Here is a 72089-nt window from a genome sequence, read left to right on the forward strand (position 1 = left end):
TGTTTATCGTGTAAAAATATAATATCGTATCGAGAGTTTGGTTTAAAATTAGTCGAAATTTTTCGGGTCGTGACAGTACCCACCCGTTAAAGAAATTTCGTCCCCGAAATTTGATCGAGATCGTCATGGCTAACAGTAAGATTGTTTTCCTGACAAATATGGGCTGATAAATAGAGTTTTATCATTATAGATAAAATGATTCGATTACTCAAAGAGTACGAGTGAAGCTATCGTAAAAGATTGAAATAAATACATAGAGATTCGTCTTAACTTTTGACGTAGTTACGCTTGATTTCTGAAATTTAAGGAATTTACATAAAATCTTCTAATCAGAAAGAAAATGTAATAGCACGATTTATTAGCAACTGTTGGAATTACGGAAGAACAGAAATATCAAGAAAATAATTCCGTGATATGCTTAGAGATTAAGTAGAATGAAAGAGTCGTGTAACATGGCACATGATGAAGGTAAGATCTGTGAACCATCATCACGTTCCATTAGAAATTCTCATGACTTACTGTAATATAATTACGTTGGCCTGACGTCATTATATTATACTAATTCATGCTTCAGTTCCCAACACTTCTCCACAATTCATTCATAATTTATACTTTGACTTTACAGAAGTTTCCAATATAATGGAATAAAGAAAACACGAAGAGGTAGATAATTTCGGACAAGAATATTTATGTAAATATCCTCAGAAATATCGAAGATATTTATGATGATATTTTGGAATTTCTAAGTTCGAAGGTAAATGAAGAAAGATTTTCCGCAAGATTTTAACATGACTTTGGAGCAATATATTCTCTAAAGATTTCATCGGATCCAGAATTACCTGGATTCTTTGAATATAGGGTTTGGTACTTGTATTTGTTCTTTGTTTCCTTCACGGTGTGCTCAATCTGATTTTCAGTACCAAATTTTCTACCGAGTGTTCCTAACACGTCCTTCTTTATCATCAAACTCTTAGCCAATTAGGCCATCTACAATTTTTCTGTTTCCTCTGCATTTAATGCAACCATATTTGAATCGTCGGTTATCATTCCGAGGTGGTTTCAAGAGAACTGTGTTTTGAGATTGATTAAACGCTGATGGTAGTATGGTAGAATATAAAAGATTCCCTGGTAACAATAAAAGAGCACGCATATATATATATATATATATATATATATATATATATATATATATATATATATATATATATATATATATATATATATATATATATATATATATATATATATATATATATATATATATCATAGTTATAATAAGGTTGTTTCGAACGAAAAGTTGAAGTTGTCTTGGTGGAGCTGTGACAAAATTGGTTATTTTGAAAAAGAACTGCAAAGTTATTTTGGGTAATAATAACACTAAAGGAATTAGCATAGCTACGTGTTAAATGTTTACTCGGTTCCGAGTATTTTCAGGTGCATAACTATATGCATCAATCTTTTCCTTTCGTAGATGAAGTATGGTTGGTTCATCCTCTCGATTGAGGTGTTTTCAAGAATCATGAAAGATTTGAACGCAGAATGCAATCGTCAAGATACAAATGAGGTTTAAGATGAAAATCAAGTGGCAAACTTGAAGAATTATTTAGTTTCATATATTATAATCAATATTTTAATTCATTTTAATTGTCCAAAGTTATTAGTCCAATAGTCCCATTGTCCAATAGTTCATATATAGTTTAATATATAACATTCGAATTAATTAATACGTATCGTGACCCGTGTACCGGTCTCAGTATTGATCACAACTCAAACTATATATATATTTTGGAATCAACCTCAACCCTGTATAGCTAACTCCGTCATTTGCATATAGAGTGTCTATGGTTGTTCCAAGATAAATATATAGATGGGTCAATATGATATGTCGAAACCTTGTATACGTGTCCCGTTATTTAAAGTACGTAAAATAAATACAGAAATTAAATGACGATAAATAAAATTGCGAGAATGTAAATTGCGATAATTAAATTGTGATAAATAAAATGTAACCAGTTAGCTAGGAACAGTTAGCGTGAATTCTTAACAATATTTCAATTAGTTAGTTCATTTGTTTCTAACAAATTTTACTTTGTCCGATGTTTTCTTCATTATGCCACTTGTTGAATTCTGATAGGTCAAAATCCAAATATGAAATTGAACGAAAATGGATTCTGTGGTGAACGGATACGTATATCTATGGATACAAGTAGAATAGTAACTGATTGTTGAATCAGAGTCGAAGAATGTACAGTGCAACTTATTAATGTGAAATCTAAATATTCCTCGGGTATTACCTACCCGTTAAAATATTTTCATCATTAACAGTTTGTACGAAAGAATTTTTTTTTTATTACAATCTTTATGAAAATATACTTGCATATATATTTTCTTCGGATGTAATCATGGATCTAATGAGGTAATATGATATTAATTTCATTTGCTTTACGGCTAGAATTAGATTACATAATCTCTAAAATATTAGAGATTACATAATCGCCATGTAGAACGAAGATAATCGATGTAGAACGATATGTAGAATGAAGATAAAGTAGATAGAACGATACATAGAACGATGATTATACTCGAGGTACAGAATGAGATGTTTAGGCATGTGATGTTGAAACTTAGATTGTTGGTGGTACTGGTGTTGATATTGGTGGTACTGTGGTGCCAGTGATGTTGCTGAAGCTGGTAGGTTTTGCACCATATTTTCCAAAACTACAACTCAAGCACGAGGTTCGTTGACTTCTTCTATTATTCCGGGATGATTGTCGGTCGGAACTAGCGGATGAATAAGGTTTAGAATTGTGGATAGAATATATTCGTAGCGAGATATTCGGGCAACGAGAGTGAAAATGGTGTTTCGAACAGGTTCGCCGGTAAGTGATTCAGGTTTTTCGCCAAGAGTGCAGGTTGGTGGGTGGAAAAGATCGCCTTCTTCTTGTCTACATTGATTAAGTCGACTACGAACACTTCAGATGAATTGGGGATAAATGATTGGTTGATTCATTCTGGTGACGCTGCTTCTGGGGCTGGAGTGAGACTTCATATCGGAATCCGAGGGATTTGAACTAGTGGTGAGTTTCATTGCGTACGATTGAATAAAGGATTTTCGATATGAAAAGAATTTCGGATATCAGATGATATTCTAATTATATAGAATACCTATACATAGTACAGAAGATCCCGTAGGTTACGAAAGGGATTTAAGGAAACGTGTCAGATAAAGTCTACAGTAACAGATACAATAAGATATGAATTAGCAGATACGCTAAGATATGAGTTTATCTGTACACTATCTATCAAATAAGTGCAGGAAGTCATGTCTAGACTTAGGAATGATAAGCAGGTAATTTTCCACTAGGAATGATAAACAATACTTATAATATGCAGCTAAGGTCGAAGTCCTGACTAGCTAATGCATCCTAACAACTTACAGTTAGACACACTAATGCAAGACCTGGTTCACTAGGACCAACGCTCTGATACCACCTGTGACGACCCCGTCCTTACCCTCCTGGACGAAGTCATCAACATTTGGTCCCATTGCGATGATCGACTCCAAGTAATGTCCTTAAAATGAGCAAATGCACAGCGGAAGACTTAATTCGTACCTGAGAATAAACATGCTTAAAAGTGTCAACCAAAAAGGTTGGTGAGTTCATAGGTTTATCGTAACAATCATTTCAATATATTAATAGACTACAAGATTTCATAATCATAAACATAATACACTCGCAAGTGTATGTAAAGCATTCTAAGTGGTTGAGCACTTGGTAACCATACTTAACATAATCAACGTTACATATTCCCTTTATTATGAAATCTCACTACACTGTACCAAGTGTAGTCACGAAACGAAGTACTGTGCAACCATTGAATACTGATCGTCCAGTCCGGTTGGGGTTGTCAGACCCGATAGATCTATCAAAAGGATTCGCGTTTACAATACCCATGTAAATAGTAGTTACCAAGCTACAGGGAAATATGCCAGTGGTACAACTCAACGTAGAATATATTTTTAAGTACTTGTGTCTATTTCGTAAACATTTATAAAAGCAGCGCATGTATTCTCAGCCCAAAAATATATATTGCTAGATGATGTGTTATAATATGTGTTAGTGTATGTATGTGTGAGAATGATTAATTAAAAGGGTCCACAAATCAAATCTTGCTTTTGCACAAAGAAAGTTAAATGCAAATGAACCACAAGTCCATTGGGTCTATCTACTCTACCCATCACGATTCAGTTTTGAAAATAATAATTGCATCAATCAACTGAAAGGATAATATCACTAGTAATAATAGTAATTGATTATAATTTATAAATTTAACCGATCTATAATTTGAATTTCATTTAACCAACTAAAAAAATATTAGATTAATATATAATAACAATCTTCAAAATTATAAATTGATAATTGATAAACAATCTGACCCAAGTATGCAATCATACAAATTTCCACCAAATTCTCTATTACACAGATTAAATAATGGCTATATATACATAAAAATATTTTATTAACATTCTTCCAAGTATATATATATATTAATCAATTGTTGTCCGTGAATCGTCGGAAGCAGTCGAAAGTCAATTGAATATATGAAACAGTTCAAGATTTTTGAGATCCAACCTAACAGACTTTGTTTATCGTGTAAAAATATAATATCGTATCGAGAGTTTGGTTTAAAATTAGTCGAAATTTTCCGGGTCGTGACAAAAGAGACGAGATGGATAAATGATGATGATGATCTGTATGAGTAACGATGATGAAACGATTGTAGAAGACTCCATTATTCCTGTAGCTGCTATACCATGCTTCTGTTTTTCTTTCTCTTTTTTTTTTATAAACTAAACCCTACCACTAATTCCTGTCGAGTTAATTGATTGCTGCTACACGATATAAATTAGTTGTTGTTGGGTTTCTGTTTTTCTGGGGGGCCGTGGGCCATCTTTTGTTCCACTGATGGGCCGAGATAAACCAAAAAAATTTTGTTGGGCCATTAATCAATTGTTGGGCTGCTTGTAAATGAGTTAATGAATTGGTAAGTTGGACCGAGAACATGGCCATAGTTATTATTGGGCTGCTATCATGTTGATTTCGTGATAATGATATAGATATTAGAGTACCACGAAGTGAAAAGGAAGAGAGAATAGTTTGATGATGAAATGATAAGTGTTTGATAAAGACGAACTAAATAAATCATGCGGGTTAATATCAAAACAAATCGTTGGTTCATTGGTTTAAAGGTGTAAATTGGGTTAGCGGGACGTCGCGGGTTCAAACCCGGACTTGGGCATTTTCTTTAGGACTACTTCTTTGAGGTAGTTTATTTATTACTTATTATTATTTATTATTATTATTATCATTATTATTATTATTATTATTATTATTTTATTATTAAGGTTACTAAAATCATTAATTTCAATATTAACATATAATTATTATTACATATTAATTATATGTGTTAATATAAATAAATGATATAGGTTCGTGAATTCGAAGCCAACCCTATACTTGTTCAATGTCGTCATATGTATTTTTACTACAAAATACAATATGTGAGTTTCATTTGCTCCCTTTTTAATTGCTTTTGCAATATATATTTTTGGGCTGAGAATACATGCGCTGCTTTTATAAATGTTTACGAGATAGACACAAGTACTTAAAATATATTCTACGTTGAGTTGTACCACCCTGCATATCTTCCCTAATAGCTTGGTAACTACTATTTACATGTGGTATTGTAAACGCGAATCCTGTTGATAGATCTATCGGGCCTGACAACCCCAACCGGACTGGACGACCAGTATTCAACGGTTGCACAGTACTTCGTTTTGGTGACTACACTTGGTACGGTGTAGTGAGATTTCATAATAAAGGGAATATGCAACGTTGATTAAATGTTAAGTATGGTTACCAAGTGCTCAACCACTTAGAATGCTTTACATACACTTGCGAGTGTATTATGTTTATGATTATGAAATCTTGTGGTCTATTAACATATTGAAATGATTGTTATGATAAACCTATGAACTCACCAACCTTTTGGTTGACACTTTAAAGCATGTGTATTCTCAGGTACGAATTAAGCCTTCCAATGTGCATTTGCTCAATTTAAGGACATTACTTGGAGCCGATCATCGCAATGGGACCAAATGTTGATGACTTCTTCCAGGTAGATTAGGACGGGTTGTTACAGGTGGTATCAGAGCGTTGGTCTTAGTGAACCAGATCTTGCATTAGTGTGTCTAGCTGATAGTTGTTTAGATACATTAGCGGGTCTGGACTTCGACCGTGTCTGCATGTCAAAAGTTTTGCTATCATTTTGTGTCGAAAATTACCTGCTTATCATTCTAAGTCTAGACACATCCTACTGCCTTTATTGCATAGATAGTGTACCGACAAATCCATATCTTAGCGTATCTGCTAATTCATATCTTAGCGTATCTATTACGATAAACTTTGCCGGATATCTCCCGTAAATTTCTCCGTAATTTAAGGAATCCTGGTACTATATATATCTATGCATATTATGCATTGAGAATATCATTCAACTATCAGTTGCTGTCACTAAACGTTTCATACCAAAAATATTTTTTTGTGATCGCGAAAGATGGCCTCTACGAATCGTCCAAGTTCCTCTGACTCCGAAGACAGTGTGACGGGAGCACACCAACCAATCAACTACCATGATTACTGGAGAAGATGGGGGTGGGTTTGTGACATACTCACCCTATGGAGAAGGGAAGAAGGTACTCCATATCATGAACCGAATCTACCACCTAACCTTGGAGTACTCGACCCGCTCACCGGCGAACCTGTTCGCAACACCGTTTATACCCTTTTTGCGAGAATTTTTCGTCTTGAGACTACCATTAATGGAACTAGAGAAGATATCCGATCTCTACCTAACACTGATAACCAACCAGGGTTAGTAGAAGAAGTTAAAGAACTTCGAGCTCGAGTGCTAACCTTGGAGAATATGGTTCAAAACTTACAAGCACCAGCAGCATCACCGGCACTAACAGTACCACCAACATCAGTATCACCAACACCAGTAACATCACCAACCTCAGCACCAACAGCACTAGTACCACCAACAACAACATTCGCGTCACCAGCTTCGACATCTCATTCTGTACCTCGAGTATAATCATCGTTCTACATATCGTTCTACATCGATTATCTTCGCTCGACATGGCGATTACGTAATTTCTAAAGTTTTAGAGATTATGTAATCTAGTATTAACGATAAATCAAATGAGTTTAATATCTTATTGACTCATTAAATCCATGATTACATCTGAAGAAAATATATATGTATATATGTTTTCATAAAGAATGTAATTAATAATTCTTTTGTACAAATTGTTAATGGTGAAAATATTATAACGGGTAGGTAATACCCGAGGAATATTTAGATTTCACATTAATAAGTTACACTGTACATTCTTTCAAATCTGATTAACAGTCATTTACTATCCTGTTTACATCTACAGATATACGTATCCATTCACCGCAGAATAATCATAATCATCCAATTTCATATTTGGATTTTGATTTATCAAAAATCAAGTGGCTTAATGAAGGAAACATTTGACAAAATAAAATTTGTTAGAAACAAACAAATTAACTATGAGAAATTTTGTTAAGAATCCATGCTAACTGTTCCTAGCTAATTGTTCCCAGCTAACTGGTTACACTTTATTTATCGCAATTTAATTATCGCAATTTACATTCTCGCAATTTTATTTATCGTCATTTAATTTCTGTTATTTACTTTACGCATTTTATTTATCGTCATTTAATTTCTGTATTTATTTTACGCACTTTAAATATCGGGACACGTATACAAGGTTTTGACATATCATATCGACGCATCTATATATATTATTTGGAATCACCATAGACACTCTATATGCAGTAATGATCGAGTTCTCTATACAGGGTTGAGGTTGATTCTATAATAATATATATACTTTGAGTTGTGATCGAGTCTGAGACGTATACGGGTCACGACATGTATTAATTAATTCGAATATTATATATTAAACTATATATGAATCATTGGACTATTGGACTATTGGACTGTTGGACTAGTAACTATGGACAATTAAAATGAATTAAAATATTGATTATAACATATGAAACTAAATATCTCTTCAAGTTTGCCACTTGATTTCATCTTAAACCTCATTTGAATCTTGACGATTTCAATCCATGTTCAAATCTTTCATGATTCTTGAAAACACCTCGATCGAGAGGATGAACCAGCCGCACTTCATCTATGGAAGAAAAGATTTATGCATATAGTTATGCACCTGAAAAGCTCTCAAAACCTGAGTAAACGTTTAACACGTATCTGTGCTAGCTCCTTTGTCGTTGTTATTATCGAAAATAACCTTGCAATTCCTTTCCAAATTAGCCAATTTTGTCACAGCTCCAGCAAGTTGATTTCGACTTTTCATTCAAAACAACCTTATTATAACCTCGGAATATATACGTGCTTATTTATTGTTACTAGAGAACCTTTTATATTCCACCATACTACCATCAGCGTTTAATCATCTAAAAACACAATTCTCCTGAAACCACCTCGGTTTGATAACCAATGATCCAGATCCGTTAACTTTGAAAATGCTAACGAAGCAGCATGTTGTAGATGGTCTTAATGGCCAAAAGTTGATGATAAAGAAGGAAGTGTTAGGAACGCTCGATAGAAAATTTGGGACTGAGAAACGGATTGAGCTAACCATGAAGGAGACCAAGAAAAAATACAAGTACCAAACCCTATATTCAGAGAATTCAGGTAATTCTGGATCCGATAAAATCTTTAGAGAATATCTTGCTCCAAAGTCATGTTAAAATCTTGCGAAAAATTTTTCCTTATCAACTTTCGAACTTAGAAATTCTAAAATATCGTCATAAATATCTTCGATATTTTTGAAGATATATTCATAAATACTCTTGTCCGAAATTATCTATCTCTTCGTGCTATCTGTGTTACATCCTAAAAGAAACTGTTTTAGTTTCTATATTCATTAAAATTCAAGTTAAATTATGAATGATTTCCTAGAGAAGTGTTGGGAATTGAAGCATGAGTTAGTATAATATAATGACGTCAGGCCAACGTAATTATATTACAGTAAGTCATGCTAAATTTTTAATGGAACGTGATGATGGTTCACAGACCTTGCCCTCATCATGTGTCATGATACATAACTCTTTCATTCTACATAACCTCCGAACATATCAATAAGAATATATTCTTGATAGTTCTATCTTCAATAATTTCGATAAATTTGAAAATCAAATCGTGCTATCACGTTCCTTCCTGCTTAGAACATTATAATCATTCGAAATTCTATATCTACGAATTCTGGACCATTATTCTCTTGACTTGAAGTCGGGAAGAGAAAACAAAAGCATAGAGCTTCGAAATATAAGGGAGAATATAAAGCCCGATAACAACGCATAAATTACAAACCGTGTATGTCAATGTTTATCGCGACATAAAGACACGGGAGAATTAAAAACACTATAACCCCAAAGGCAAAGTAGAAGAAAATAGATTCCTCTGGTGGAAGTTGGAAAAGGAGAATGAATGTTGCGATAGTAATGATGAAGACAAGGATCAGAACTGGATTTAGCATTTTCACAATCGTTTGAAAGTATGGATCGAGAAAGAAGGAATTAGAGTGGTGAAAATAATGGAATGAAAGAAGTTCATTTATATAGAAGATACCAGACAAAGCAATCGAGACAGATAATTGCATTAAATTAAAGAAAATCCTAATTTTCCATAAATCCCGAAGAATCAAATCCTATAGATTTCCAAGATTTCTTTTAAATCCCTTGAATTCCGGAATTCAACCAAGACAATGTCAAAAGATTAGACGCACCTTATCTTCTAAATTCAAAAGTGACTACGTCAAAAGTTAAATCTCTATCTCAATCTTTTGTGACAGCTTCACTCGTACGCTTCACATAACCAAATCGTTTTATCTATATTACTCAATGATGATAAAACTCTAGTTATCCACTCATATTCGTCATAAAAACATTTTTATTGTCAGCCATGACGACCTCACTCAAATTTCGGGGACGAAATTTATTTAACGGGTAGGTACTGTCACGACCCGGAAAATTTCGACTAATTTTAAACCAAACTCTCGATACGATAGTGTAATTTCAACACGATAAGCAAAGTCTGTTAGGTTGAGTCTCAAAAATTTTGAACTGTTTCATATATTCAATTGACCTTCGACTGTTCTCGAAGATTCACGAACGACTATTTGTAAATAAATAATATATATATATATATATATATATATATATATATATATATATATATATATATATATATATATATATATATATATATATATATATACACACATATATGTATTTAAATATATAAATATATATATATTAATTTGAAATGAAAATTGGAATATTATATGTTGTTACTATTAAAAATAAATATGTGAAATTAGAAATATTATTATATATATATATATAGGTATATATACATAAATATTAATATATAAGATTAAATATTAAATTTATTGTATATATAATAAAATGTGTTATATATTAAAACAAAGTATATTGAGTATATGTATATGGTTCTAATCTATTTAGTGAACGACAATAACACTCATTTGTGATTCGATCACTATTAAATAAGTTTAATACAAATGTTTAGAGGATCTAAAAATAAATGTTGGTCCATTAATATGTTACATAAATTATAGGTGTAATAAATTATATATTTATCTTCCTACTTTGAATAATAATACTCCATACATATTACTTGGAAGTAAAAATAAGCATTAGACGAATTCCTTTTTGATCAGGTTTTAATCAGGTAATGAGTGAATAATTAAATACGTCTAATCTCAAAATTTGGGATTTTTAGAAACACTTTTATACATTAACTGTTTAGCAAAGGAGCACAAAATAATAACTATGCTAAGTGTCGGCAGAATAATCTTTTTCAATCAAGGCTGCTACACGAATTGCACATGTCTTAACTTCATTATATATCTAATATTATATTTGTATTTTTATTAATATTATAATTATAATTATTATATTAATTATTATGTAACTGTAAATTCTATATCTATATATATATACATGAGTATAGGCACCAACACCCTGATCTATACAGAAACATCTTCGCCGCTTGTTACTCTGCAACCCGGCATCCACCATGAGCCACCATCGGCCACCACAACAACCACGTACCATAGAACTATCATCACCAAGATTGCTATTCGATAACCACACCACCAAAACAAACCTCATGAACCCACCATCACACCAAACTACAACGTTAACCTGCTGCTATATTATTTTTCCTCCTCCTCTTCGATCATCATCAACAAACTATGATTAAGATTGTATTGTTTCTGCAATTCAACACCAGAAACCGAACCCCTTTTAGTTTGACTGAAGAAACCCAACAAAACCCATATCACCACCGGAAGTCACATAAATCACCACCACCTCCGACCACCTTTCACCACCACTTCTCTCTCTATACATAACTATCTCTCTCTCCTATCTCTAAGCAAAGCTACCACTATCATAAATCACTTAACCCTCGTGAAAACATCATCAATTAAACCATCCTGATTGTAGCTATTTTCTATTCTCTCTCCTATTTTCGAACACCACCGATGCCACGACTAACAATCGTCACCCTTAACCCACTTCACCACCTCTATCTCTCTCACTTCTTCACTCTCTCTCTACTTATGTTTATTTTTCTAATCGTAACCCACCTGTAGTTGATGAAGTGACTCGTTCTTGATGAAAGATACGAGATGGATAAATGATGATGATGGTCTGTATGAGTAACGATGATGAAACGATTGTAGAAGACTCCATTATTCCTGTCGCTGCTATACCATGCTTCTGTTTTTCTTTCTCTTTTTTTTTATAAACCGAACCCTACCACTAATTCCTGTCGAGTTAATTGATTGCTGCTACACGATATAAATTAGTTGTTGTTGGGTTTCTGTTTTTCTGGTGGGCCGTGAGCCATCTTTTGTTCCACTGATGGGCCGAGATAAACCAAAAAAATTTTGTTGAGCCATTAATCAATTGTTGGGCTGCTTGTAAATGAGTTAATGAATTGGTAAGTTGGACCGAGAACATGGCCATAGTTATTATTGGGCTGCTATCATGTTGATTTCGTGATAATGATATAGATATTAGAGTACCACGAAGTGAAAAGGAAGAGAGAATAGGTTGATGATGAAATGATAAGTGTTTGATAAAGACGAACTAAATAAATCATGCGGGTTAATATCAAAACAAATCGTTGGTTCATTGGTTTAAAGGTGTAAATTGGGTTAGCGGGACGTCGCGGGTTCAAACCCGGACTTGGGCATTTTCTTTAGGACTACTTCTTTGAGGTAGTTTATTTATTACTTATTATTATTTATTATTATTATTATCATTATTATTATTATTATTATTATTATTTTATTATTAAGGTTACTAAAATCATTAATTTCAATATTAACATATAATTATTATTACATATTAATTATATGTGTTAATATAAATAAATGATATAGGTTCGTGAATCCGAAGCCAACCCTATACTTGTTCAATGTCGTCATATGTATTTTTACTACAAAATACAATATGTGAGTTTCATTTGCTCCCTTTTTAATTGCTATTGCAATATATATTTTTGGGCTGAGAATACATGCGCTGCTTTTATAAATGTTTACGAGATAGACACAAGTACTTAAAATATATTCTACGTTGAGTTGTACCATCCTGCAGATCTTCCCTAATAGCTTGGTAACTACTATTTACATGTGGTATTGTAAACGAGAATCCTGTTGATAGATCTATCGGGCCTGACAACCCCAACCGGACTGGACGACCAGTATTCAACGGTTACACAGTACTTCATTTTGGTGACTGCACTTGGTACGGTGTAGTGAGATTTCATAATAAAGGGAATATGCGACGTTGATTAAATGTTAAGTATGGTTACCAAGTGCTCAACCACTTAGAATGCTTTACATACACTTGCGAGTGTATTATGTTTATGATTATGAAATCTTGTGGTCTATTAACATATTGAAATGATTGTTATGATAAACCTATGAACTCACCAACCTTTTGGTTGACACTTTAAAGCATGTTTATTCTCAGGTACGAATTAAGTCTTCCGCTGTGCATTTGCTCAATTTAAGGACATTACTTGGAGCCGATCATCGCAATGGGACCAAATGTTGATGACTTCGTCCAGGTTGATTAGGACGGGTTGTTACATTGTGGGAGCATAGAAAAACACCCAAAGCAAGCACTGGTGAGACTCCGTTCAGTTTGGTCTATGGATCAAAAGTTGTTGTGCCCGCAGAAGTTGGGGTACCAATGTTCCGCATACAGAATTTTGACAAAAAAAAATTACTCAGAAGCTTTGCGGGAAAATATTAATCTGCTTGAAGAACGCAGACTCTCTGTGGCGGTAAACGAAGCCAATAACAAGCAGAAAATTACAAAGTACTACAATCAGCGTGTGCGTTCGCGCTCTTATAAGTGTGGGGACTTAGTTTGGCGTCAGAATGACGCAAGTCATGCGGAGGATACTGGAAAATTGGGTCCCCGCTGGGAAGGTCCGTATAGGGTAGCAAAAGCAAGAAACACCGGGGCATACCATCTCGAGACATTAGATGGAAAACCTGTGAAACGCACTTGGCACGCGACATTGTTGAAAAAATGTTATATGTAGCTGGATGGACCTGATCACTCCAATTTATTTTAGCACATTATTTTTTCTATGTATTTTCCGTCCGTTTGGATGTGTCGCGGTTGTAATCATTATTAATGCCAATTGAATATTTACTCGCGCATACTTTTATTGTTTTTCTTTTTGTATGCGGTTCCTGCCTACTTAAGGGGTGTCCTCTAGCCCCCGTGCGGCAGAAGCCTGTTTGGTTACAAGGCTAGAAATTAACGGCTGGCGAAGGGAATTGGTTTTCCCCTAGCCAAGCGCCACGCAGACTAGATGGCTGCCAAGTCGACTTAAAAATACAAGCATTGGTTTGCTTGTACGTAATTACTCTCGCATTGGTTTGCGTAAGGAACTCAAGCATAAAAGCATTGGTTTGTTTTTAGTTGCGTTGCTTACCATACAGCTAAAGTGCACCCCTAGTACATGACAAAGCAATAACGCAGTAGCTTTTGAGTCTAAGTTGTTCAAGGTAAAATCGCTAAAGTATTGGTTTATTTTACACAGTACCTGATCATAAGCATAAGTTTTGGTTAACTATGCGCATGGGCATGCGGTTAATTCTTTGTTTTGATTCGCGATATATAAACAAATTAATACACTACGCATGCATAACACGATAATATATACATAAAGTTATTACAAATGGTACTTGTTTCAAACGCCTGCCCATCACGGGACTTAAGGCCCAAAAATTGTATTTACAATTGCCTGCCTAAGTATAGGACTTACGGCGCAAACTATTACAACAACCTAATAATCCTCCTTGAGGAACTCGTCAATCGACATGTTAGGGTCCGCCGCAAACGCATTAATTAGGGGGATCGGGATGGCAGTGATGGTTTCTTCCGCTTCCATGAGCACCGCAGCCGTACCCTCCTTCAATTTTTTTTGCACGACGTCGGGGTACGGCGGTGTGAGCCCGCAGGCTTGGATCACCTCTAGCACTGCCTTGTTGATTTCATGGTCTTTAACCGCGTCAACATAGGCGTTGAACTTGTCGGACACGGGCCCGAAATCCATCACCTTCTGCGCAATGGTAGGAAGATCGGTGCAAAGCTTTGTCAAGTCCGCCTCCGCTTGCTCGCGGCCAGTCACCGCGTCATCCTTCTCCCTAGTAACCTTTTCCAGCTCCACCCACAGACGCTCAGTCTCCCCCTTGGACTGGTCAACTTCCCCGACCAGCTCGCGGTTTTTCTTTCTCTCTTCAATCAATGCGGTTTTGGTTTCCGCCGCAGTTAACTCTACCGCCTTGCGCGCTTCTTCCGCGGCGTCCCTGTCTTTCTTAACCTGCTCAACTCCCGCTTGCAGCAGCCCTAATTCTGTTTCTTTCCGCATGGCCACTTGATACAAGTTAGTGGAACGGCGGGCTTGATCCGCAACCATGCCAAAAAAGACGAGGCCGTTTTGGATGAAGGCGTTGAGCACCTGATTAAAGGGTAGTGCGGCTAGTTGATTGCGGAACTCAGCCGAGAAGATTTGTTGGAGGAAGGCTGATTGCTCTGAGGCGTTTTTCGCCGATGACTGGGTGAGCTGTGCCAGGTTCACCAATCGGAAGCTACCGTGTGGCGGGGTTGGTGTAGACTTGGAGTCCAGGTGTATCTTCTTGTCCTTTGACTCGGCGGTAGCTTCCAGGTTTGGATTGACCCGTGATGGGGTGTGATGCATCTCTTCAGCATGCTCTGCCTATTAATAAATGGTTAAATAAATACAAACTTAAGTATGCAGTATGCGCGAAAGCAGAACTCTTACTAGAAGATGGGGGAGGTAGATCCGCAGAACGGGGTTCGATGGGAACGAAGTTGTCGTTCCGCTTGTCCTCCCTCTATTTGGGAGTGAGTTTCTTCTTCTTCTGTTGGGGTTGGGAGGCTTCGACGGCCTTGCGCTTATTACCGGAGGTGGCAGGTGCATTCTCGCCAGTTTTCTCCTGCTCTAACTGCTGGTTCACATTCTGCTTGCGGAAGGCGATGCCCGCGATCTCCTCCGCAGTCAGTACTTTCTTCATCTTCATCTCTGCAAACATGCACGCATGTGTTAGCACATATAAATAGAAAACTGTTATGTTAGTACGTGATTATACTATTCCTACCCTTTCCATCCGGTCCGACTATGGCTGGACGCACATCTTCCCATGGGCAGTGTGCGGAGATCTTCCCTAATCACAACATTACGTTCCCGTATGACCGGTGCACAAGCTGTGCATTTAGCGCACTCTGCCAATAGCTTTGTTTCCTCATCATCAAGGACCGGGGTTTTGTTCACATCCTTCTCCACCTTCTCGCACCATATAAGCGTTTGCGGAAAATTGGTACCAACTACAGTTTGGTCAATGTAAAAGAAAGTTTCTTTCCATTTACCCGCATTCGACTTTGGGGTTTTTGTGAAATTTTGTCGGGCGAAGAAGGTGAACCAGGATTTGTGGTGATTGGCTAAGCGGTATAGATGACAGAAAACTTTAACCAGTGGTACCTTGTTGAGTGCGACGCACCACATCTCAAACAGTACTAGTTTACCTATGGCATAAGGGTGTAGTTGCCCTAATCCCACTCTGAAGTGGTCTAGTACGCCTAGGAAGAAGTCGGAGGGGGGAACCCTAAAGTTGCCGTGCTTGAACGCATGTTCGTAGATGGCCACCTTCTTCTCCGGTGGCTCGTGAGCACGCTGATTAGACAGGGGTGGCACCGGATTGTACTTTGCTAACGGTGGGTATTGTTTGACTAAGTAATCAATGTTTTTCTGCTCTATAATCGATCTAACACTATCTACATAGGTCTCGTTAGCCTTAGTCATTTTCTATAGAGTGGTTGGAGAATTACTAACCTTTAGACGGTGGCCGGAGTATTTAGGATTTGATCGGAATTGAATATAGTAGCGTATTGGGGAAGCTTGGAGCAGAAAAATGGAAATGTGTGTGAATTGGGGCTATTTATAGTGACGATTTGGAGTCATGGTGTGGAATGGGTTGATCGTGGCTGTACACGTGTTACGCGATCAACGGGTGGCATTTTAAGTGCGCGCGTGGATGTCAGTTGGGTATGGTTACCTATGAGCGCGTGGCTGACACGCGCCTGCCAACTGCCACTTTACGTCTTGTCAGCCGAATGGTCTTCTGCGACAGTGACAGGCATTAAATGACCTCGAAACGCATGCGGAACATTGAATGCTAGCCGTTTTCTTATTTTTTCCGCTTAATAGGTTGATATCATATGTCTTGCGCCGTATAACATCAAACCGGGGGGACATAATGATACCGCAACCCGCATGCGCACCCCATTTGTATGCGGGCACCCGCTAGAATGCGTATGCGTGTGCTCATGTGCGTTATGCGGTATGCGGATTCGTATCTAATGCCTTTGTTCCCGGTACAGCAATTACTTGGCTATCAAGTAAATATCTTTTCCATAATTACATCCGTGATTCGGGGGAGTTTGTTATGGAAAGGATTGCCTTTATCTCGGATGGTTCTAGAATTAGGGTTTGCCTATATATACAAACCCTAACTATCATTCTAGACATCATCACCTTACGTAACAACATCATCTAGCATCTTCTCAAGGTTAACAGGTTAGTTTCTTGATTAACTAGCACCTACGACCTTATTTGGGGCCTTCTAATCGACGATCGTCATTAAAAGGTGGACTTAATCACTTGGCCACCCCGCCGACATCATCATGTCGGCCGGGGTTATTCACGGTAGCCGGACCGGAGTGCCTCGTTCTAAGATCCTTAAACCCCACTAACGTATTGAGCAGGCATGTTAAACCCTATGGTAAAAATATGCATGATCAATGCTAATTCATAAGAATGTTATTATTTGTGCTTGAATCTTTGAAATTAGTGTTTAATTGCTTGTTTTATTGCTAGATTAATGTTATATTATTATTAGCAATTGTTTTTGGGTTGGTATTTGACATGAAATTTCAAGAAACAACAATTTTGGGTGCACCATGGGGGAGGGCAGCAGCTACGGCTGCTACTGCTGTTTCTAGGCAGTTTCGCCGCTGCCGGCTGCAACCGGCTGCCAGCGGTGGCGGTTGGCATCCGGTTTGCGGTGGTTGTCGTTTTTGGTGCACGAGACGGTTAATTTGATAGTTTGGAACCCGAACTATTCGTGTTATTTTAGCAATAATGTGGTTTCGCCCATTTTAGCATTAACCCATTTGTTAGTTATAGATTTGGGTTGTAATTATGTAAGTGTGCTTATTTTGTGGATTACTAATTTTACTCGTGACCCGGTCAAACGGTGTTTGGCATTTCGTATAAATATATATGTATGATTTTATATATATATATATATATATATATATATATATATATATATATATATATATATATATATATATATATATATATATATATATATATATATATATATATGTATGTATATATATATATATATGTATGTATATATATATATATATGTATATATATATATGTATATATATATATATATGTATATATATATATGTATATATATATATATATATATATATATATATATATATATAATGTGGTTTCGCCCATTTTAGCATTGACCCATTTGTTAGTTATAGATTTGGGTTGTAATTATGTAAGTGTGCTTATTTTGTGGATTACTAATTTTACTCGTGACCCGGTCAAACGGTGTTTGGCATTTCGTATAAATATATATGTATGATTACATATATATAAATATATATATATATATATATATATATATATATATATATATATATATATATATATATATATATATATATATATATATATATATATACGCGATCGTCCGCATTGACCGTTGACCCATTTGATTGTCTTATATGATTATATAAGTGTATGTATATGTTTAAGTGTGCTTATAAGGTATTGGTTACCCATTTAGCTCGTGAACCATTTGTTGGTTTTAATTGGGTTTTAATAGGTTTATGTGTACAATTTGTGTTAAATCTTGTTCATAAGTGTGTCATTTAACTTGTTAGATGTTAGTTAAATATTGTATATATGTTGTGTATCATTGTGAATATATTTCTTGTCTAAAACACTACTTGAAACATAAATTTTGGGGTCGAAACCCAGCTGGACAGCAGTGTTTGCTGCTGCTGTTTCTCTACCTGATGTGCAGCTTTTGCTGCTGCTGTTTTTAGCTGCTGTTGCAGCTTAATAGCTGCTGTCTGCCGTCGTTTTGCTGCTGTTCGTCGCGTGGCGCGCAGTGACTTGACCTGGTGCGCTGCTCGATTGCTCGCATCTTGGTTTTGTGGTTTGTGTATGTTGTTTGACCACCCGTGTGGCTCATGACCCGCTCGTTTGGACATGTTTAGGGTATATAGAAGTGTATATATGTAAGAGTGTATATATATGTATATATAAGTATGTATACGTATATATAAGTGTGCATATATGTGTTGATTAACCGTTTTGCTTGCGACCCGTTCGAATGGGTTTAGGCGTTTTGTATATGAATATATATATTTATGAATATATATATATATATATATATATATATATATATATATATATATATATATATATATATATATATATATATATATATATATATATATATATATATAAAGAGATATGTGGTGTATATACATATATATGTGTGTGTGTGTGTATAGTTTATATATATATATATAGAACGAGTTATAGTTAGTAAATGTGGTGCGGTTTACTAACTTGTTCAGTGTTTATTCTCAGGTGATACAGACGAGGAGAAGACTCGGTGACATTAGACTACCGAGTTGCCGACGATCGGTGAGTGAGTCTATCTCCGGATAGAGTTTGAGTAGCATGACGTGCTACTGTTGTTTACTCTATTTATTAGATTAGTGTTATATCCGATTGCCATGATTAGATAATGGTTAACATGTTAGTGAATTATTACATGTTGATGATATTGTGTGATATTATGTGCACTGTGTTTGACGTCAGCCAGGCCTGGGGAGGCTGGAGACTCATAACCAAGCCCGGGGAGGTTAGAGTCCGTATGAGGTCAACCGAGCCTGGGGAGGTTGGGTCAAAGGCTACTGATTGTGGAGTATAGTTTGAATGACGCATCCCCTGCGTCTGAATGACTATACTGTGAATCGAGTAGCGAGGACTATCGGTAGACTCTAGCCCGATCAGCTAGGAGTCGTGTGCTCGTACAAGCCGCCGATCCTCATATTGTCGTTGTCTTTGTTTGTATGTTGTTAGGATGTTAGCATACTTTTATGTGGTTGCTGGATTGATTCTTAGACTTGATCCGTTAGATAGATTCCATTCACTTAGCAGTTGTGCTAATCCCCCACATTTCCACCCTTTGCAGGTTAAGTTTTGTTGTATGTTAGATATCAGGGTGAAGATGGGATGCTGGAAGATATGTTTGACAAGTCGAAACTCTGATGTCGCGTCTTTTGTTACTAGTGTCGTTTTAACGTAACACCCAGTTTTTAATATATGTAATGGACTTTAAATATATGATATGATGTAAATAAAATATAGTACAGGTGTATTTTATATTTATGTATCAGAATTTATAAACAGGTTTCCGCTGTGACTTAAAAAAAAAAAAAATCAAAAATTAGGGGTGTTATATTAACCTTCAAAACTGGTTTTGATTTCGAACCACAAACAGAAGGATCTTCAAAGTACTTCAAAACATCTGACCCGAATTCACCTGGATTTTTGTTGGTTCTTCAATTGACTTAAGGTTAACGGTATTGTGGTGAAACCAATTATTAAGAAACAGAATGGATAGTAGATAGTTGCGTTTGTTTGGTCGGTATAAATGTATGGATAGTAGATAATTTAAATCATTCGCAGCCAAATAATAAATTGTTTCCAAACTTTTATTGTTTGTGATTTCATTCATACATTTATCACTACATATATCGTACCACATATAGAGTTTCAGTGTACACGAATCTGATTGAACATTAACGTATTCGTAGATCATGTTAGTCAACTTAGCTAAATTAACCTTGTAAAAGAGTGGAAAATAATTTCTTAGAGATTGATCATCACCAGTAAGCCTACCATTGATAAATGTAATTCCACCATCCTAAACAAAATTAACCTTCATTGAACGAAACTCAGCCATCAAATATATCCTGATTAGTGATTTTTAAGTATTAAATAACAAATATCTCCTGCTATTATTGTATTTGATTAGTGAATGATGAAGGTAAAGTTTTTATTTGTTGTATGATACGATAAATATACCATTAAATAGCAGAAAAACCAATCTATATCGCACATACCAATACCGGGTTCAGTAAAATAATTGATATGCAATAATACACTGACTGACGAGACTATACAATTTGAACAATAATTCACTGACAGACGGGACTATACAATTTGGACTATACAATGCCTGATTTCAAAAGAGTATGACAAATCCGACTTCACAATGTCGGTCTGCCAGTTGTTCTGAAGAGTGCCCTAATCGGCATTGGAAAACCTGGTTTGTTTGTGACCTAACAAATACATTCAATTTTTTGTAGACTTGTACGAACAACGTGTTAAACTAGCGTTGCGAACACCGATTTATTATGACATATGTTAAACCGACATTTCTAAGGTTGGCTATACGTGTTTTACATGACTCATGCATGCAAAGTATTTTTTTTATGTAAAATAACCACATCTATAGTATCTAATAAATCTTTATAATGATCATGTCATAAATAAGGATTACCTAAGATTAAAAGAAAATAAAGAGAAAAATTGTAAGCCTCTCATGATGATGTCATTAAATAATTAATTGTATTCAATAAAAGTATTGACATGTTAATTGTTATAAAGTATTATGTACAACTTTATTATAAAAAGACCATGATCATATGTATAATGTTTGAAGCATTATGTACATTCTTATGATAAAACACCTTCATGACCATATGTACAATATTTGAAGCATTATGTACAACCTAATGATAAAACACATCATAACCATATGTACAAACTTTAAAACAAATTGTACAATCTTTTACAAAACACTCCATGAACACATATAGAAACTTTGAAGCATATTGTACAACATTCATATACTAATAGTTATATTTTAATATTTAAAAAATTTTAAGGAGCAATTTTTATTACTAATAATTATTATTAAAAATATAAATACTAAAGTTTTAAGTAAACTTTATTATTATTATTTATTATTTATAATAATAATAATAATAATAATAATAATAATAATAATAATAATAATAATAATAAATATATTATTATTATTATTGAAATACGAGCTTTTTCACGGGATTAATTACGTTACATATGTACGCGAAATACATATCTCAAAAAAATGTTGTAATGTAGGCTTTTATAACAAAGATAATAATAATTGTGATGAAAATTGGAAGAGAGTGGTGGGAGGATAAATGTAGTTCGTTTATTCTGACCAAGTTAAATATATCAATATGTTTGTAAAAACAAGAAGAAGTTTCTTAGTCGGAATCCGTGATTTCAGGGGTCATTAAACTAAATGATTTTATCGTTTACATTTACTTAATATCTAAAATATATATCATTAAACTGTTTCATTTGAACAAACTTGTAATTTTGCATGCCATTTCACTAGTTTTACTACTATTTGGTAAGTAATTCAGTGATCCATTTCTACTTTACCGGTTAAGGGTGATCAACTTGAGTTCATAACCATCCACCCGAACCAAATTTTTATATAACAATCTCGTTTGATGACTTGATCCTTCTTCGGGCATTTCATCGGCCCATCACATTAACGCTTCAAGTTCACATAAAAAATTATAAAAGATAGTCAAATATTTTCAATCGAAATAGCTAGGTCGGTAAATTACCAACAACCTTAAACATAGGTAGCTCAATCTATACATTCATTATGCCGATATGTATAGCAACTTTTAATTTAAAATTTTTGCAATTTCTAACTTCTAACTTCTATTTTTATCGTACTTTTAGATAAGCATCGAAAATAATACACACTACTAAAAATTATAATTCATCTGTTTTGACAATATGAGGTTACATTATTTTATATATATATATATATATATATATATATATATATATATATATATATATATATATATATATATATATATATATATATATATATATATATATATATATATATATATATATATATATATATATATATATATATATATGGGCAGGATCAATGGGGAAGTAACCAATCGGGGGGAAGCGGGGGGAAGCAAATTTTTTTTTTTCGTTTTTTTTTCGTTTTTTTTTTCCGGCATCAAGATCACACGAAAATATGAACATTTAGAAGAGACACTTCGTGATGAATGTTATTATTTAGACGGGAAAACGATCGACAAAAATAACATTAAAGATAATATTGTTCGTGAAGAATATGAAGGTTTTTTTTTCATGTTTTGTGAAGTAAAATTTAGCCCGATTTAGAGTTTAGGGTTTAGGGTTTGGTGTTTTGGGTTTATTCCATAAACCCAAAACACCAAACCCTAAACCCTAAACCCTAAACTCTAAACCGTTCGTGTTAAAAACTCAATCTAAATCCTAAATCTAAACTCTAAATCTAAACCCTAAATTTCTAAATCCTAATATCTAAACCCTATAACCCTAATATCTAAACCCTAATATCTAAACCCCAATAGCTAAAACCTCAAAATACGCTCGAAAAACACGATAATTGTTATATATTACTTCTTCGAGCGTTTTCCCGCCAAAATAAAAACATTTATCACAAAGTGTCTCTACTAAATGTTCATATTTTCATCTCATCTATAATGTTCGTGAACAAAGTATTTTCAAGAAATGAAAAAAAAAAAAAAAAGTTTTTGCTTCCCCCCGCTTCCCCCCGAATGGTTACTTCCCTCTTGATCCTACCACTATATATATATATATATATATATATATATATATATATATATATATATATATATATATATATATATATATATATATATATATATATATATATGTTCCAAAGTAAATATTTTTTACCGAAAATAATACTAAAAAGTCAATAAAGTTCAAATTCTATTCTTTTTGAGTTGGAAATATCTTTTGTAACTTGATGGATCAAATTATATTTTATGCCTAATCTATATCTATTCTATACTATATATAATAACAAAGATGAAAATAGATCATCTTAAATAACAACAACTAATCATAACCTTTCATTAATTTAGTCCTAAATAATCTCAACCATTCATTTTCAAAAAACTTCCTAATGACATCATAATCTTCACCTTAAATTGTTTGATTACCAAAACACCTTTCTAATTCTAATCAATATATTTATTTTAAGAATAGATGTGAATTTGTAGTAATTGATTTAAGGTGCTTAATTTAAGCAAATTAAAATTAATTTAAAATCTAAATTCAAAACTAATTCAAAATTCAAAAGTCCTTAATCACATTAATTCAAATTCAAATTACATTAATACTTGCTAAATAAGGTAGTTAACTTTTCCCTTTAATTAAATTGCAATTCAATTTATTTAATGTATAATTTTTTACTAATTAAGATATTTTACAAGAAACCATTATATTATATACATTGAAATCGTCACCTACAATCACATTCCTACAATCGAAATTACCTCCTGCAGTCGTCTCCTTCCAAACATCACAGCTTCAAATCACTCATCTTCAATGGTTTTTCGGTAAACGTTTGCCAGCAGCATACTTCCAATCATGTTCAATAGCAAACAACAGGTAGTTTTTACTTATTTTTTGTTTTAATTTTAAGGTTTTAATATTGGGAAAATTTTTTGAAAATGCAGTGAACTTTCACCAAATTCCTATTGTATGCATCCAACTTTCAAATATTCTATTGTATGCATTAAACTATTTAATCTCTACTATTGTATGCATTGAATTACTCATAGCTCAGGTAGAAGGTCAATATATATAAAACATTACATGATTGGTCCCTCAACTTAATGTCTATTAAATTTTTCGTTAAGTCTTCATCTTCATCTTTCTTCCAAATTTCTATCAAGGTAATAAAAGTTATATTTTATTTGTTGTTTGTATTAAACTGTACAGAGTATTTGATTTTAATTTTGTTAGGCATCCTTGATTTCAATTTAGATTTGGGAAATAAAAAATTAGAGAATAATATAGACTTGTTTACCAAACACATCAAACCCAATTAAGAAGGATTAGAGATGAGCTCTCAAAATGCAACAATGAAACAAACATCCAGATTTCAATTTATCATATGCATATGCAACTTATCATGCATTTTTGGGTGATTTTATTTGGGTATCTCTGATTCTGAAATCCACTTCTCTTAAACAGATACGTTATCTATATCAGGATATCATAAGCAAACTACAAGTAAAAATTCTCCTTTCTTCTTATACTAACCCCTGTTCATCACCATTGAACTTTTTTTCCTTACAAAAAATCTTCAAAACCCACATCCTTTCAGTTAACCAAATTAAGGCCAAAGTGATACAAATGGATATGAAAAACACTCATGTCAAAAGGTTTATGATTTCATAATCACAACAAGAACACCAAATATAAATATTAAAAATTTCTAAATCTCTGAAAGCCATCGTCTTTTTTTTTCATATATGAATGTCGTACAAATCAAAACCCATAACCTGTATACAACCCGAAACCCACCACCAGATCTGATGTACATGTTTCCAGTGTTCAATTTCTGTTCATAGCGGTCATGGTGGTCCGAAAAGGAGGCCGAAATCGAACCTACAAAATGGGGTTAAAGTTTTTTAAATGATGAAACCGTTGTGTGGTTACTGAATCGAAACCCAATTGGTAAATGATGAAACCGTGTAGTTGGAATATCGTCTTGCTGTAATAATTGAAAAAAGTGTTTGGTTTTGCTGTAAACGACGGGAAAAAGTGATGGTTATGTTGTAAAAAAATTGGTAAATTAGAGATCAAACTAGAGCAAGAAATGTGAATTAATTGAAATAACAAGAATATAGTGGTCTTGCTATAATAAAGTATTGGTTTTTCTGTAAATGATGGGAAATAAGTAAAGTTTTTTGAGAGTACATCCCTAATCCTTCCTAATTGGGTTTGATGTTTTTGGTAAATAAGTCTTCTGTTTTGATAAAGTGCTTAAATTTAATTAGATTTGATTCATTGATGATGAATGGATGAAGATGAAGATGGACGAAGGTAAAGAAGCAAGTTGAAGACATTAGGGTAATAAGTTAAATGAGGGATCAATGAAACTAGAATTCACAAATATGAGGGACTAATAATGTATATTCCTAAAAATTAAATTGAGGTGACCTGAAAGGTTACCTTTTATAACAGGTTGGATGCATACAATAAAACAATCTATATAGTTAAATGTATACAATAGGAGATTTGAAAGTTGGATGCATACAGTAGAAATTTGGTGAAAGTTCAATTCCAAATAATTTTCCTTTTAATATTCAATTGCCTCATATATATTCTTGAAAATTATCTGTTGTATTGCATGACATCTCTGATTCATAAATCATATAGATTTGTACTTTATTCATTTTTTAGGATTTATTAATTTTTGTTTCCCTTAATACACTGCATGTATTTAGTATTGTCGATTAATGGATATAAAATTTCGGACTCTTCGAACATTGTATCACATAGATTTTAAACACTTTTCAGAATTAAGGGTTTCAGTTTTTTTTTTCTTTCTTAAACGAATGAATCAAATGATGTATTTTGTATCACATAATCTGCATTATGTGTTTTTAATACTTTTAAAACACTAAATACATTTATTAAGAACTTAATTAACTGGAAGAATTAAGTAGTGATCTTGACTTTTTCGTTTTATTAAATCACAATTGAATTACATTAATGTGTATTGCTAGACAATTTAGGTATGAAAAAAGAAATTCCGTGTGTTAGTAAATACAAATTCAAATTCAAAATCACAATTACTACCTTTCTTTAAAATACGAATTTGAAAAATCAATGTTATTAAATATCAATCTTATGTGTATAATTAATGTGTAATTCAAAATCGAAATTCAAATTAACGAATTTATATTTCAAATAATTAGCAAAAAATACTTTAATAATATTAATGCAATTTAATGTAATTTATATAATTAATGTGTAACTCAAACTAATTACCTATAATTAAGCCATTTCAAAAATAAACCAATCAACATTGATGATGGTGAAAATATCAATTAGCCCATTTTTGCTGAATGAGTCATATGTGTTGGCTATTTAAAGTGCTGTCATTTCACAGTTCTATTCTAAAGGCGATGATCACCACCGATTTCTAAAGGTGATGTAACATCATGTCTTAGGTTATTTGTAACATTATGCGTTTGTATAATTTTCTGATTTTGTGTTGTATTTTATTTTATTGAGTGTCGCTCTGACATCTTTTTGGTTGATCTTGCTTGCAGGTTATGTCTTCATACGGATACGACACAGTTCATAATCGTCGATATAGAACCGTATGATCATGTAGTTGTTAGTGTAACCCCATTATATGTAAGTGGGTCAAGTTCAGTCTTGCTAATAGGGTCTGTTTAATGTCTTATACTAAAACTATACTATTATTATCTGCTTATTGAATATAACTCGAATCGTTTCAAGAAAGTTATTGTTAATAAAATCCATTATTTGAAGAGACTAAGAGCTGAAAAGAAGAAGCCATTAGTGTAATTACTTCTTATAGGATACGGGTTTTAATATAGGATACGGGTTTTGATATTTGTTATGGTTGCAGATTAGAGTAATACTTGCAGATGCTATCGTGTTTGATAATTACGTAAACAATCAAATGTACGTAACATTACCTTAACACTTATTTTACTTTTGTTTGAGTAATTGGTTATGAGTATGTGTTTCGTAACTGTTTCTAGATAAATTTAAAGTATAGTTCATATTATCATTGGGTGTTTAATTTAATCTTAAAAACCTTATTTTTATATCTTAAAACATAAGTACATAAGTAATTGGCTGTAATCTTTATATGTAACTATTATGCAACTTAAGATGACTGCATTAAGCATCAGTTTGAGCTAACCTTGCTTATGAATGATTTTATGTTTATGTACTTTGAGGCATTATGATTTTTAAAGGCGCACGTTCATTTTTTCACAATTATGAGTAATCGTCTTAAACATTGGCTTCCATGGCTTTATTTCTATTACTTTTCGGCCCCTATATTACACAGTAAAATCAGTATTTTAGCCCTTTTAAACCTTTTGACTTATAGCCTACTTATAACATATAACCACAATTCTTTTTGTTTTACCTATTATATCATCTTTGAAGCATATCTCTAATTGGCCCATTTATTAGTATATGGGTTGAGTTTGTCACCTCTTTCTCCATATAATTCCTCCATTAAAAGTCCTTTCTCCACAACACATGTTATATAGACGTTTAATAATGAAATAACTTTATAACATAATTCTACTATGTTTTCAGTTCACTGTTTATTAACTTTGACGTTTCATTGTAAAAAGTTGATTTTATTTCAAAAAAAAAAATTCTTAATAGGGAAAGTGGATAAACACAAGATGATTTGAAGATAGTAGAAGAAGTTGAATTTGAACAATTTTAAACACATGACGTTTGCCTATTGAAGGTAAAAAAAAAAAATTAAGAAGTGTTGGATAGTCTCAAGTGGTGTAGATTTGAAGCTTTGAACGAATGAAAGTGCATATTAAATCGATGATTTTATGGTGGGATATATGGGTGAATGACCCAAAGTTAGTGGGTTCTAACTGAGTGGGTCTAAACATGTAATACAGTAGTTATGGTTATGAGTAAATAAGGGGATTGTTTCATGAAATAGATATACTCCATAGATAATTCTTATGTATATGAAATTCTAGCAAAATATATGTGTTTAAATAGTTCAAATTTTGTTAAATTAAATAATCAAGTGATGTTATTCACATTTATCTGATCAGTTTGTGATTTCAGTTTAGTAAATGCAATATGAATGTGTAGTATTTTTTCTGTTTGTGTGGTTATATTTTACTGTTTTAGGGAATTGCATAAATGATATAGCCTAGGTGGACTTTTATCAGGTGAAATTGGCACAACTAATAATGTAAGTTGTTTACTTTTCATGATATGGTTGTATGTATCATACATTGTATGCAATTGTGTATAGGTTTAATAGTATTAAATGTTTTACTTCTTTTATGGAGTTATGTTTCAAAATTAAATTGTTGCAATGTACATAAGCTTTATGGAGTGTGCATTACTGTACAAAACGTTTGTGTATTGATATTTGATGATGAATTAATCAAATCATCGGTAAATCATAATTTATTCTTGATTAGTCCAATAAAAAAGTCCCGGGAATTCGCGGGCATTAAGCTAGTATCTATAACAATAAAATAATTAAATAATACAAATGGTGGTGGAGGTTTAAAATCGAAGCCAATTCTTTGTGGGTCAAAATTATTCAAAGTATTTACGGGTCTAATGGCGGTTTGGATTCGGGGTCGGATACTTCTCTGCCCTCATCTTCAAGCCCTTGGCAAAAAATCATTGACACAGGTTCTTTCATCGACGGTCTTGGCATCGAATTCAGAAACTCGTTCAAGCGGGTTATTGGAAACGGTGCTGATACTAGCTTTTGGAACGATTACTGGGCTGGAAATTTCAAGCTCAGTGAGCGTTTCCCGAGACTTTACAGGTTAGATAACAATAAAAATTGCAGATTAATTGATCGGGTCGTGTGTATGGACGCTGCTGCTGTTTGAAGGTTAAACTGGGACTGGTCGCGGGTTTTAACGGGTAAATTACTACCTCAGGTTGCTGAATTGACAGAATTATGCTCGAGTATTGAGATGGACGAGTCAAAAGCCGACAGCTGGACCTGGCTTCTGTCTTCTTCGGGCTGCTTTTCTGTTCGTTCACTTTCGTGTCTCATCGAAGACCATGGGCAGCCCTCTCTGGCTACGGTTGAAGAAACTCTTCGTAATCGGTTAGTTCCAAAAAAACTCGAGGTCTTCGTTTGGAGAGCGATCAACAAACGATTACCGGTTAGGTGCGAACTCGATAAACGAGGAATTAATTTACATAGTCTTAGATGTCCACTTAGCGACGATGATTTGGAATCGGTTGAACACTTCTTGATTTTCTGCAAGCACGCTATGGACGTTTGGGATCAGATATATAATTGGTGTGGTTTGGGCAATTTTTCGAATCTTAGTATCAGTGAGATTTTACGAGGTAACTCTTCATGTAGAATGTCGTGTATTGGTAAGACGGTGTGGCAAGCAATTGAGTGGGTTGGTGCGTATTATATTTGGAAGAATCGCAACAACAAAGTATTTCGAGAAAAGAATTGGTCCGCTCCGGTGGCATTAAGTGAGATCCAGTTAATGTCTTTCGAGTGGATCTCCAATCATATGCGCGGTAGAAAGTTGGATTGGCTTACTTGGTTGACTAGTCTGAGCTCATATTTTTCGTTGTAATTGTTTGTAATTGTGTGTAATATTGTCTATGTGTGTTTGGGTTTGTATGCTCACAAACCCTTCTTTTCGTTTGGCCTTGTATTTTTGGGCCGGTCTAGTTGACCTTCCCGAACTCCTTGTTTCTCTTGTTTAATATAATCTTGCTTTTCAAAAAAAAAAAAAAAACATAAATACAAATAATTAGTGCCCTCTATTGTTTATTTTTTTTACAAACCTCAGCATGACCAATTAGATTATAAATAATTGGAGAGGTTTCTTTTCTAATCCATCCTTTTATATATGGAAGTTAGCAAAACCTTCAATATCAAAATTTTCTTTTTGATACTTTATTTTGAAAGTTAATGAATTAAAATAAGTTATTAAATGAATGGTAAATTAGACATTTCACCAAACTATTATAGATTGAAAAAATTTGTTAATACTGGCATGTGGGAGTATCTTTTTCCACAAATAAAATATATATACTCACCTTGAACCTGAAACTTATCGAAAGGATGCCAAGATCCAACTACCAAGTATTTAGACCACTCGCTATGTCATTACAATGATGATATCGTTGTCTTAGGTGGCAAACACAACGAGGGTGCCTGACCTTATCGACAGTTGGTTTGTAAGTTTTTGGAGTGTGATAAGGGTAAACCACGGAAACCACCACATTACAAGTTTACAACATCAAATAAAAATTTTTCTTTCCTTTTAATTTGAATGCATAATTTTTTTTATTCAACTACAATTACATATAAATCACATCTTACAACATTCTCCTATAACATTTATCATTAAAGACCTTTTATTGCCACAACATCCACAACACTTACCACATCAGTGTAATCTTCCTTATAACTCTAAAACACTACAACATTTATGTTTACTACAACGAATAATCTTAGTGATAATTAATTAATAGTCAATCTTATAACTTTAATTTAAAGATTAATTCTAATTTTCTACGGAGATTATTTTACAGCAAGCTAATATATACGTAGCTCACCATATATTCAATTTGCACATCTTCCTTTTCTATTAATTAATTAACTAATTTAATTTTAATTTTATTTTGCATAAACACAATGAATTCACACACATATTAAAAGTTATATATTTTCAATGAATATAATATATATATGTATGTATGTATGTATGTATGTATGTATGTATGTATGTATGTATGTATGTATGTATGTATGTATGTATGTATGTATGTATGTATGTATGTATGTATGTATGTATGTATGTATGTATGTATGTATGTATATGTATATGGGCAGGTTCAAACGAGAACCACTAAAAAGGTGAGAACTGCGAAACCTATTTAATTTAATAGTTTTTATGCGTTTAAATGCAACAAATTACATACAAATGCTAATTAATGCACATATCATTAACAAACATATATTCATTAGCTCAAATTACATGTTGAATTGTTAATTATATGAAACTGTTCACATGTTCGAAAACAAATATGCACATGTGAACGAGAAACTATATATTTAATTATATCGGTAAAATATAAATGTTTTTCAACTATTTTATGTTCATTCATACTCTTCATCAAGGTTTATGTGTGATTCAATGGTTACATGTGAAAATCTTTATAAATCAAAAGTTCTCGCAGTTCTCGCCTTTTTTGTGGTTCTCGTTTGAACTTATATATATATATATATATATATATATATATATATATATATATATATATATATATATATATATATATGTGTGTGTGTGTGTGTGTGTGTGTGTGTGTGTGTTCAACCTTGATTTAAACTCACAAATGGTCACCTCCATAGTGCTAGTTCATTGATCATTTACTACACAATATTTCTATTTAATTTATTTATAAAAATAAAAGAAAAAAAATCCATAACAAAAAAATATTTTCACTAAGCACCATGATTCCTATAAATAGTGAAGATACTTGTTAAGTTTACCTCAAAAAAAATATTTTCACATAACCACATCGTTAAGTTTTACACATACATAGTTGTCATCATGTCAGCCACCACAATATCATGCTTACAAATTTCTTCCAAACACAATATTAGCTTTGGTAACTTGTCATCTGCTAGTAAGCTTAGATGCAAGTTAGACAATGTAAATAAGTGTGGATTAAGTGATACTTCTTCTTTGTGTATGCAAGCTAAAAGCAATATTAGTGGAATAAATGATGCTTATTCATCACCATCTTCTTCTTCTTCTTTATCAACGACTACATTTGGTGTTATGGATAGCAATTTGCTTCTTTCGGAGATCCTTTTAGGGAGAATGGTATCCGACTACGTATTTCGTCAAGGTTATAAGATCAGATTATGGGAAACTGGACCAGGTCATGTAGCTTTATTAGAAACCTTAATGAATTTCATTCAGGTAACCGGCCTATATCACATAATCTTAACAAATTCTGTATATATATTGTTTTGTTTCACCGTACCTTGTGAACCGGATTGCTGGATTAATAGGAAGCGTTGGTTAATCGTGCGAGGTCAATCGGAGTTTTAAGTGATGACATGAATTCAACACGAGTAATGAGCAAACATAAACTAGTTTGGGTTGTGACAAAGCTTCAATTAGAAGTTGACCGTTATCCAACTTGGTATGTATGTTGATCACTCTTTCTTTGTACGGGTTAGTGCATGGGAATTTAGTTTATTTAAACTCAGATACTATAGTGTGTATTCATCATCATTTTGATCTATTACAAATACACATTTCAATATCGTTATTGTATACATCATGTGGTTCTAATAATCAGGGGCGGAGCTAGAAATTGAAGTTAATTGTCGCACTATGAGTATGTTTGGCAAAACTAACCGGTAGCTTTTAGCTTGTAGCTGGTAGCTTTTAGCTGATAGCTGGTAGCTGATAGTTTTTAGTTTTTTAAATATAATTTAGTGTTTGAAAGACTAACTGAATCTGTTAAATAAATAGAGAACGACAAAAAGCTAGAAGCTAATAGCTAAACGCTACTTCAAGTAGCTTTTAGCTTTTTCCTCATGTCTAAAAGCTTTAAGCCCCTCTAACCAAACGAAGCCTTTTATTAAATATGAGCTTTTTCATAAAAGTAGTTTTATTATTATTATTATTATTATTATTATTATTATTATTATTATTATTATTATTATGTGTTGGTGTTGTTGATAATATTAGAAGGAAATCCTTTTGTAGGTTTTCTATATGCTTTCTATGTGTGTTATCTGAAGCTGGGCAGGTATGTCTAGGCAGGGCCGGTCCCGAGAATTTGAGTGCCCGGGACGGTGCGAAGCAAAAGGGCCCCAAGACCCGTACAAGGATAATATTTTTTTTTGGGCCCAAGGATAATACAAGCAAAAAGGCCCAAAATTACATGGACTAGTATAAGGAAATTTTTTTTTTTGGGCCCCTTAAAAAATTGGGCCCTGAACATATGTCCACCTTGTACCCCGCATTGGGCCGCCCCTGTGTCTAGGTATGGGTTTGCAAGCGTATGTTATGTGTGTCTGGGTATGTAGGTGTAATGTATGTATGTTTAGGTATAGTTGTATGCTTATCGCGGCATGTATGCATGTTAAGGTATGTATATGTAAGTACGTATGTATGTGGGTATGTAGGCTTATGCATGTAGGCATGTGTATGTATGTATGTATGTATGTATGTATGTATGTATGTGTATGTATGTGTATGTATGTATGTATGTATGTATGTATGTATGTATGTGGGTATGCATGTATGTATTTATATTTATGTATGTATGCTTATATTTGTTTATGTATATCTTCGCATCGTTCGGTGCATCTTGGGGCCATTATGGCCGAGGACGACCTCCTCTGCCGTTGAGCTTGGGTGATTTCCTTTTTAGTCATGTGGTTTCGGGGATGTCTACCGTAAAGTTGCATGAGTGGTGTTTGGTCTCTTAGGGTGGTCGGCTCTTTGCTTGCGCAACAACTTTCACTTGGCACGCATTTCGAGTGCTGTTTCCAATGCCATTCGGCTCTATTAATTTAGGCAACATCAAACGTCGTCCTATCGGTGAATTGACTGCCTCGTAAAGCCTAAATCGAATTCCCAACTGACTTTGAAACCCATGGAAACTTGATTCTACCATTTTCATGGTGTTTTTTTAAATTTTTTATTTTTTATTTTTTTCATGGTGTCTCAATATTTTTTTTATTTTTGATTTTTTTTTACTATTTAAAAAAAAAAAGAAATTTCCTACTTTTTGGCCGGTGGTCCACTCGGAATCAATCTCCTTATCTGTCGAATAGAGAGAGGGATGACTTTCTCTACTTTTGTTAGTGTTTTCACTCTGGATGGAGAAATGACTTGTTTCTATTCTCGGATAGGAGAATGATTGTCAACATCTCACCTCCCTCATACACCACTCATGTAGTATTGAGTTTGTTGTTGTTGTTATTGTTGTTGTTGTTGTTGAGCTTTTTCATAAAAGATTCTCTTCCGTACAGATGATACCTCAAACACCTTTCCCAAAAACCAACCACCCCTTTCAAATTTCAAACGCCTCATCCACCGTCGTCAATGGCTCTTTTGCCGTCGGTATTCCAATTTCCAGCTAAAACGACTGTGGTCCTCTCGATCCAGCCCCTAAAGAGTTGAATCTCACGAATTTGCTTCAATCTTTCGAGCCCCTTGTACCTAACCTCGATAATCTCAATGTTTCTTTCCCTGATCCGGCAGCCATGGACGGCTCTGCTCCGGCGAAGAAATCTGATCGGTGTCGAAGGGTCGGTCAAAAATAGCCTAATTACTCTACTTTAGATAGGGTAAGCAGGATTCATTCTACGGGAAATATTGGTTAACAGCAAGCAATTTCAGGATTGATTTGTTTGTTTACCTAAGAGCTACTAAGATTAATCAACTAAATTAAAGCTTAAAACTTAAACTAGAGTGCAATTGAGAGTGTTGAGATGTAAACAATGAGATTAAAAACTTTTATCCTTTCACAATCCCAATCTAGCATGCATTCATTCAAACAAGTATTATGTTTACCAAGTATTGATCAAATCTCATAGACAAGACTTCTTAAGTTCATCAATTCTATTATCTTGGGATTGAACTATGCAACCTAGACAATACCTAATCTAATTAACACTAAGTTGGATCAAGAACACAATGTTAAATCACAATAATTCAACTTGCAATAACAAAAACATAGAACTTGCATCAATCAATAATTGATTTGGTTTACAATATCATAATCCACAAGTATTAAAACATCATAAACCACATAACTTGAATGAAATCATGCATGTTTAATTGTTCATGGAAAGGATAAAGTTAAGAAAACTAGCCAAACATGTTGTTGATGATGACCATGAAGATTCTTGGAGATTGTATGATGAACAACACTTGAATCTTAGCTTGAATCCTTGAGCAATGATGATTTTGGTGTGTTATTGTGTATTTAAGGTTGATCTCTGCACTCAAAACTGATGGAAAAAGTGTTCTTTTCGTAACCCTAATGCTCCCTTTATATAGGGTTATATTACTTGATCACAAAACTAAAATTCGTAACTCCCGGCATCAAAGATTTTGTATGGGCGTAATTTACGCCAGGTCTGATGTATTTTACGCCAGTGTTAATTCCCATGTGGCATATTTTTACTCCAGAAACTTAATTTTTCCCTTAAACTGATCTGAGATGTGGCGTAATTTACTCCAGGACTGGCGTATTTTACGTCAGTGTTAATTTCCTGGTACCAATTTTGATCTCTTTATTCTTGTCCGCAATTTGCCTTTAAATGTCGTTTTCTATCTCGTTTCGCGCCAATCTCTTTTCTCACCTTTAAAACACAAAACCTCATCAAAGTATCTCATTTTTTCACTCAACTATGGTTACTTTTACGTTATTAAGCATAAACGATCGTGTCAAATAAGGACCGATCAAAATCTACTTCATATCCTGTTCAAGACGCTTCTACAGTTTTTATAGGAATACTGGTTAAACCATCACTCGTCATATGCTTGAGTCGATTTTTGAAAAGGTTGGCACACTTCTCGAAATCAAGTTTTGGCCTAGTCTTCGCTATGCTTTCGTCTCTTACAAGGAAGATTCTGACACTATCACTGCCGTGGCTACGTTGAATAGTTCAATGGTGTTTGGTCGACCCATTTATGTGGGTTGGCCAACACGCAAGTCACGCATCTCGTGTTCAGGCAGAACGAAAGCCCTCTCAACTACCAAGATACGGTGTACGTTATCTCTTAATCATTGTGTTACCTCTCATCTCGATCGATGTATCATCTTGGCGGATTCTTTAACGCTGTTGTTTTCCAAAGTTACTAATTTGGTTGTTAAAGATGAGGTTTATGTTACTCATATCTCCATATATGGCTATTTTGGATGTTTAGTTTCGTGTAGGATGATATTAGTTTCGACCGACTTTTATGTGCCTCCTCATGTTTGTTCGATTTTGTCTTTCTGTTTTCTATCTTGGCCGGTTGTTTTTTTCGTTTTGCTTGGGTTGAATTGAAAGGTATTCTGGCTTCATATGTTTAGGACAAGAATGCTTTATTGACCGCCAAGTTATTTGGTGAGGTTGTTTCAGTTGCTGAGGTCACGACTAATTTGGATAATTTTGGTTCGTTGTACGTTTTTATCAAGTCCAAATAGGTTAAGCATATCCATAACTTGGTAACCGTTCATTTCGATTACTAGTTTTTTTCATCCTCGCAAGTGTGGGTTAACGAAGTTGGTGACATTTCGGTTATTGATCGGGTAGAGTGTGAGTTTTTGTCTCTGGATGATGTGGCTAGATTGAATCGGCATGTTACTTTGAGTCAAGTTGTGGTAAATGAATCTGTTGAAGATGCCATTGCTACTATTGTTGAAAAAGTTGGGGAGGTTGATCCTCTATAAGTTTCTACTCATGCTCCTTTACTGGTTTGGCCTCGGAGTGTTTTGATTCAATTGATACTCCTGTCGTGGTGAATCAAAGGATTGGGGTGGACGCGGGTGGCTCGAAGAAGTCAGTTGGCGACGGTTTTATGAAAGCAAGGGTAAACAATCTTGCGGTAATGATAGGAGGGATTCTCCTCCGTATTCAGTCCATTTTGGTGTGATCGATAATGCTTTTAGGGATGAAAGTGTTGGTCCTAAGTGTAAAAAAGGCGAATTGACAAAGTTTTGAAGTCAACTACATGTAACGGGAGGACTAGTGCTCTTCTTGATAATTTGGCCAACGTTGCTACGGGTAATAGCGTGGGTAGAAAGTTTTGTATTTGTGCGGATACGACGTGTAAAGGTTTTTGCCGGGGTTAGCATGTTCATGCGCATGTAAGTGGTCAAGACGAAAGATAAAGGTGGGGCCAAGACGAAAGATAAAGTTAAGAAGAAGAACGTGATTGATAGCTCGTTTTGTTTACATGATTGTAGTGATGATGACGAAGTAGGGGCGGCGATTCAAAAAACCTTCATTGACAACCAAAGAGATGGTGCATGTAAGTGGTCATACATGGGTTCTGGGTCGGGCCGGGTTTTAGATAGGGGTTGACTAGTTTAGGAAAGATGGTTTCATTTCCACCCTGGCGGAAACTTCCACCAGTGATGGAATCGGAATTGAGTCGACTTTTTCGTTCAAGGCTAATGTGGGTGTCGATGTCGACAACAACAACATTGGCGATTGTTAGGTTAGTGGCTTTGTCATTATTTAGTCGGTTGGTTTGTAGGTTTATTTTTCATATCTTGTGATTATAGATTGTGTTTTTCGTTAATTCATGGTGAAGCTCGAGTTTAGTTAGCTTTAGGTCGGTTTCGTTGGTTGGGCTAGTTTTCAGCTTTCGAGCCTTGTCTGTGCTCCTTGTTGTATCTTTGTTTTCTTTTTCTCTTTTCGAGATAAAGATTTGTTATAAAGTTTTCGTTTTTTTGCCAAAAAAAGAAGAAGCTAAAAGCTCCAATAAAGTCGTCTCAAACATAGCCTATAATAAAAGATATTGCCTGTATCGGGTGAGATTCAATTTGGGTACAGCCAACCCAGGTTCGATTCTCACGCCAAGCGGGTGTTTCCAACCCTTGATGGTACTGCCAACATCAATGTGATTTGAGAAGGTCTCAGAGGGTTTTTCCCAACCTTCGATAGTACTGCCAACTTCGTTGCGAATTGGGTTTCCTCCTAACGTGTGTGGGTGACATATGATCGAAGGTGGTTAAGTCCCAGAGGTGATATCCGATATCGCCGTTCGAAAAAAAGATATAACGTGTAGTAAGAAAAGATGAAATGTCAATAAATTGTAAAAAAAATATTACAAATTAGTATATATGCATAACTTATGTTTAAACATTGAATAAAGGTGTATGCCCTAAGCCACTCGGTTTAATTCAAAGTACACCGGGTACCCAATACATTGCTGATGTGTGAAAAGTTGCCTTTTAACGCGTGTGTGGATGAAAAATGAGAGTATTCGATTTCAAAATAGTCGTTAAAAAATGTTTAAACATTATTGATAAAAAAAAAAAAAATCCTAATAACTCGCTTTGAAATTTGAATTCAATAATTTCAATTTCTAGGTGTTTTATTTGGTTAAATTAATTATACTAGTGAAATGACCCGTGAAATCACGGGTTTGTTTAAATGAAACAGTTTAACGATGTGTTTTATGTATTAAGTGAACCTAAATGTTAAAGTCATTTAGTTTAATGACCCGTGGAACCACATATTCCGACTAAGAAACTTGTTATTGTTTTTACGAAAATATTGATATACTTAACTTAGTCAGAATAAACGAACTACATTTATTCTCCCACCATTTACTTTCAATTTTGAACACAATTATTATTTTTCTTATCATAAAATTTACATTACAACATTTACATGTATTTCGCATATATATGTAACGTAATTAATTCCGTAAAGAAAACATATATTTGAATAATAATAATAATAATATAATATACTCCCTCCGTCCGACTACAAGCAAGCATGAATAATTGCCGCTAAAAAAATTAGGGCATAAAGACGTATCACATTAAGATTGAATAAATGAGTAAATATGATGAGTTTATATATTTAAAATGGGCTCATATGATATAATCATATTTAAGTGGGTAAATATGTTATTATTAAAGTTAAGAAGGGTATATATGATAAAAATTCTAAGTAAATAATAAAATATTTAATTTATGTTAATGACATCATCAAGATTGCTTAGATTTTTTTCTTTTTAATTTTGATTTTTTCTTAACAAAGAAAATAACCTAATAATAACATTATCATTATAGAATTTTAATAGAAACTATAGATGACCAAGTTTTTGCTTTTAGATTCAAAAATCAAAATGATGATGATGATGTATTTATTTAATGAAAATATTATACTGTAATTAAGAACAACATTAACCTCGTACAATACAGGGATGATGTCGTACAAGTAGAAATACAGTAATGTTTAACTTCACCATAACCTGATGCGTTTTTTTTTTTTTTTTTTTTTTTTTTTTGCTGAAATTCAATTCAGGGATGATGTCGTATATGTAGATCATTGGGGTTCTACATCCGGCAAAAATGCTATGTGTGGTACGTGGTTGATTCGCGATTCTCAAACAGGCGAAATATTAGTAAAAGCTTCAAGGTAATTAAAAACAATCTCTTACGTTAAGGGATCAAATGAGAACTTTTTTTGTGTGAAAACCCTGAGAACTCAAAAATACACTGAAATTCGAGCAAAAAATAGGACACAGACGAACAAAAATTTGATATTCGAACAAAAATTGTGATATTCGAACAAAAATGTGTTCTACATTTTTGAAATTCGAACGCAAAAATGTAGAACATATAGGTAGTCGAACAAAAATTTTGATATTCGAACAAAAATGCGTTCTACATTTTTTTTCGATTTTTTTTTTTTTGCTCGACTATGAAATTTTTGTTCGTCCGTGTTTTGTATTTTTGCTCGAATTCCATTTTTTTTTGCTCGAATTTAAGTGTTTTTTGGAGTTCCTAGAGTTCTCACACTAAAAAAGTTCTCACTGGATCTTCTCTACACACACACACACACACACACACACACACACACACACACACACACACACACACACATATATATATATATATATATATATATATATATATATATATATATATATATATATATATATATATATATATATATAGTGGTAGGATCAAGAGGGAAGTAACCAATCGGGGGAAGCGGGGGGAAGCAAAATCTTTTTTTTTTTCGTTTTTTGAAAAAACTTTGTTCACGAACATTATAGATGAGATGAAAATATGAACATTTAGTAGAGACACTTTGTGATAAATGTTTTTATTTTGGCGGGAAAACGCTCGAAGAAGTAATATATAACAATTATCATGTTTTTCGAGCGTATGTTGATGTTTTAGCTATTGGGATTTAGATATTAGGGTTTAGATATTAGGGTTTATAGGGTTTAGATATTAGGGTTTTGAAATTTAGGGTTTAGGGTTTAGATTTAGGGTTTAGATTTAGGATTTAGATTGAGTTTTTAACACGAACGGTTTAGAGTTTAGGATTTAGGGTTTAGGGTTTGGTGTTTTGGGTTTATGGAATAAACCCAAAACACCAAACCCTAAACCTTAAACCCTAAACTCTAAATCGGGCTAAATTTTATTTCACAAAACATGAAGAAAAAAAAAAGACGTTCATATTCTTCACGAACAATATTATCTTGAATGTTATTTTTGTCGATCATTTTCCCGCCTAAATAATAACATTCATCACGAAGTGTCTCTTCTAAATGTTCATATTTTCGTGTGATCTTGATGCTGGGAAAAAAAAATTCCAAAAAAAAAACGAAAAAAAAAAATTTTGCTTCCCCCCGCTTCCCCCTGATTGGTTACTTCCCCATTGATCATGCCCCTATATATATATATATATATATATATATATATATATATATATATATATATATATATATATATATATATATATATATATATATATATATATATAGTAGCATAATATATTTTTGCTTTGTTATATAGTCATTGGATCGTGATGAACAAAGAGACAAGAAGATTATGTAAAATTCCAGATGATGTTCGAGTTGAGTTAGCGCCCACCACTATCGATACACCACCGGTGATCCAAGAAAACGATATACAATATAAAAAGTTCGATACCAACGAAATTGTTCATGTTCGCCATGGTTTATTGGTGAGTTACTTAAATTTATATACTCCTTTAACACAGAGCCGTCCCGTTAAAATTATGGATCCTGTTCAGCAAATACAAACAATGCCTTTTATATAACAAAAATTTTCATATGTATATTAATAAATTCAATAATACTAATAATATCATCAGTACTAACATCTTTCGATTTGTTCATAATATACATGTTGGGTTATTCTTGAGCCTCTTTGGATATGGACTCTTTGCGACAGCACACTTAGCACATCCCTAAATCTGCCCCCAGCTTTAACATTATTGGCCTAGATTACTACATTAATAATTAATATATGAGCTTCAATTTTGTATGAAGGCTACATGGAAAGATTTGGATGCGAATCAACATGTTAATAATGTGAAATATACAGGGTGGATCCTTGAGGTAATGAGTAATGACCGATTTAATTAGTTAATACACTAATTAATAATATATTAACACATGAAATTAATAACGTAAGACACTTGTTATTGTAGAGTGTTCCAGATTGGATTATGGAAAAGTATGAGCTTGAAAGCATGACTTTAGAATTTCGTCGAGAGTGCATGAAAGGTAGTGTGGTACAGTCACAAACTTTGGTACTCGAGAACGACAACTCAAGCGAAAGAGTTGATTGCCAACATCAACTACAATTCGAGGGTGGCAGTAGCGGTGTGATCTTGAAAGGAATGACTATATGGCGGCCAAAACGTGAATATTATCTTTCTCAATAAAGTCTATTTGTTATTCACTTGTTTAAGTGTTATACCCTTTATCCGTTGCTAATACTATGACTATGATATGAGGGTGAAGTCAAAGTATATTGCTTCCCCGGTTAGATGATTTTTAATAAAATTGTTTTTCTTTCTGTGTTTATGAACATTTGAAATAGATGAAGAAATTAATTAATCTAACTGAACTTGCCGGGCATAGCTCAACGGTTCACCTCATGTACTTTGTGTTATGAGATAGGGAGAGGTCATGGATTCGATCCTTAGAGATGTCACGATTTTTCTTAAACCAATTGAACACCAATAATGGTGGTATATATTGACCATATAGGGTGATTTTTACAGGATTCGTTCACGGACCTCTACCCGGAATACTGCCCAAATGGATGTGTTCTCGGGTACCATCGACCGGGTTTGGGTTTTTCGCCCGAACGTGTGTGTTACGTGCAAATGATGAGGGTCGTTACGTTGAAATAAATGATCTACTGATACCAAAAAATCTCCGTTAAAACAAAATAATAAACTATGTTGTTGTGTGGCATGCATATATTATTGATAATAACACAACCATCCAAATTTACGTCAATGGTTGCCCGATAACGAGCAATTCCTTGTTCTCGACGATGGCGCCTTTATTAGCGCGGCCTCCCAAGACATCTGGCTCTACCTCCCTCTCCATCACGCTAAGCTATCTAGCAAATTATATCTCTTATTTTTGATTTTGGACCGTTCGAATGATTTCATTTTAGAAGGAACGAGTTGGACATGCTTGCACGTTACTGCGGGAAATAGTTCCGATTCACACACCGATTTTATAAAAAATAAAAATAAAATTTAAAAGTAAAAAAAAATTGAAAGCACAATTTGAACGACTAAAATGACAACGAATCTATCACTTTAGCATATAGGTATAATAACTAAGTATTAAAAGGAGTCTGGATAAATTACAAAATGTGTATAAAGTTTATAATTTGTAAAAGGTATAACAGATTTTACACAAATTTTATTATTGTTGTTATACTAAAATATTTGAGTATTGAGAATGAATATATGTATACACTTTTTTGGGCCTTGAGTTCATAAGTATTGTGTTGTTAGAACTTAACCAGGCCCATAAGTGGATCAATTTAATCCCACGCTTTCTAATACTCCGTAAGTATTCTAAAAAAGAGTGGGCCAATAGCCTAGTGGCGAATGACTCACTCCCCCTTAGGGGATGTGAGGGTTCGATTCCCACTAGGTGAGAATTTTTCAAATAATTGGATCAAAAACCATTCTTATCGGGCCTAAATGATCCCTTGGTCCCACGCATGCGAAGATTGAAACAATGACAATGCAGGTTCGTTTATCGGGCCTGGCATGTTGTGGGGAAATGGGTGTGTTTCGCCAGGCTCCAGTGGGCTACCGGGGACCGTTGGATGGGTTGACAAAGTCAACACAGGGCTAACATGTCCCTGCCGATACACATGTTTTTTTGAAACAAAGTATTCTCAAAAATCACTACCAAAACAACTCACTTCTTCCGTTATATACAGGCGCCGCTGGCAATACCATCGTCGCCGGTCATTGTAACGCCGGCGCCATTGTCTAACCGTCGACCTTTGTTACATCTTTTGACTTTCCGATTCCTCCAGCCTTCCCACAGATGTTCAGATCGTCTTCTCTTTTTTACACCACCACTACCTTTCTTTTTTTCGACCAACGTGCGTCTACTGGCAGGTGGCTGATGGAGGCTGTGGCAGGTGGCTGAAGGTGGTAGAGTGGTAGTGGTGATGGTGGTGACTGGAGGTACAGTGTTGGAGGTGGCAGGATATATGCTAGTGTGTAGGCGGTAATTTAGTGTAGGTGGAAAATAAGTGATCACTAAATAGAGAAAGTAGAATGACTAATTGTCCATGTGAACAGTGAAAGGTCACCAGTTTAGTATATAATATACTCCGTATAACATATAATATGTAATATTGCTAATGATGATGATAACCCTAAGGTCTCCTAACGCGTGTGTGAGTGACAAATGAGAGTATTCGATGTCGATATCGTCGTTTAAAAAAAATAATCAACTATTTTCTAGAAAATAATTACCCTATGTACCACTATTTATTGTATTAATTAAATAATTAATGATAACTCTAATAATTGTTATTAGAAAAATCTTTCTAAAAAAGAGTGATACTGTCTACCCTTTTGTTTTTCTTTTAACTTTTCTCAACTACTTTTTTTCAAATTAATTCCAATTTCACTATAAATATACTACCAACCATTATTTCACACAATTCACACTCTCTATGTGTGTGTGTGTGTTATAAACTTCATTGTTTATATATACAAGGCTAACATGAGAGATGAAAATTACGTAACTACGAGTAATAATTAGCTGGACGTGAGACTCGTCTTGAACTCATGACCCCTACTTTATATTACTAGACAAATATCACGGTCTTAGTGTGTATACAATAACTAAATGAGATCTTTGATTAGAACTGAACATGGTTTAGATGGCTACATTAATCAATTTATTTATTACTCTGTATATAATTATTGTCTCCGAGTCAGTGGCGAAAACAGAAATTTTTTTCACCCGGGACGAAATTTTTTTAAAACGTAGCAACATTTGTGTGTAAAATATGGAGTTTTTTGGGCAAAATATGGAGTTTTTTGGGCAAAATTTGAAGGATTTTTGGCAAAATTTGAAGGCTTGGAGCAAAATATGGAGGCTTTGGGGCAAAAAAAATTTTCACGGCAAAATTGAAAAACCCAAATTGCAAATTCAATGGGGGCGACTGCCCCCGCTTGCCCCTATGTGCCTCCGCACTGCTCCGTGTTTGATTTGATTGGTTACATTAATCAATTTCCTTTCAAGGCATGCATTCCTTACTATAATATACGTTTAGAATGCAATACTTAATACTAAGGTTATGTTTATATGGTTTTGTTAATGTATGCCTTTGTGGCATACATTAACGTGCACTTATTGTACTCACAATTTCAATATATATCGAAATTTGTATTTAATACTCATTAATTCAATTCACTACAAAGTATTTATCATGTCTATGAATGCATTAATAAAAATCATGATAAATAAAAAAAATTACACGTTTATTAATGCACATTAACATATGCTATGGGAGCATACATTAACAAACCCTTAAAATTTATATATTTAAGTTTTTTTTTTTTTGGCAAAAGGAAAAATATATTACTTTTCAAATGGCATACACTAGGCTGGATATACCCAAAGCCCAAAACAAACAATACAATACAAAAACAAAAAACCCATGCTAACACTACATAGCAACAAACCTAGAATTCAAAATTTTCAATTTCCACATAGCAGCAGCCTTCATCACTGCAGGGGACATTTTGACATTGAAAGTCTGCAATTTCATCTGCACATATTTGAAGATTACATCACTTAAAACACTAACAGGCCTGCTTTCATTTCTGAACACGCGATGATTTCTTTCCTGCCAAATATAGTATAAACTAGCTGCAAATACCAACCTATTAAGAATACTCCAAATATTATTCATATGAGGATATTGAGACATAGCCTGCACAATTTGAGAAAATTGGTTTGGAATCCCCCTGAACAACAGAAACCTCTTCAAATTGTTCCAAACTTCCAAACTATATTCACACTTGAAGAATAAATGGTCTATGGAATCTCTCTCCTTATCACAAAAAACACATTTGAGATTAGCATTTGGCAGCCATTGATGAATTCTATCTTGAGTTTGCAGTCTTTTTAAAACAGCAAGCCATAGAATAAATGCCATCTTGGGGTCAAATTACTTAAACCAAATAATATGACTCCATTCCACAGTACTAGAATTAGTACTATAATCTTTCCATACTTGCTGAGCTGAAAAAGGCACCCTTTTACCAGCATTATCTACCCATAGGAAGCAATCGACACCATTTATGCTTTGAACATCAATGTGCAGTTTCACTTTATCTCTAAGGCTCAATAAGTGTTTCCAACCCCAGCTATCATCATACATAGAAGAAATATCCCAAAAACTTGAATCTTTAAGCTTAACTAAATTGACCCATTTACCCCACAAGGTGTCTTTTTGGGTAAGCACTCTCCAGATATGTTTTATAATCAATGTTTCATTCCATTCTTTCAAGTTTTTAATACCTAGACCACCCTGATCCTTAGGCCTACAAACACTCTTCCATGAAACTTTAGCTTTTCCTTTTGAATTAACATCTTGGCACCATAAAAAGCCTTTAAGAGCCCTTTCAATGTCTTGAATGACTCCCTGAGGCAGAACATATACAGACATCCAGTATATCTGCATAGCAGCCAAAACAGAAGTAACAAGTTGTAATCTTCCAGCATAAGTCACTTTAAACTCCTTTTGCATTATTTTATCTGTTAAAGAGTTTTACAACATTTTAAATAGTTTAATTTTATAAACTCGTTTTGCATGATTTATTTCTGTTAAAGAGTTCTATAATAGTTAATCAATTCAATCAACTCATACGCTACGCTTCAAGAGCAATATGTATTCAAGATTACTTTTAATGATCTGCACAAGTGTCCACCCGAAAAAACGCGTAAAAATGCTTTATTTCTCTCTTCTTCATATTCTACTCTCGTCCTTCACCTCTAAAAAACCTAGATCTTGCTTCCTCTAGCCATTGGCGTTTGACGGTGGTCCGCGGGACCCTCTTCTTTCTTCTTTCCCTCTCACCTTTCACCTCAAAAAAAAACTTAGATCTTGCTTCCTCAAGTCACTGGCGTTTGCCGATAGTCCGCAAAGCCCTCTTCTTTCTTCTTTCTCTATCTCCTTCGGTAAGACCCCAATATTTAAGATACTCTTTTTATGAAATGATACTCCAGTCTTCTTCATTATTATTTTAAGTTAATTAAGTTAATAAAGTGTGAGTAAAAGTTAAGGGACTAGGGTTGTAATGGAAAAAGGTCCTTATATGAATGTTTGTTAGTGGAGGAGGGTAGAATGTGTATGTTTGGCAATGTGTTTAAAAGGCAAAAATGTGAAAAACGAGTGTTGGTGCCTTGGTGGTGCCCTGCTTTGCTGGGGCTTTGGTAACTTTTTATAGATACCTTTTTCGTACTTACACAATCGGAGTGAAACAATATATTCATTGTTTGCATTCTTACAAAATATATGGGGGTACATTGGGTGTTAATGTACACGTTTGGTTACAAAATTTGCTTTACACATATTTTAATACTTAATTTACTCATATTTCTATATATACTAATAGACAAAACGCTGTTTCACTATTTACCAATAGTAACCAGGAGTATTTTCGTCATTTCACCTTTTTTTTGTCTCCAACGATAAAATAAGCAACTTTCGTAAAAGAACCAACCCTTCAATGTTACCAAAAGATGTCGAAAAAAATTCTTTTTTTACAAAAAAAATCAACTAACTTTTTTTTCTCTCTTTTCTTCCTCAACGATAAAAGAGACAACTTTCATAAAATGAACAACCCTTCAATGCTACCAAAAGATGTCGAAAAATATGTTTTTTTTACAATATAGATCAACTAACTTAAAAAAAAAAAAAAAAAAAAAAAAAAAACGCTAAAAGAAACAACTTTCACAAAAGGAACAACCCTTCAATGTTAGATGTCGGAAAAAGTTCTTTTTTTACAAAATAGATCAAGATTTTTTTTTAACTCGAATTCAAAACGGAACCCCCAACGCGAAGCGAGGGCTCCACAACTATTTCGTCTATTGTCTTGCTTTACAAAAGTTGTTGGCATCATATGAGATTAATAATTATTCAAACATAATAATCCAATATATAGAACAATCCAACCATAAGAGTTTCACATCTAAGCAAACATGAAAAGGTCTAGCCTAACATAGTTTAATCACGTAAATAAATGTAATCTAGTGTACCAATGATGATTCCTTTATCCAATCTTCAAGTTGATGTTACACCTCTTTAGATTTGGTGAAGAATGAGTTTTGGAACCCTAAAATCGCCAGTAAATCGCCCAAGAACAAGATAAAACAAAATATATACGTCTGGGGTTCGAAATAGGTTTTAATCAACAAAACAGCCTGACGGGACCATTTCGCGATCGCGACAGGAACAAAGGGAAGGGGCTCGCGATCGCGAGGTCCATGTGATATGGTGTTCGCAAATGATTTAGCATTTTTTCGCGACACGAAATAAGCTTGATCACAACCTCGCGCACTAGAGAGTATTCTCGCGAAAGGGAAGCATGAAAAACTCAATTTTGGCCTGAAAAATGACTTGAACTTATATTGTGATTCCGACTCGAATCGGGACCAATATTTCTGATTTTTAAGCACCGAAACAAGTATAAATTATTCAAAATACTTCAAGTAACACCTTTGACACAAAAGATGTTAATCTTCGACAATAGCCTCGATAAATCTTCAATATAATGTTCGAAACTAATACGAACGGGACCTATATTGCGATAGAAAACATGTGTGTGTGTGTGTGTGTGTTTTAAGCAAATAAACAGTTTTTACAAAGACCTTCTGGATCAGTGGTATCAAAGAGTCTCATTAACTTTAAGGTTATAAGTTTGAATTTCTTCGTGAACAAAGTGAGTGTGTGTGTGTTTGTTTTTTTTTTTTTTAAGAATTCTTTAAAAAGGTGTATTATTGGTCTAACTAATCATGTTTCATCCCAAATAGCTAGGTCAATAAATTACACCCCAGCTAATATATGCGTAGCTCACTCTATCTTCTATATATTCAAAACAGAGATGCCAATCAATAACTTTAATTTAAAGAGGTTTCTATTTTTATTTACTAACAATTAAAATTTTATACTTTGAAACACAATGAATTCACCGACATCAGTACGTATTTAATTATTTATACATTTTTCAACGAATATATACCTATGCACATCAGCACATCGTCATACTTGAACTCACAATCGTATGATAAAGGTCATCTGAATATCGCTAGGTCAATTAATTAGCATTTGCTAAGAGTATTTCTATCTGTTTACATAACTAATGAAAAAAAAAAATCTAATATGGAGAATAACTTCATTAACCAACATGATAGATTCATATAAATAGTGATGATAAGTACATAGTTTACACATATGTAGTTGTTATCATGTCGACCACCACAATATCATGCTTACAAATTTCTTCCAAACACAATATTGACTTTGGTTATAACTTGTCATCTGCTAGTAAGCTTAGATGCAAGTTAGACAATGTGAAGAAATATTGTGTAAGTGATTCTTCTTCTTCTTCTTCTTTGAGTATGCAAGCTAAAAGCAATAAAACCAAAATCAGTGATACTTATTCTTCTTTGTCATCGGCTACATTTGGTGTTAGGGATTGCTGTGTGCTTCTTTCGGAAGTTCTTTCAGGGAGAATGGTATCCGACAATGTATTTCGTCAAGTTTTCAAGATCAGATCATATGAAACCGGACCAAGGCGTACAGCTTTAATAGACACTTTAATGAAATTCATTCAGGTAACATACATTACATGTTAAATCTGTACTGTTGGGTTATCATACCAATTTTGTAGACTTCGTTTAATAACTGAAAAGTATCATTTTGTATACGAAAGTTTTGAATATGCTCATTTAATTTGGATTATGGCCGTGTGCAAACTTTGCACATGACCGGCCGGCCATATGTGTATTTATTCTTTTGTTTCAATGTTTTGAACAAAAATTACCAATATAATGAATTGGAAAAGGTTCACAACATCACTGATCACTTTATTTAATTTGAATATTTCTAAGAAACTCGGAATTTAAGTGGATATTTATATTTGGTAACTTATTAAATTAGCACAGTTATATTTGGCTTGTTGGATTAATAGGAACCAGCGCTTAATCATTTAATGACAACCGGACTTTGCGATGACATGTACACAACGCCAATAATGAGCGCCCACAACCTAATTTGGGTGGTGACAAAGCTTCAATTTGAAGTTGACCGTTATCCTTCTCGGTATGAACACCACTCTTTCTTTATACGGGTTTGTACTGTGCACGCATGAAAGTGTAATTTACCTTTAACTCAAATTCTATAGTGTGTATTCAACATCATTTTGATATGTGTTATGCATCCAACTTAATTTCACTATCGTTCTTTATTATGTATACATCATGTGGTACATATATACTTCGATGATGTGGAAACTTATACGGATGTCGCGTGGCTCCTTACACATGATGGTCCAAAACAATACTCCATTAGAGAGTTGGATACACATAATGGTCCAAAACGAATTTAAGATGCACAATATATATATGATGGAATTGAATCATATCCCTTGTGTAAACTAGTAGTATCAAGATGATCCTTTAATCTATAGGTTGTGTGTTCTAAGTCTAAAGGTAAATATATGTATTTATTCGGAAAAACTATACATATACCATAAAATAGCATAGTGGTTGGGGTTATCTTCACAACTGGTTATAGATGTAAGAAGTTATATGTATGTAGTACAGGGTACGTAATTAAACTGGTTTTACTACATACAAAAGTATCTTATATGTAGTACTATGTACATGTTTACATAAAAGGGAAAATGAAAAACTTGTTCTACTGTCATGTCTAACAGTCACTTACAATAGATAGTAATTACACAATTGGCACTAAATGTGAATGTTTAACTTTACTAGAACTTAATGTTTTTTTTTTTTTTTTTTTTTTTTTTTTTTTTTGCATGCACGAATTTCATACAGCTATGATGTCGTACAAGTAGATCACTGGAAATCGTTACCGGGGAAAAATAATATGAGTTGTAAGTGGTTATTGCACGATTATCAAACAGGCGAAATATTAGCAAGAGCATTAGCGTACAATTCAATCTCTTACCAAGTTATTTGTATTGATGGTGGTATTAATTGTAGTACATTAATATATTTATGTGATATGTTATAGTAATTGGGTCGTGATGAACAAGGAGACGAGAAGATTATCCAAATTTCCAGATGATGTCCGAGCTGAGTTAGCGCCTTATGTTGTGGATACAACACTTCCGATCCAAGAAATGACTAGAAAATATAATAAAAAATTAAATATAAACGATGTTGTTCATGTTCGCAACGGTTTAATGGTGAGTTATTAAATTTATTAACAATAATTATTCATTTTAACATTATTACTAACTTTTTTCATATGATGTTAAATTATATATGCAGGCGACATGGAATGATTTGGATACGAATCAACATGTTAATAATGTGAAATATACGCAGTGGATCCTTGAGGTGATGACTGACTTAACTAATACGTAGTATCTTGTACTTATAAGAATTAATTAATGATGTATTTTTATATTAATATATGAGGATTAATGACCTAAGACATCATGCTAATGTAGAGTGTTCCAAATTGGATTATGGAAAAGTATGAGCTTGCTAACATGACATTAGAGTATCGTCGAGAGTGCACGATAGGCAGTTTACTACAGTCACAAACTTTTGTACTAGAGACCGACAACACAAGCGGAACAGTTGATTGCCAACATCTACTTCAATTCGAGGGCGAGAGTAGCGGTGTGATCATGAAAGGAATGACTATATGGCGACCAAAACGTGAATCTTTTCATTAAAGCCTATTTGTTATTCACTCGTTTAATGTTATATCTATGGTTAGTTACCAATATTATGAGTGTGCCATAAAAACATCTAACGATTAAGTTTATAAACTTCTTAAATGTAATACGGAGTAGCATTTATTGAATTTTTGTCTGAAGAAATGCAATATCTGTAAGGATATTATGACCCAAAACAACGCAAGTGATTCAACAAGATCACTCGCCGATAGTAATTCTACAAGATTACTAACCCACTTAATGAACGAAAGATTATAAATGCAAGAAATGTAAATCGACACAAGAGATAACGTGTTTATATGCAATCGTTGTGATTGCTTTAGTCCACGGACCAACTAGAGAATGTATTTACTGAATATTTGTGATGTGTTTACAATAAGTTACAAGAGGGTCTATTTATAGAATGATTTAAGGAGTAAGCTAAAAACAATTCCTTGAAGCTTCATGTGAGTTTCCTGACAGCTTCATGGATGCTACATGTGAGTTTCCTGACAGCTTCGTGGAAGCTACATGTGAATTTCCTCACAACTTCGTGGAAGCTACATGTGAGTTTCCTAACAACTTCGTAGAAGCTACATGTGAGTTTCCTAACAACTTCGTGGAAGCTTCGTGTGAGTTTCCTGGAATCTTCCCTCTAATTGTTTAAAGTTCTCCATATCTCCAACAATCTCCCACTTGGAGACTTTGAACAAACACAACCTTCGTCAACCCAAAATATCAATGATCTAACCAAGAACGTTAAACCACCATTATACCGCCAAACTCCATTTGGGACACGCACACTCAACACATACTTCGGATGAGCAGACTTTCGATACAAGGTCTTCAACACTACTTGTTAGAATTGAAACATTAACTCTCTAATTCTCTAGTTGGGGTCTTCTCTCATCAATTCATTAGAAGACCAATTGAGGTAATGCAAAACCTCAATTTCTCTGTCGTAACAACCTTAGTAAACATATCAGCAGGTGTAATGACCCGGAATTTCCGACCAAATTTAAACCTAAATCTTTATATGTTTCCGACACGATAAGCAAAAATCTGTAATGTTGAGTCTAGAAAGTTTGAAATCTATATTCGGATAATCAGTTACCCTTTGACCATGCCTGATGATTCACGAACAATTGTTCGTAAACAATTAATTATATATATATATATATATATATATATATATATATATATATATATATATATATATATAAATATATATGTATAAATTCTTTACATAAGAAGTATTAAATATAAATAGTACATAATTATAGAACCTTTTGATCAGATTTCAAACAGTTAATAAGTGAAATAATTGATTATACTTAAGCTAAAAAAATTTAGGAGTTTTAGGATCACTTTTATATTTTAACTGTTTAGCAAGGAACGCAATATAACCATCCGTGATAAAATGTCGGTATGTAATTACAAGGTATTAGGCGGCTACTATTTGCTACGCACGCTTCTTAAACCTGTGATTCAATTAAGATAGATATTTATTATTATATTATTATTATTATTATTATTATTATTATTTACTCCGCAATTTAAGGAGTTCAATCAAGGGTAATGTGTGCCAACTAGCTAACTTAATTGGGTTATATATATATTACTTATACAAATGCATATACACACATATCACATAAGCATTCAATCCACCTTTCTTTCTCTATCTCTCTTCTTCCTCCTGATAGAAAGCCTTCAATAATCATCCCATTTATACTTCTGTTTGGAACCAAAAACTCCACCATCATCATCGTGATTCACTCCTACTACTAACATACTTGTTTCTGTTTCGTTTAGTTATGATCATGAAACCACTACATCATCTTAAACCCTTCACTTTTAACCACCTATAACCATTACTTAAATTATCATTTTTCCACCACCACCTCCAAGACAACCATCACAATTCAACTACTGCTGCGGTACGTATCTGTTTCCATAGATACCCGACACCACAACTTCAAAACCATCGATACACTAACCATCAAAGCAAACATCCATTAATCATCATATTACTCGCTACTGTTTGGGTTCTGTTTTGTTGTTGAACGAGACCCAAGAACACCACCAATTCGTTACCTTTAAAACACCACCTTAACATCACTATAACCACAACAAAACCATTGACATCTTCACTATAACACCACCTTGAAATCACTTTATTCTCTTGTTTGCACACCACTTCTGCATGAGCAATCACCCTCGTCATCTCTTCAAAATCAAATCATCAAAACCCATTTGAGGAACAAATCCCTACGACGGTTACATCTGCTAACTTTATTATTACTGTATCCCGGTATTTTTGTTTTCTTGCTCAACAAATCACCTTAAACCGCCAGAATACCACCAACTTACAACCCATTCATATTGCTGCAATTGAACCGTTTCCATATTTTTTTTTTTTTTGAGATAAAGATGATGATGATAGTGAAAAAGATTAAGATAATAATTGATAGATGATGAGTGCACGTTGTCTTTTCTTTCTATGGTCGACAACCAGTGAGCAAGAAACCCCACAATTCCTATTCTGTTCCTGTTCTTAATTTCCTAACGACAAAACCTAAAACAGATAACCCCACCTGATGGTGATCGAGTTATTTTATTTGGGAATTCCTTTGTGGGTCGAATAACACAATCGGTTTCTGGCAGTACTTATGGGACTTAATATTTAGTGGACTTTTTAATTGGGCCAACACAAGCCCACGAATAAAATCGCAAGCCCAATGACAACCAAGCTATGTGTTGATTTTGTTTATGTTTCCTTTTAGCGAGAACATGGTCACGGATAGATGATTATGGTTGTTATGACGATTGACGTTGATGAATATGATTATGATTATGATGATAGTTGATGGAGATGATGACATTATAATAAGATTATGATGATGATGATAAAAACTGATATCTATAGAAAAGAAATTAATATGGTTATTATACCAGGAAAGCGTAGTAGATCAGATGGTTGGAGTGTTGGTCTTGGAGCTAGAGGTCCTAGGTTCGAAACAAGGCTAGGGCGTTTTATTTTTATAACAATTAAAACTGTTGGACCAATTTATATTAAGCAATTATTCTTGGGCCGAATTATTGATGGATTGAAATATGAGTTATATGAATTTATTTCGGCATTAAAACCGAAAGGCAGAAATAGTGGAATAGTTAAGGAGTGTTTTTGAGTTAGCAGGACGTTGCGGGTTTAAACCCGGACTTGGGCATTTTTTTAAGGATTACTTCATTAAGGTAGTTACTTATTTATTATTATGGTTAACTTATAATTATTATTATTTTAAAATTGTTGTTATTATTATTATTATTAAAATTATTATTTTTATTAAAATTTTCATTTTATTTTCATAAAAACTATTATCATTATTGTTATTATAATTATCATTTTTATTAAAACTATCATTTTAGTTATCATTATTATTATTATTATTATTATTATTATTATTATTATTATTATTATTATTATCATCATTAACATGATTTTTATTATTATTATTATTATTAACATTATACATATTTAATACATAATTATATTACTAAACTATATAAACTGTAAACAATAAATATATAAATATTATGTAATTAATAAGTGAAGTTATTTGGTTACAACTATATATGTTAATATATATACTTAATATAGGTTCGTGAATCCAAGGCCAACCATACACTTGTTCAATGATGTTATATGTATTTTTACTACAAAATACATTAGGTGAGTATATAGTCCCTTTTAAACTCTAAATATTTTTGGGCTGAGAATACATGCGCTGTTTTTATAAATGATTTACGTTATGGATACAAGTGATCAAAAATAAAATCTACGTTGAGTTGTACCATGGCATATTTCTTTATACTTGGTAGCTAATATTTACGTGAGGAGCGTAAACGCGAATCCAGTTGATAGATCTATCGGGCCTGAAAACCCCAACCGGGCTGGACGACCAGTTTTAAACGGTTGCACAGTACTTCGTTTCGTTACTACACTTGGTACGGTGTAGGATTTATTTAAGAATATGCTGCTGTGATTTAAATGTTAAGTATGGTTACCAAGTGCTCAACGACTTTTCATACACGAGGAGTGTATTATGTATATACATGAAATCTTGTGGTCCATAGTTATTACGCTGCTAGCATCAAACCTATATATCTCACCAACTTTATGTTGACGTTTTAAAGCATGTTATTCTCAGGTACGAATTAAGTCTTCCGCTATGCATGTGCTCATATTAAGGACATTACTTGGAGTCGATCATCGCAATGGGACCAACTGTTGAAGACTTCGTCCGGGAGGATTAGGACGGGTCGTTATAGGTGGTATCAGAGCGTTGGTCTTACCGAACCAGGTCTTGCATTAGTGTGTCTAACTAGTAGTTGTTAGGATACATTAGTGAGTCTGGACTTTGACCGTGTCTACATGTCAAAAAGTTTTGCTTATCACATCTGGTCGGAAACCATCTGTTTATTATCCTTAGAGAATTTCCTGCTTATCATTCTTAAGTCTAGACACGTCTTACTGCATTTAGTGCATCGATAGTGTATAGACAAAACTCATATCTTAGCGTATCTGTTACTGTAGAATTGCCTGACATATGCCGTAAATTCCTCTGTAGTTTACAAAATCTTTGGTATTATAGATATTCTATACAGCCAGAATATTATCCGATATCCGAAAATCATCTCACATCGAAGATCTCTTCCATCCACCAAATTGCCATTTTCAATCTGAAGCGCTTACCGGCGAACCTGTTCGAGAAACCATTTTCTCTACCCTTTTTCCGAGTATCTCATCACGATTACATACTATCCCATATTTCGAATCTTATTCATTCGCTCGCTTCAACCATCAACCATTCCGTAGTACTAGAAGAAGTTAACGAACTACGCGCTCGTGTGACGACTTTGGAGAAACTGGTGCGAAGGTTACAAACACCAGCAGCAGCACCAGCAGCATAATCAGTACCAACATCATCGACGTCGACAGTACCCTTATCATCCCTAAACCATAACCGCGCCGTAACTCTTAACATCACAATCTGTACCTCGAATATCAACATCACACGCCTCAATATTACCATCTGTATTTAGAGTATGATCTTCGTTCTACATATCGTTCTACATCGATTAATTTCGTTCTACGTATTGTTCTACCTCATTTACCTTCGTTCGACATGGCAATTATGTAATCTCTAATGTTTTAGAGATCATGTAATCAAGTGCCAACAATAAATCAAATGAGTATAATATCTTATTGACTCATTAAATCTATGATTACATCTGAAGAAAATATATATGCAAGTATATTTTCATAAAGATTGTAATTAAAAATCCTTTCGTACAAACTGTTGATGATGAAAAATATTTTAACGGGTAGGTAGTACCCGAGGAATATTTAGATTTCACATTAACAAGATTCATTGTACATTCTTCGAATCTGATTCAACGGTCATCTATTATCCTATTTACAATCATCGATATACGTATCCGTTCACCACAGAATAACCATTTCTGTTCAAATTTCATATTTGGATTTTGATCTATCATAATCCAACAAGTGGCATAATGAAGAAAATATTGGACAAAATAAAATTTGTTAGAAACAAACGGATTAACTAATTGAAAATCTGTTAAGGATTCCACGCTAACTGTTCCGGCTAACTGTTCCCAGCTGACTGATTAACATTTAATTTATCGCAATTTACATTCTTGCAATTTTAATTTCTGCACTGTACATACTGTCGGGACACATGTACAACAATACGTCGGATTAATTCTGAGACAACACGTTGTATAATGGGTCATGATATATATTTATTTATTTTACGCACTTTAAATAACGGGACACGTATGCAAGGTTTCGACTTATCATATCGACCCATCTATATATATATTTCGGAACGACCATAGACACTCTATAGTTGGCTATACAGGGTTGAGGTGGATTCCAAAATATATATATGGTTTGAGTTGTGATCGACACTGAGACTGGTACACGGGTCACGATACGTATTAATTAATTCGAATATTATATATATAAATATATAGTGAACTATTGAACTATTGGACAATCGGACTATTGGACTACTAATTTTGGACAATTAAAAATGAGTTAAAATGATGATTATAACATATGAAACTAAACAATTCTTCAAATTTGCCACTTGATTTCATTCTAAACCTCATTTGTACCTCGACAATTACAATTCGCGCTCAAACCTTTCATAATTCTCGAAAACATTTCGATCGAGAGAATGAACCAACCGCACCTCATCTCTGGAAGAAAAGATTCTTGCATATAGTTATGCACTCGAAAACTCTCAGAGACTGAGTCAACGTTTAACACGCAGCAGTGTTAATTTCTTTAATGTTATTATTACCCAAAATAACTTTGTAATCCCTTTCCAAATTAGCCAAATTTTGTCCCAGCTCCAGCAATTTGATTTCGATTTTTCGTCCAAAATAACCTTGTTATAACCTCGGAATATATACGTGTTTATTTATTGTTACCAGAGAACCTTTTATATTCCACCCTATTACCATCAGCGTTTAATCATCTAAAAACACAATTCTCCTGAAACCACCTCGGTTTGATAACCGATGACTCAGATCCGTTAACTTTAAAAATGCTAACGAAGCAGCATGTTGTAGATGGTCTTAATGGCCAAAAGTTGATGATAAAGAAGGAAGTGTTAGGAATGCTCAATAGAAAATTGGTACTGGAAAACGAATTGAGCAAACCATGAAGGAGACTGTGAACAAATCACAAACACTAAACCTGTACTTAACCAATCCAGATGATTCAGTATCTGCTGAAACCTTTAAACGAATATCATGTTCCTTACTTATTCTAAATCTTTGCGGAAACATTTTCTTCATCATCCTTTGATCTAGAAATTTCAAAATATCGTCATAAATATCTTCAATATTTCTGAAGATATCTTCATAAATATCTTCGTTCGAAATTATCTATCTTCCCGTGGTATCTATGTTACCTCATAAAAGAAACTGTGTTAGTTTCTAAATTCTGAAACCTTCGAGTTTAAAATAAGAATGTTTTGAAGTAGTGTTGGGAACTGATGCATGAATTAGTATAATATAATGACACTTGATCAACGTCATTATATTACAGTAAGCCATGTTGAGTTTCTAATGAAGCATGATGATTCTCAGTACCGTCATCATGTGCCATGTTACACGGCTCCTACATTCTATCCAATCTCCAAACATATCAAGAACATATCATCTTGATAGTTCTACCTTTTCCAGGATATTCTGGTAATTTGACAAATCAAAATCGTGCCATTACCATTTCTTTCTTAGAGCATTAGTTATGTTCATTCCGAATTTCATACCTACGAATTCCGGACCATTACTCGCTTGACTCGAAGTCGGGAAGAGAAAACGAAAGCATGAAGCTTTGAAAAATAATGAAAAATACAAGGGCCGAAAACCACCCAGAAACTACAAACCGTGTATATCAATACGTATTGCAACGTAAAGACACGGGATAATCAAAAACATTATAATTCCGAGGAAATGATAGAAGTAAATAGATTCATCTGAAGGTAAATGAAAGAGGAGAATGAAAGATATGAAAGTTAGAAATATAATAAGAATCAGAACAGGATGGAGTATATTAAGGAATGAGTAGAGGGAGAAAGAATAGAAGGTGTGAGTTGTAAAGAAATGAAGGGGGTGGATTTATAATGAAGTATCCGACAAAGAAATCAAAACAGATTGCTGCATTAAATCAAAGAAGATTCTGATCGCCGAATAACCAAATCTCATCACAAAAGATTTTCTTTAAATCGCTTAAAATCCGGAAATCAATCATAACCACGTCATCGGTTAAAACGATTCCATATTACTCATTTCATTTTCTTTGTGATAGCTTCACTCGTACGCTTCACATGATCGAATCATTTTATCTATATCTCTCAATAATGATTAAACTCCATTATTACCTCATATTCGTCATGAAAACATTCTCATTGTTATCCATGACAACCTCTACCAAATTTCGGGGACGAAATTTCTTTAACGGGTAGGTACTGTAATGACCCGGAATTTCCGACCAAATTTAAACCTAAATCTTTATATGTTTCCGACACGATAAGCAAAAATCTGTAATGTTGAGTCTAGAAAGTTTGAAATCTATATTCGGATAATCAGTTACCCTTTGACCATGCCTGATTGTCATAACCCGTCCTTAACCATAAGAACGAGTTAGATAACGTATGATTTCATTGCGAGGTATTGACCTCTATATGCGACATTTTTAAAAGAACAACTGCATTTATTTTACATTACAAACCATAACTCTTATTTTAATACAAGCTTTAGACAATAAAAAGATGATTATCGTTTAGCGATAATCTTAGACTTACAAACTTTACATGTGATGATAACAATACGATTTCTAGCATATTTTACATTACAAATCCTCCGATATGCAGTTTTATTTTTGACACAAATATGCATACTCAAGATCTTGTTTAAATTCAACATGTTGCAGCGGAAGCTTCTAATTATCACCTGAGAATAGACATGTTTAAAACGTCAACATAAAGTTGGTGAGATATAGGTTTAATGCCGGCAGCAATATATATATAGACCACAAGATTTCATATATAAACATTTTAATAAAAATATTCTAAGTGGTTGAGCACTTGGTAACCATACTTAACATTTAATCACGTCTCATATTCCCTTTATTATGAAATCTTACTACACTGTACCAAGTGTAGTCACGAAACGAAGTACTGTGCAACCGTTGAATACTGGTCGTCCAGTCCGGTTGGGGTTGTCAAGCCCGATAGATCTATCAACAGGATTCGCGTTTACAATACCGCTGTAAATATTAGTTACCAAGCTACAGGGAAGTATGCCAGTGGTACAACTCAACGTAGAATATATTTTTCAGTTACTTGTGTCCATAACGTAAAACATAAAATACATGTATTCTCATCCCGAAATATTTAGAGTTTAAAAGTGGGACTATATACTCACTTTCGTCTTGAAGATATATATATTTTGACTTGGTCTCCCGGTTGATATCACGAACCTATCCATATATAATATATCAATACCTTTTCTTTTTAAACAACGTCACATATATATTCTTGTTATACTTTTAATACTTTTTATAATTCCTTAGTCCGTAGTTAGCAGTTCGTTGTTAGTAATTCAATTTTAATGGTTCATATTTAGATGTTTAATAAACCCCCAACGAAATAAATAAAACCCCCAACGTATATGTATTGGTCGAGATTAATCTTGACCCACGGTACCGGTGTTGTCAAATGACGTGTTGCGTACATAAAGTACCGGTGTTGTCAAATGACGTGTTGCGTACAAACATGGGATCTTATGATTAATCTTCTCGTGTTGTTTACGGGTGATCCTGAACCATATAAAATTGAATTATGAGTACATATATATAAAATATCAGGTTATCTTAAAAAGATGTGATTTATTTTAATTTTCTCCAATTAATCCCGAAGTTAAACTAGTCTTGGATAGCCAATTTTGTTTCGGTCATAGTTTCTTCGTTACAACTCTGTTTTCGTTGATTCAACTTGCCATCTCCTTGGATCGAGTTCCTCTTTAAGACTATGAACTGTAAATATCTTAGTTTGTATTCAAAATCACACGGCATAGGTGAAACTTTAGTGAAACTTATGAAGTTAAACCTTTTCCTTTATGTAGGCAACCTTAAATGATTATTTTTCTAAAAATACTTATACTTTGAATTAAATCATGAAATTTTTATGTGTTACCATATTCATAGTAAAAATCATTTTTCCAGAACATAAACCTTCAATTCAAAGTTTAAGATGGTTTTTAATTATCCAACCCAAAACAGCCCCCGGTTACACTCCGACGTCGTAAAAACAGTTTTTAAGGTGTTCTTTGAAAAACCAAGTTATACCTTGTTAAATTAGCATATATTTAAGTTATATTACAGGTCTTGAAGTATTTTAAAAGTTAAGTTAGAAGGATCTATTTAGTTTGCAAACAAGTTTGAAAACATTCAAACTATGTTCTTGTTGTTAAAATTGTATACCACAAAATATGATAGCTTTATATATATGAATCGAATAAGGTTATGAACATAGATACTACCTCAAGTTCCTTGGACAAGGTTTCTGTAAAAGAGGAGTAAGAACCTAGAACCAAAAGGGTGATGGAATTGGATGAAAGATTGGAAGTAAGTTTGTGTTCTTGGAAGGATTTCTTGAAGTGTTTTTGTAAGGTTTTCTTATGAGATTTAAGTGTTGTTTTTGAAGCTAAATGATGGAGAAAATGCTTGGAGATGATCAAGTATGAAGTTAAGAGTATTTTGAGAGAGAAATGGAAGTGTAAGTATGAGAAAATGGGGTGAAGAAATGGTGTGCATGCATAAAAACGTTTTTAGGTTATAAAGGAAAAAAAAGATACCTAACTTTGTTTTCTTGCTAAATAATTCATGCTACTTGACAAATGGTTGGTTCCACATGTTTCTTAATCATTTAAGGCTACTAAGGAGCAGATTTTTATTGGTATATACCAATAGTAAATACATCTAGAAGCTGCGTATGATACGGGTACATATACCCTAGATATACGTGTAGAAATCTTTGAGAAAACGGAACGAGGATTCAAATATAGCTATCTTTTGTAAATATACTTATATTGTTTTATGTATGTAAGCCCTTTAAAAGTGATAAAATACATATCTATACGATGCATGTATAAGTATTATAGGTTATAAGTATTTATGTCGAAGAACGTTACGTATAGTTATCGTTTTGAAAACTTAAGTTAGTAGTTTCAAAATATACTTATAACTTATTGTTATTAATACAAAATGAGATATTAAAACATCCTTAGATCATGTTAAATATGTATATATACATATATATATACACAAACGTATAATTATCATATGTTATATAGTTCGTGATATCATCGGTCAAACTAGACGGTCAAACGTTGTGTAAAACTCATTTCAAAAACATAAGTCTCAACAATTTGGATTGCTTATCATGTTGGTAAGGTTTAATTTATGTAAATATTAATCTTATAAGTATAGAACGATCGAAAAAGTGCGGGTCATTACAGTACCTACCCGTTAAATAAATTTCGTCCCGAAATTTTAAAATTGTACCTATTTTGCGTCATCGAGAAACAAGTGTGGATACTTTTGTTTCATCTGATCCTCTCGTTCCCAAGTAAACTCAGGACCCCTTCGAGCATTCCAACGAACCTTAACGATCGGTATGTTGCTCTGCTTGAGCTGTTTAATTTCACGATCCATGATTTCGATTGGTTCTTCGATGAATTGTAGTTTCTCGTCGACATGGATTTCTTCAAGAGGAATGGCGAGGTCTTCCTTTGCAAGACACTTCTTAAGGTTCGAGACGTGAAATGTATTATGTACTCCGGCGAGTTGTTGCGGTAACTCGAGTCGATAAGCTACCGGTCCAATGCGTTCGATGATCTTGAACGGGCCTACGTACCTTGGGTTCAGTTTACCCCTTTTGCCGAAACGTATTACACCTTTCCATGGTGATACCTTTAACATAACCATGTCACCGATATGAAACTCTAATGGTTTCCTTCGAACATCAGCGTAGCTCTTTTGGCGACTACGGGCTGTTTTCAATCTCTCCTTAATTTGTACTATCTTTTCAGTAGTTTCATGTATGATCTCGGGACCAGTTAATTGTCGATCTCCTACTTCATTCCAACAAATAGGAGATCTACACTTCCTTCCATACAGTGCTTCGAATGGTGCAGCTTTAATGCTCGCATGATAACTATTATTATACGAGAATTCTGCTAACGGTAAATACTTATCCCATCCGTTTCCAAAATCGATCACACATGCCCTGAGCATGTCTTCAAGAGTCTGAATTGTTCTTTCACTCTGCCCGTCAGTTTGCGGATGATATGCGGTACTCATATCCAAACGAGTTCCTAGTGCCTCCTGTAGTGATTGCCAGAACTTTGAGGTAAATCTACTATCACGATCGGATATAATGGATATAGGTATTCCATGCCTTGAAACAATTTCCTTTATATACAATCGTAATAGTTTCTCCATTCTATCCGTTTCCTTTATAGGCAAGAAATGTGCAGACTTGGTGAGACGATCAACAATCACCCAAATGGTGTCGTATCCCCAGGCAGTCTTTGGTAACTTCGTGATGAAATCCATGGTAATACCATCCCATTTCCATTCTGGGATTTCTGGTTGTTGAAGTAACCCTGACGGCTTCTGGTGTTCTGCTTTGACCTTGGAACAAGTTAAACACTCCCCAACATATGTTGCAACGTCTGTCTTTAAATTAGGCCACCAATAATGTGTCTTAAGATCTTGGTACATCTTTCCAACTCCAGGATGTATCGAGTATCTTGTCTTATGTGCCTCGTTCAATATCAACTTCCTTAATCCACCCAACTTCGGTACCCAAATACGATTTGCAAAATATCGAATTCCATCTTCCCGTATAACGAGTTGCTTCTCATACTTCTTCATTATTTCATTTCTTATGTTTTCTTTAGTAAGTGCTTCTCGTTGAACTTCTTTGATTTGTGAGTTGAGATTCATGCGAATTTTTATGTTCATCGCTCGTACTCGAATTGGTTCTCGTTCCTTTCTGCTTAATGCGTCAGCCACCACATTCGCTTTCCCGGGATGATAACGAATTTCACAATCATAGTCGTTTATTAACTCGACCCACCTACGTTGCCTCATGTTCAGCTGTTTCTGATCAAAAATATGTTGAAGGCTTTTATGATCAGTAAACACAGTGCATTTAACCCCATACAAGTAGTGTCTCCATATCTTCAATGCAAACACGACTGCTCCCAGTTCTAAATCATTCGTCGTATAATTCCGCTCGTGAATCTTCAATTGTCGGGATGCGTATGCAATAACTTTCTTCCGTTGCATAAGAACGCAACCAAAACCTTGTCGCGAAGCGTCACAATATATTTCAAAATCATCGTTCCCTTCTGGTAACGATAAAATAGGCGCCGTAGTTAACTTCTTCTTTAGTAATTGGAATGCACTCTCCTGCTCAGATGTCCATTCATATTTCTTCCCTTTTTGCGTTAACGCTGTCAACGGCTTAGCTATTCGGGAAAAATCTTGAATAAACCTTCTATAATAACCGGCTAAACCCAAAAATTGGCGTATCTGCGTTGGTGTCTTAGGAGTCTCCCATTTTTCAATGGCTTCAATTTTTGCTGGATCAACCTGAATTCCTTTGCTACTAACAACGTGGCCAAGAAATTGCACTTCTTTCAACCAGAAAGCACATTTAGAAAATTTAGCATATAGCTGTTCTTTTCTCAACAACTCTAATATCAACCTTAAATGCTGCTCATGCTCTTGCTCACTCTTGGAATAGATAAGAATATCATCAATGAAAACAATAACAAACTTATCTAAATATGGACTACAAACTCGATTCATGAGGTCCATGAATACAGCTGGCGCATTCGTCAATCCAAACGGCATGACCAAAAATTCGTAATGACCGTAACGTGTCCGAAAAGCAGTTTTCGGTATATCTTCTTCTTTGACGCGTAATTGATGATAGCCCGATCTTAGGTCAATTTTCGAGTACACACATGATCCTTGGAGTTGATCAAATAAGTCGTCAATTCTCGGTAGTGGATACCGATTCTTGATAGTTAACTTATTTAATTCACGATAATCTATACACATCCTAAAAGATCCATCTTTCTTTTTAACAAATAGAATCGGAGCTCCCCACGATGAAGTACTTGGTCGTATGAATCCACGATCCAGTAATTCTTTTAATTGACTCTGAAGTTCTTTTAACTCGGACGGTGCAAGTCTATATGGAGCACGGGCAACTGGTGCAGCTCCTGGTACTAAATCTATTTGAAATTCTATAGATCTAAATGGAGGTAATCCCGGCAACTCTTCCGAAAAAACTTCAGGAAAATCTCTTGCCACAGGCACGTCGTTGATGCACTTCTCTTTTTCTTTCTTTTCGACTTTATTAACATGTGCTAGAATAGCATAACATCCCTTTTCTAAACACTTCTTGTTCCGTCATTCGATTCAATCGCGCCATTTCCTAATGAAAGAAAATAATTATTCACATGGAATATTATAGATGTAGTGTGTATTTATAGTACATTATAGCTTGTTAACAATATGAACCAGGTATTATTATAAAAGCCTTTTCTTCTTATTAGCATTTTATAATTATATCTAGGGTAGTACCTACCCGTTAATGTTCATACTTAATAGCTTAGTACAGAACCAATTACTACAATCTAAATAATACTTAACCACGGAAAATTATTGCATTTCATACTTCACTATTTTACATATGCTTATCTTACATCGAACATTAAGCAAACCACACTAATAATATTATACAAAACATTATATGATCCCATGGTTTAATACGGCAGCACATCGTTTGGTCTATTTTCTAGGACGTTTAGGTTCAAGGAATGGCCTAACGCTTATCCTAGCTGTCTGCCTATATTTTGGCTGTGGGACTGAAGAACTAGATGCCGGGATAGAACGAATATGAATAGCGGGAATAGGGGTGGTAGTGTCTAGTGGAGTTGGTGCCACATCATCCTTACTAAACTCAGGATTTGAATTTTCTAATTCATTAGCCTTTCGTTTCTTTCCTAGTTCGAACTTGTCTTTCGTAATTTCTTGTATTTCTTCCTCGGGTTCACTTTCCTCCTCGGGTTCACTTTCCTCCTCGGGTTCACTTTCCTCCTCGGGTTCACTTTCCTCCTCGGGTTCACTTTCCGGGTTCTCTATAGTCGGTTCATCCGGAATTTGTGAGTCTTCCCCAAAGATATTATTTTCGTCATCGGATAGGTTAATGACTGGAACACCATCTGAAGATTCTGGTTCGGAGTCGCTGAATGTGATGACAAGTTTTGAGCCCGACATCTATCACACAACAACTAACCCATTAGTACTACATAATATTTACATATAAATTTTAACCAACAATGATAAGCAATGGTTTTTAAATCAGACCCGGTCAAAGTCCAGACTTACTAATGTATCCTAACGACTTATCAGTTAGACACACTAATGCAAACCTGGTTCGCTAAGACCACCGCTCTGATACCACATGTCATAACCCGTCCTTAACCATAAGAACGAGTTAGATAACGTATGATTTCATTGCGAGGTATTGACCTCTATATGCGACATTTTTAAAAGAACAACTGCATTTATTTTACATTACAAACCATAACTCTTATTTTAATACAAGCTTTAGACAATAAAAAGATGATTATCGTTTAGCGATAATCTTAGACTTACAAACTTTACATGTGATGATAACAATACGATTTCTAGCATATTTTACATTACAAATCCTCCGATATGCAGTTTTATTTTTGACACAAATATGCATACTCAAGATCTTGTTTAAATTCAACATGTTGCAGCGGAAGCTTCTAATTATCACCTGAGAATAGACATGTTTAAAACGTCAACATAAAGTTGGTGAGATATAGGTTTAATGCCGGCAGCAATATATATATAGACCACAAGATTTCATATATAAACATTTTAATAAAAATATTCTAAGTGGTTGAGCACTTGGTAACCATACTTAACATTTAATCACGTCTCATATTCCCTTTATTATGAAATCTTACTACACTGTACCAAGTGTAGTCACGAAACGAAGTACTGTGCAACCGTTGAATACTGGTCGTCCAGTCCGGTTGGGGTTGTCAAGCCCGATAGATCTATCAACAGGATTCGCGTTTACAATACCGCTGTAAATATTAGTTACCAAGCTACAGGGAAGTATGCCAGTGGTACAACTCAACGTAGAATATATTTTTCAGTTACTTGTGTCCATAACGTAAAACATAAAATACATGTATTCTCATCCCGAAATATTTAGAGTTTAAAAGTGGGACTATATACTCACTTTCGTCTTGAAGATATATATATTTTGACTTGGTCTCCCGGTTGATATCACGAACCTATCCATATATAATATATCAATACCTTTTCTTTTTAAACAACGTCACATATATATTCTTGTTATACTTTTAATACTTTTTATAATTCCTTAGTCCGTAGTTAGCAGTTCGTTGTTAGTAATTCAATTTTAATGGTTCATATTTAGATGTTTAATAAACCCCCAACGAAATAAATAAAACCCCCAACGTATATGTATTGGTCGAGATTAATCTTGACCCACGGTACCGGTGTTGTCAAATGACGTGTTGCGTACATAAAGTACCGGTGTTGTCAAATGACGTGTTGCGTACAAACATGGGATCTTATGATTAATCTTCTCGTGTTGTTTACAGGTGATCCTGAACCATATAAAATTGAATTATGAGTACATATATATAAAATATCAGGTTATCTTAAAAAGATGTGATTTATTTTAATTTTCTCCAATTAATCCCGAAGTTAAACTAGTCTTGGATAGCCAATTTTGTTTCGGTCATAGTTTCTTCGTTACAACTCTGTTTTCGTTGATTCAACTTGCCATCTCCTTGGATCGAGTTCCTCTTTAAGACTATGAACTGTAAATATCTTAGTTTGTATTCAATATCACACGGCATAGGTGAAACTTTAGTGAAACTTATGAAGTTAAACCTTTTCCTTTATGTAGGCAACCTTAAATGATTATTTTTCTAAAAATACTTATACTTTGAATTAAATCATGAAATTTTTATGTGTTACCATATTCATAGTAAAAATCATTTTTCCAGAACATAAACCTTCAATTCAAAGTTTAAGATGGTTTTTAATTATCCAACCCAAAACAGCCCCCGGTTACACTCCGACGTCGTAAAAACAGTTTTTAAGGTGTTCTTTGAAAAACCAAGTTATACCTTGTTAAATTAGCATATATTTAAGTTATATTACAGGTCTTGAAGTATTTTAAAAGTTAAGTTAGAAGGATCTATTTAGTTTGCAAAAAAGTTTGAAAACATTCAAACTATGTTCTTGTTGTTAAAATTGTATACCACAAAATATGATAGCTATATATATATGAATCGAATAAGGTTATGAACATAGATACTACCTCAAGTTCCTTGGACAAGGTTTCTGTAAAAGAGGAGTAAGAACCTAGAACCAAAAGGGTGATGGAATTGGATGAAAGATTGGAAGTAAGTTTGTGTTCTTGGAAGGATTTCTTGAAGTGTTTTTGTAAGGTTTTCTTATGAGATTTAAGTGTTGTTTTTGAAGCTAAATGATGGAGAAAATGCTTGGAGATGATCAAGTATGAAGTTAAGAGTATTTTGAGAGAGAAATGGAAGTGTAAGTATGAGAAAATGGGGTGAAGAAATGGTGTGCATGCATAAAAACGTTTTTAGGTTATAAAGGAAAAAAAAGATACCTAACTTTGTTTTCTTGCTAAATAATTCATGCTACTTGACAAATGGTTGGTTCCACATGTTTCTTAATCATTTAAGGCTACTAAGGAGCAGATTTTTATTGGTATATACCAATAGTAAATACATCTAGAAGCTGCGTATGATACGGGTACATATACCCTAGATATACGTGTAGAAATCTTTGAGAAAACGGAACGAGGATTCAAATATAGCTATCTTTTGTAAATATACTTATATTGTTTTATGTATGTAAGCCCTTTAAAAGTGATAAAATACATATCTATACGATGCATGTATAAGTATTATAGGTTATAAGTATTTATGTCGAAGAACGTTACGTATAGTTATCGTTTTGAAAACTTAAGTTAGTAGTTTCAAAATATACTTATAACTTATTGTTATTAATACAAAATGAGATATTAAAACATCCTTAGATCATGTTAAATATGTATATATACATATATATATACACAAACGTATAATTATCATATGTTATATAGTTCGTGATATCATCGGTCAAACTAGACGGTCAAACGTTGTGTAAAACTCATTTAAAAAACATAAGTCTCAACAATTTGGATTGCTTATCATGTTGGTAAGGTTTAATTTATGTAAATATTAATCTTATAAGTATAGAACGATCGAAAAAGTGCGGGTCATTACACTGATGATTCACGAACAATTGTTCGTAAACAATTAATTATATATATATATATATATATATATATATAAAAATAAATATATATATGTATAAATTCTTTACATAAGAAGTATTAAATATAAATAGTACATAATTATAGAACCTTTTGATCAGATTTCAAACAGTTAATAAGTGAAATAATTGATTATACTTAAGCTAAAAAAATTTAGGAGTTTTAGGATCACTTTTATATTTTAACTGTTTAGCAAGGAACGCAATATAACCATCCGTGATAAAATGTCGGTATGTAATTACAAGGTATTAGGCGGCTACTATTTGCTACGCACGCTTCTTAAACCTGGGATTCAATTAAGATAGATATTTATTATTATATTATTATTATTATTATTTACTCCGCAATTTAAGGAGTTCAATCAAGGGTAATGTGTGCCAACTAGCTAACTTAATTGGGTTATATATATATTACTTATACAAATGCATATACACACATATCACATAAGCATTTAATCCACCTTTCTTTCTCTATCACTCTTCTTCCTCCTGATAGAAAGCCTTCAATAATCATCCCATTTATACTTCTGTTTGGAACCAAAAACTCCACCATCATCATCGTGATTCACTCCTACTACTAACATACTTGTTTCTGTTTCGTTTAGTTATGATCATGAAACCACTACATCTTAAACCCTTCACTTTTAACCACCTATAACCATCACTTAAATTATCATTTTTCCACCACCACCTCCAAGACAACCATCACAATTCAACTACTGCTGCGGTACGTATCTGTTTCCATAGATACCCGACACCACAACTTCAAAACCATCGATACACTAACCATCAAAGCAAACATCCATTGATCATCATATTACTCGCTACTGTTTGGGTTCTGTTTAAACACCACCTTAACATCACTATAACCACAACAAAACCATTGACATCTTCACTATAACACCACCTTGAAATCACTTTATTCTCTTGTTTGCACACCACTTCTACATGAGCAATCACCCTCGTCATCTCTTCAAAATCAAATCATCAAAACCCATTTGAGGAACAAATCCCTACGACGGTTACATCTGCTAACTTTATTATTACTGTATCCCGGTATTTTTGTTTTCTTGCTCAACAAATCACCTTAAACCGCCAGAATACCACCAACTTACAACCCATTCATATTGCTGCAATTGAACCGTTTCCATATATTTTTTTTTTTTGAGATAAAGATGATGATGATAGTGAAAAAGATTAAGATAATAATTGATAGATGATGAGTGCACGTTGTCTTTTCTTTCTATGGTCGACAACCAGTGAGCAAGAAACCCCACAATTCCTATTCTGTTCCTGTTCTTAATTTCCTAACGACAAAACCTAAAACAGATAACCCCACCTGATGGTGATCGAGTTATTTTATTTGGGAATTCCTTTGTGGGTCGAATAACACAATCGGTTTCTGGCAGTACTTATGGGACTTAATATTTAGTGGACTTTTTAATTGGGCCAACACAAGCCCACGAATAAAATCGCAAGCCCAATGACAACCAAGCTATGTGTTGATTTTGTTTATGTTTCCTTTTAGCGAGAACATGGTCACGGATAGATGATTATGGTTGTTATGACGATTGACGTTGATGAATATGATTATGATTATGATGATAGTTGATGGAGATGATGACATTATAATAAGATTATGATGATGATGATAAAAACTGATATCTATAGAAAAGAAATTAATATGGTTATTATACCAGGAAAGCGTAGTAGATCAGATGGTTGGAGTGTTGGTCTTGGAGCTAGAGGTCCTAGGTTCGAAACAAGGCTAGGGCGTTTTATTTTTATAACAATTAAAACTGTTGGACCAATTTATATTAAGCAATTATTCTTGGGCCGAATTATTGATGGATTGAAATATGAGTTATATGAATTTATTTCGGCATTAAAACCGAAAGGCAGAAACAGTGGAATAGTTAAGGAGTGTTTTTGAGTTAGCAGGACGTTGCGGGTTTAAACCCGGACTTGGGCATTTTTTTAAGGATTACTTCATTAAGGTAGTTACTTATTTATTATTATGGTTAACTTATAATTATTATTATTTTAAAATTGTTGTTATTATTATTATTATTAAAATTATTATTTTTATTAAAATTTTCATTTTATTTTCATAAAAACTATTATCATTATTATTATTATAATTATCATTTTTATTAAAACTATCATTTTAGTTATCATTATTATTATTATTATTATTATTATTATTATTATTATTATTATTATTATTATTATTATTATTATTATTATTATTATTATTATTATTATTATTATTATTATTATTATTATTATTATCATCATTAACATGATTTTTATTATTATTATTATTATTAACATTATACATATTTAATACATAATTATATTACTAAACTATATAAACTGTAAACAATAAATATATAAATATTATGTAATTAATAAGTGAAGTTATTTGGTTACAACTATATATGTTAATATATA

General features: G+C 33.6%; 3 protein-coding genes across 3 annotated transcripts; all 3 read left to right on the plus strand.

Moving 5' to 3' along the window:
* The first annotated feature begins 29516 nt into the window (after positions 1-29516).
* Positions 29517-30146, plus strand: LOC139843129 (uncharacterized). The gene has a single exon (XM_071833202.1). The coding sequence runs from the start codon at positions 29517-29519 to the stop codon at positions 30144-30146; it is 630 nt and encodes a 209-aa protein (XP_071689303.1).
* A 1989-nt stretch (positions 30147-32135) lies between these two features.
* On the plus strand, positions 32136-41992 carry LOC139843130 (palmitoyl-acyl carrier protein thioesterase, chloroplastic-like). Its single transcript, XM_071833203.1, has 6 exons — positions 32136-32510; positions 32603-32736; positions 39590-39703; positions 41095-41266; positions 41595-41663; positions 41756-41992. Exons 1-6 carry the CDS (start codon positions 32136-32138, stop codon positions 41990-41992), a joined length of 1101 nt encoding a protein of 366 aa, XP_071689304.1.
* Positions 41993-49082: 7090 nt separating this feature from the next.
* Positions 49083-51550, plus strand: LOC139843131 (palmitoyl-acyl carrier protein thioesterase, chloroplastic-like). Its single transcript, XM_071833204.1, has 6 exons — positions 49083-49451; positions 49808-49938; positions 50679-50792; positions 50878-51052; positions 51138-51206; positions 51320-51550. Exons 1-6 carry the CDS (start codon positions 49083-49085, stop codon positions 51548-51550), a joined length of 1089 nt encoding a protein of 362 aa, XP_071689305.1.
* Positions 51551-72089: the final 20539 nt, after the last annotated feature.

Source organism: Rutidosis leptorrhynchoides, chromosome 4, assembly GCF_046630445.1.
Source record: "Rutidosis leptorrhynchoides isolate AG116_Rl617_1_P2 chromosome 4, CSIRO_AGI_Rlap_v1, whole genome shotgun sequence".
In the NCBI taxonomy this organism is placed as follows: Eukaryota; Viridiplantae; Streptophyta; class Magnoliopsida; order Asterales; family Asteraceae; genus Rutidosis; species Rutidosis leptorrhynchoides.

What these genes read in the sequence shown, in the direction of transcription:
- LOC139843129 (XM_071833202.1), top strand. Translation starts at nt 29,517, where the DNA reads ATGGACGAGTCAAAAGCCGACAGCTGGACCTGGCTTCTGTCTTCTTCG.
- LOC139843130 (XM_071833203.1), top strand. Translation starts at nt 32,136, where the DNA reads ATGTCAGCCACCACAATATCATGCTTACAAATTTCTTCCAAACACAAT. An exon ending in GTTGACCGTTATCCAACTTG is followed by an intron (nt 32,737 to 39,589) that starts GTATGTATGTTG and finishes AATTCAATTCAG; the next exon opens with GGATGATGTCGTATATGTAG. An exon ending in ATACAGGGTGGATCCTTGAG is followed by an intron (nt 41,664 to 41,755) that starts GTAATGAGTAAT and finishes TTGTTATTGTAG; the next exon opens with AGTGTTCCAGATTGGATTAT.
- LOC139843131 (XM_071833204.1), top strand. Translation starts at nt 49,083, where the DNA reads ATGTCGACCACCACAATATCATGCTTACAAATTTCTTCCAAACACAAT. An exon ending in GTTGACCGTTATCCTTCTCG is followed by an intron (nt 49,939 to 50,678) that starts GTATGAACACCA and finishes AATTTCATACAG; the next exon opens with CTATGATGTCGTACAAGTAG. An exon ending in ATACGCAGTGGATCCTTGAG is followed by an intron (nt 51,207 to 51,319) that starts GTGATGACTGAC and finishes ATGCTAATGTAG; the next exon opens with AGTGTTCCAAATTGGATTAT.